The following is a 72089-nucleotide window of genomic DNA, read 5'->3' as shown; positions in this document are numbered from 1 at the left end:
TACCAGCACCTGCCATGGAACAGACTGTCCACGCCAGCTGGGTCAGCACAGGCCCTCGACAGTGTCGGAGCTGGGACTGTCACGGGACCGCCATTAGATGGTGGGTTGTATTCACTTTTGAAGCTTCATTTGTTTATCTGTCTACCTACCTATCTATTGGAAAGACAGAATGAGAGAGAGAGAGAACTTCCATTGACTGAGTCAGTCCCCAAATGGCTGCCACAGACAAGTGTCAGCTCCAGCCACATCTCCCATGTGCGTAGCAAAGGCCAGTTCCCCAGACACATTTGCAGGAAGCCGGCTCAGAAGTGGAGCAGCCAGGGCTCCACCTGGGATGCTGGAATCACAAAACAGCAGCTTGGTCCACTGTACCACAACACCAACGTAAAGTGTTGGGAGGCGACGTGGCAGCTGACAGATGGAGACCCCCGGGTCACACGCTGTTGTAGCACCGTCCCCTTACTGGTGACATCTGCTCTTCACCTGCCAGACTCTACTGCGGTTTGAACAATCCCTCCGGAACGCCATCACGGCCACTGCCGGGAAGCTCTTGTAGAGCAAATTGGTATTTCCTGCACAGGCACCTGATAATGATGATGCCAAAACAATCTCTGCTGAAAACCAGAAATCAGTGCTCAGCGTGATGGCTCAACAGCTTCACCTTCCAATCGCCAGGATCCCGTGTGGGCGCCGGTTCATGTCCCAGCTGCTCCACTTCCCATCCAGCTCCCTGCCTGTGCCCTGGAAAGGCAGTGGGTGACAATGCAAGTCCTTGGGGGCTCCTGTACCCACATGGGACACCCAGAAGAAGCTCCTGACTCCTGGCTGCAAATCAGCTCAGCTCTGGCTGTTGCAGCCACTTGCAGAAGGAACCAGCAGACAGAAGATCTTTCTGTCTCCTCTTCTCTCTAAAATTCTGCCTTTCTAGTTAAAAACAAAAAGAAAAGAAAAGCAGAAATCAGACAGGTAAGGGAAGTGCATCTTTCTTCTTAGAGACAATGCAGAGTGGATTATGGATGGGCCTAAGGAATTTCACAGTCAAGAAGTGTCTGCTCAGAACAGAGGCCGCCATGTGCCGAGTGTATTCACTGTTGCACGATAAATAACCTTATTCTATAGAAGATAAAACCCAGGAGTCCAACCCCGGCACCAAGGCCGCAGGTGGCACGTTCACAGCCCGTGCTAACGGCAGCACTGCGAGCCCCAGTGGCGCCTGAAGCTCATGGGACAGCCACGAGGTCCCGGGCCACAGGAAGCAGCTAATCAAGTTAGCTGCCCCACACAGGAAGAGCAGGGAGATACTCTGGGCCAGATAGAGCAAAGCCAGCACCCTCTGCAGTCTCCCCTGCGGCTCGCAGAAGCAGGGTCCCGAGCCCCGCCCTCCACCCACCTCCCTTGGCACACACACCGGTGGCGCAAGCAACACCCCAAACAACTGGATGAGTCCATCCAGCCTGCAGGAGTCCCCTCCTACACAGGGGCCGCACGCTCAACCCCAACGCTTTACATCCAAACACACGCTTGTCTTAAAAACTGTGTCCAGGACGCGGTGCCATAGCCTACCGGCTAAAGCCCTCACTTTGAATGCACCAGGATCCCATAGGGGTACTGGTTCTAATCCATGCAGCCCGGCTTCCCATCCAGCTCCCTCCTTGTAGTCAGGGAAAGCAATTGAAGACTACCCAAAGCCTTTGACTCTGCACCCATGTGCGAGACCTGGAAGAGGCTCCTCACTCCTGGCTTCGGATCGGCGCAGTTCCGGCTGTTGTGGCAGCTTGGGGAGTGAATCATTGGATGGAAGATCTTCCTCTCTCTCTCCTCCTCTCTGTATATCTGACTTTCCAATGAAACTAATAAGCCTTTTTTTAAAAAAAAAAAAAAAGCTGTGTCTGTTGAATCTCAGATTCTCAAAATAGTTTTGAATATGAGATACAATTATCCCGTGGTCTCCAGCCCAGCTTCGTGTCCATGCAGCCTCCAGCGTGGCTCTCCTTTGTGTGCTCTCATGTCTCAGCTTGAGCCTCACATGTGAAGAAGGAAGCATTTCAAGTCCCTGCCATTCTCCCAAACCATCCAGGCCAGCCCCGACTTTGCCACAGCAGTCACGGTAGCCAGCCAGTTTCTCAAACAGAAAGCCACGCTTCCTGGTCCTCAGAGCTGATTCCTCTGCAAGAGCCGGATGCCCCACAAGCAGCATTGTGCTTCCGCAGACCTGGACCTGCTCTCATGCCCTGTCACGCCGTCCTCCTCCAAGTCACTGTCCACTCTCTGGACTCTCCCAGGCTTGGTCCCCACTCCCTCTGGACTTAGAATCATTGTAATTGCTCTCTGCAAGCTGCATCCTGCAGGGAGTGAATACAAGGATTCTACATCTAGGTTGGAGTAAGCTGTCACCTCCTTGCATGGAACCCTTCCACAGCAGTACTGGAACATGAAATGTAACTCCAGCGCACGCAGGCAGTCCTGGGAACTGGGCGGGGTCCTTCGCCTGCTTCTTCATCTCCAGCCCCCTGGAGTCACCACCCTTCTTCCTCCCGTGTCCCAACCTGCCTCCTGTCCATGTGAGCCTCATCTCTCAGGAACCTCCTGGGGCCGTGGCAGCTCCTATTGCCACGCCCCAGCTTCCCCTTGCAGTGGCTGCCCACCCGCGGGCTTGGGGTCCATCCCCGTGCACACAGCGCTGACTTTCCTAGGATGCGGCGTTCTGTCACAGACATGCATGGACTCAGTGCTCTCCATGTGGGGAGCGGAGGGGCAGTCCACCTGTCGCATCCACCGTTCTTTCCCCAGGGCTGTCAGAACACGCACCATGCACCGGCTGACTGGGAGCGATGTAAACGCATTGTCACACAGCCCTAGGGGCCGTGGCACCCAGGTATGGGCAAGGCAAGGCTCTCTCTGCGGGCGCTCCGGGATGACCGTGCTGCCTTGTACAGCTGCGTGGGGACCTTGGGTTGCAGCAGCAGCATTGCAGCCCCATGGCCGTCTTGCTGAGTCTTCCCGCTCTCTTTCCCCCACTCGTGGGCCTGAAGGCACAGCCTCCTGTCGGATTAGGGGCTCCCTGGATGAGCTCACTTTGTTCCCTAACCAAACCCTACTGCCAAAGGAGCTCAGTTCCGAGGTCCTGAGGGGTAGACTTGAGAACATCTGTCTCCTCTTGCCAGCCCTCTGCGTCACCATGCCCAGGGCACTGCATCCACCTGGCGCGGTTCCCTGCTGCTGTTCTTGGTGGCGTCGTCGCTGGGGCAGCAGCGCACCCGGTCTCTCCATCACCGCTCCTACCACATCGCACGTCCTCCCAAGCAGCTCATGCGCCCTTCTGTTTCTCCCAAGCCCCACGGAAGTTTTGCTCTTCCGTCTGACCTAAGGGACCAAGGAGGAGATGCCACACGTGCCCGTGCGGTCGCTGTGGGCTTCAGGCTTCAGTAATGCACAAGCAGCAGATTCATCGGGCCCGACGTCGCATGGGATTGGCAACAGCTAAAATTCAATTACTAAACCTCGGCAAAAATTCCAGAAAAGGAGACATCTCACTCATTAAGTGAAAAATAACCAAAAACCTTTCCTCTGTGTGACTCATTTCTACCTATAATAGCCTCAATTATCGCAAACTGTCCTAGCAATGCCTGTTTTTAAAGGCCTTTTTATTCATTTTCACTAAACATGCCAAGTGCTGCTATTATTATGTGAAGTGTGATTTTTTTTAAAATCATTGAACTGTATTATATTAAAGCAATAAAAGTGATTATCTAGTCCAGGCCCCTCCAATTTACCAATGAGGAAAAATGGGATTTGGGGAGTTAAAGCTGAGCTGACACAGACTATTAGAGGCACAAAGCCAGGTCTCAGGTGCCACCTGCAGAGCCCTCGGCCCGGCCCTCTGCCCGCTCTGACATGCCCATGTCTACACTCCCTCGGTGCCACGGAGCGGCCTGGACCCGCTCTGACACTCACACGCAGTGGGGGGCTCGGCAGTCACCACCGTGGCTGCCATTGTGCCGGAGCCGGCGATGACTGGCCCCAGGCTGCCATCACAGCGTTGAGGTCAGGCCCGGAACTGGCCAGGGCTCTGGGAGGACGGAGCGCTTCCCAGCGCAGCACCGGCTTTCCCGTGTCCCCCGACCCTCGCACTTGGCCTTTTCTGGCATCGGGAAGATCCTTGGAAAGAAAAGCCACTGAAGCAGATTGGAAACCAACATGTGTGGGTGAGACAGCTTCACTCTGAAGCACGGCCCGACACTGCCTCCCCTCTGGAAAAGGAACATTTCGTTTCCACATACACTATGAAAGTGGGGCTTCTGTTTCAAGCAGCTGGCCAGCGACATCTTCCCATCGAAGGCGCCTCAGCTTCTCACAAAGTCCAGATGCAGCTGAGGCTGTCTTAGCGGGCGCCCACAGGTTTTCATCTTCCTTTTCAACGTTGTGGCCTTATTGATTCAGCTCAAAGTTTTACTGTTGATAATTAAGTCATGAGCCTGATTGTCTTAATCTCATTTTATCCTCGCTACTCAGCCTAATCATTCTTTACATTAAAGGATTAGCGCCCGGGCTGCAAGTGGACAAGCAAGAGCTCACCTTGGAGAGGACGTGTCTCTGGAAAGGAAGAGTGGCCTTCCCCGAGGAAGGCTTAGAGCAGCCTGGCACCGAGACGCCTCCTTGCTGGCTGCAGCACGGGCCTGCTGCAGGAGCCGCAGCACCCACCGCACGGAGCTCGCTCGCTGCTGGGACTGTGCGCCAGGCCTGAGTACCCTGCCGCATGGCTCACCCGCCCCGAGTTCTGGCGGAAGAAGACCCCAAGGACACGGCCTGCAGCCAGCACCAAACACCTGTACTCCCACTGCGGTGGCGTGGAAGCCGAGGGTCTGGCCCAGCGGCCTCTTTTGTTGGGGTTCTCACGGGGGTGTCCCAGGGCATCCTTCTCACCGCAGAGCCAAGCTGGCTGCCTTGCCTGGAAAGAGCTTTGCTTTTGTTTCTTAAAGCCTTCTTTGTTGGAGAGAAATCATTTTCTCATTCCACCAGGTAAGCCTTGGAGCCGTGGCACTGACATACCCCAAGCAACCAGAGAACCAGCGCAATGAACACTGCGGTTAGCCACCTGGGAGGCCGTGCATCAGGACGACTCGGGGTGACCGGACCCCTTCCGTGTTCAAGGCCTACAAATGCACACCGCCCTTGCGGCCGTGGACCTGACGGAGGGGGGCCTGTGCTGTGTCCGTCCATGCCTGCAGGGTGACACAGCAGTGCGGGAGCAGCGGACCCCCGCAAGCCCGTGGTTTGGGGGTGGGGGCGGATCTGCAGGCCTCGCTGTGCAGACCCCCACTGCAGCAGCCCGAGGCACCTCAGCTGACCCCAGCAGCAGCCTGAACCTCATTAGCAACATGATAGGAGCAACTGTCCCTCAAGGCTCACAGCCTCCCGAGGAACACTCAGGATGCAGATTCAAGGTCTAGAACGGTGGCAGACAGTAAACCAAAGCGAGAGAAACTTGCTGTGTCCAACCGCTGCTATGGTGTTCAATTATTCACTTCAGGTCTCTAGACTTCCTCATGGAATCGCTGAGACAAATGAGATTGTCGGAGTAAGCTGAAATCACTTATGATTTCTTTTACATCTGGTATTTCCTGGTCTCGGGCCGAGGTTAGACCATTCTAGTGCCTTTGCCCAGGGTGGGGAGACCACCGGCCACAGATAGCTCAAACATCCAGCTCAGAACACAGGAGCCGCTCTGCACGTGGAAGTACAGCCGCCTCCGTGGGGGGAGGGCGCGCCGCAAGTACTTGCTGAAATAATGAAAGTTGAAACACAGAAATGCCATGTTCCGGTGTCTTAGCAAAATCGCAAAGGACAGAAGGAAGGAACCAAGGGAAGGATGAAGGAAGGGGAGCCAGAGGGAGGGGTCCGGTCATTTGCCAAAGCCGAGGTCTCGGTGGCCGAGGGGACGGCGTGTGCCGAGGCCCGGGGTGCTCCCGCGGACAGCTGTGTGAGACACAGACCGGCAGGAAGACCGACCAGGGAGTCAGAGGTCGGCAAGGGCAGAGCCGGATCCACAGCAACACCTAAGATGACTCGGAGAAAAGTCCCAGGATCAAAGGGAAGCGAGTCGAGGAAGGCTCGGCAGAAATGGACTTTTGCAGAGTGAGAACCAGTCAACACAGGCCGGAGCTGCAGCAGGCAGGTGGGGTCCGGTCCGTGGGGCTGTCCCGGCGCTCGCAGGGAGAAGGGGCGGTACGAAGCAGCCGGTCCAAGACAGGTGCGGCTCTGGGGAAGGACTTTTTCCCCAATTGTACCAATGAAGAACGTCTTAAGAAGATAGATAGAAGTACACATTAAAGTGACTTGTGCGTCTCCTGGTATACACACAGTTCTATAAAATAGAAGCAGGTAAACTTTCCTAATTCAGAGAAGTAGCTCATCAGACTGGATGAAAGCCGGAAGTCAGACTTGTGCATATCCCGAGTAAGACCACGCAGAGCTGTCACGCCGGCGCTTTGGAAACAATATGCTACACAGACTAGAGGAAAGCTGGGCGTAAATATTCGCCTAATACTAGAATTCAGCACAGAATGCTGCGAGAAATAAATAATGATGTACCATTTGTTGAAAGAGTCAAGACGAGCTGATCCTCTTGAATTATGAGAAAAGAAGTAGCAATAACTAATGCGCATACATCTAATTAGCGTGTGGAGATCCGTGGGACAGAACTGAAGGGGAACTGTGCAAGCCTGCAACCGAGGAAAGGATTTCAACATTCCTCTTAAAAGTAAAATGTAAAGAAAAAGAAGTAGTGACATGGAATACGTGCACCTAACACACTGCACCTGATTGGAGCATACAGGGCACTGTCGGCAATTAAATCAAAATCAATCTCCCTTTCTTTTCCAGAGCAGGGAGCCCTTGTCAAAACAGACGCTCTGCCAGAGCGCTGGGCAACGGCAACAGGTTCCAGGTCTCCACCATTCAGAGGGGCCCAAGAGTACTTGACTCAGGAAGCAGTGACACAGACGGCTGAGATACAGCTGCCACCTGGGAGGACGGAAATATGCTTCAAAACATAACAATATTATGAACTTACAATTCTTTTAAAGTGAAGATAGCCATAAGTGAAAACACAGGAGATGCAGCTGGGGCAGTGTCCCGATGAATGTCTGTCACGTAAAATTGAATATTTAAAGGAGGGCTGTGGCTGGTGAGGTCGGAAGTGGACGCGTCACGCCTGCGGATGCGAAGCAGGGAGTCAGCGACAGTTATTTGGAATTTTGAAAGAAGCACATGAAAACAATAAAGGAAAAGAACAAAAAGAAAAAGAGAGCAAGTTGTTCAGGTGTCAGGGATGTGGTGACAGGTCCTACCGACCCCACCGAGGGTCCAGGGCGGAGTCAGGTGCCCGAGCCCACAGCTCCGCCTGGGCTGCCCCAGATACAGCCTCGCAGGCTGACCACACAGGGCCGGAAGACCCAACAGCGCAGCGCGGCAGCCAACGTGGAATTCTCCATCGAAAACTTCACCCCAAAATATGTCATGTCGCAGATGAATTTAAAGTCGAATTGTTCCACTTGGAGAAAAAAAAAAAAAACATCAGTTTCACACTATTTTCCTCAGAGAACAGAAAAACTTTACAATTTGTTTATGAAGCTATCCAAATTGCAACATAAAACACAAAATATACACGTTAGGCATGAGAGAGAGAACATTTACCACAACCCAATATGTAGAAAGGGTAAGCTCAAGGTAAGTGTGGGTGTACAAGGCTACTTCAAAAGTTGATGGAAATGGAAATAAAAAGGGTTTTTGGCACATTTCTGAAATTCATGAATAACTTTTTATAGCATGCATTTCATATAAATGTCTTAAGAACCCTCATATTTGTGTGTGTGTGTGTGTGTGACACTCTGCACATGGCGGATATGTCTCCATATACATGAAGAAATAGTGAAAGGAAAGCTGCTATTTCATGTTGCTATAATAATTGCACTTTTCAACTGTCTCAGAATTGACCATCTTGTGAAATAAACATACAGTTTTTATGATGAAAACATTAAACCCATTTGATTTTGACAAAATCAAATAGATGTCAAAGTGAGTCCAGCCCGTGTTCTGAGCAGCCTCCTGGAGCTGAATCACACTGTGGCACTCGCGTGGCATGCCAAGGATGCAAACGTAGCATCGGGTCCCACCCTCTGAGGGAGGAGTCTGCAGAACCTGCCCAGTCTCCAAGAAAGAGAGAAAATAAAAAACCAGGAGCCAAGAAGTTTGGGTTGTGTCCTCATGCGGCACTCCGGACAGTGGGCAGGGGGTGAGGAAGGCCCGTGCCCATCTTTCCTTGCCTCCCAGGCTCCTTGGGTTCCCCAGAACCTGGGCTACATGCATAGGCCTGTCTGGAATTCCTTGTCTTCTCCCCAGCCCCTTGACCCAGGTGCACTGTCCTGGGCCTCTTGCCCGAGTCCCTCCCACGTGCTACTACCACCATTCAGAGGCAAGAGCAAGTGGTCAGCCACTGCTCTGCTCTGGGTCTCTACCTTGAGCTGTGCTCAGGGTCCTCTGCCTGGAAAGAGTGCACAGACCCGGGGCAGCCCTCCCAGCAGCCCACACTCCCCTGGGCTTCAGCAGGCTCATTGACAGAAACTGGAACCCACACTGCACACCTTTGATGTGCCCCTGCCACTCTGAATTTGTTTACATGTATGAAAATTCACCAAGAGCAGGGAGGGGAGTGGTGGCCCAAAGGCCGTGCAAAGATCCTTGCAAAGCAACTTGACTCAGTAAACCTGAGGCCGCCGTTGTGGAACAGTGACTTAAGCCACCGCATGCAATGCCAACATCCCATATGGGCGCTGGTTCAAGTCCTAGCTGATCCACTTGAATCCATCTCGCTGTTACTGCACCTGGGACAACAGCGGAAGATGCTCCAGGCCCTTGAGCCACTTGGGAGACCTGGATGGGACTCCTGGTTCCTGCCATCAGCTTGGCCCAGCCCTGGCTATTGTGGCCACAAAGGGAGTGAACCAGTGGATAGAAGATTCTCTCTCACTTTCATTGTTTCTTTCTAATTGCCTCCCAAATAAATATTTTTTAAATGCACTCAATGCCCAGCATTGGCCACTCAAAAATAATAAATCTATAGCAGGTTCATTGTTGAGTTATTATTTTGATGTTATAAATACTCAAGTGGCCCTTGGTAAAAAACCAGTTCCCCACCCCTAAGAGGTAATTGACTCAAAGGAGTGCGCTACCCGAGAAAAGGGGAGAACAAAATAACATATGAATCCTGTTGCACGCGGGAGAGAAGCCATTCTTCCCTATGAAAGCAACTCCTGGCAGGTGCATTTGCTTATACGCACACACGTGCTCGCGCGCACACACACGCTCTTACTAAACAAAAGTGACTCCCACCAACCCCGGCTTGCCCTGCTGGTAGCCATGGAGACAAGAGCTCACCTTGGGAGTGAGGAGAGCAACTCACAGGACTCTGGTTCATTTTTGACAAGACAGTTGGCCGTCCAGAAAGTGCTCCTGTGGTCCTGAGGGACGAGGGCAGCCTTGTCGGTCAGGTGGGAGCCCACCAGGTGGTCTGCACACCAGTGCAAGTCCTTGTGCCGTATCCCACTGCTGCCCTCCCCCGACACACAAGGACATGCTCATCCCCTCCCCTGAGCTCTGCTTCAAGGTTAGACCACTGGACAGTAGGTAGGGAAATTATTGGCAATGGAAGGAGGAAAAATTTTTAATTTGAGCAACAGATGGACAATTGCATATTTCATTGTGGTTGGCAGCCTGCCTCTTCTTAAACAGGCCTTCGTGAGCCCTGCCAAGGGGCCTCAGGTGCCCCGCTGGCTCCCTCTAACCAGGGCGGGCACAGAGCCAGCCTCCTCAGTGCCGTGCCCTGCTGCCATCTGCAAGTTCGCTGCAGCCTGAGGACCCTGACTGGCCCCCAGCCAGGACGGCTGGTTTGTGCATTGAACCAAAGTCACTGACCAGTGCACGGCTGGAGGTGCTGCGTGTAGCCGCCCCCGACCCACCGCAGGCTGGGGCCTGCTCCCAAGGATGTGTGCTGTGCCGGATTTCTCATGGCCCCATTACCCCAACTGCTTGCTGGACAAACTCAAGTTTCCACACTCTGTGTGTGTCGGGACACATGTACCTGGCTCATTGTTTCAGAGAATCAGGAGTCCATTCATGGGGGCAATGACCTAGGGGCTTCAGACACACGCATTGCCGATCTTCACACAACCTTGACGTCCTGTGGCAGAGCTGGACAGTCCTGGCCCCAGGAAGCAAAGCTGCCACTGGACAATGCCTTCCTGACTCCCAGCCCATGTCCTCCTGGGACTCTGATGACCTTTCCTGGCAGACAGACGTGCCCACTGCACCCAGCGTAATGCCTGGCTTGTACAGCAACCTGTGTTCATGGCCATCGGGGAGCAGCCAGGGGCCAGATTGGGCACAAGAGACGGGGACATGCCAACAGTGACATAGAGCGCCAGCACAGAGGTTTTTCTCCTTCTGCGCATGTCAGCAAAGAATCCCTCCCAAGGTTGACCAGAGAATGCTCTTGGTAGACACATGCTAGTCTCCAGATGGAGATCAGGCAGCCACAATGCACCCAATGCACAATCCAGACGCCAGAAGGGACAGAGTAAGAGCCGGAGAAGGATGTGACAGCCCCAGCAGGGGGGACCACGGGCTCCTGAGGAGCACTCAAAGCCCCAGCTGAGGACAAGCTGCTCCTGGCCTGCGGGAGTCCTCCTTCCAAATGATCTCCCATCCTTCGGCATCCAACGACCCTTCCTGAGCCTCCAGCTGCCCCCCGGGGTGCCCACCACCTGAGGCGTGGGGCAGCTCTCCTCCAGTCCAGGGTGGACAGTGAGAAGGGACGGTGCTCACCCGTGGAATGAGCCTACATACACACTGCCCCTGCTCTCACGGCAGACTCAGCACAGGGTGTCAGTTGGGCCCCCATGTGGATTGTGACCCGCAGAGTCTGCCTCCCAGCAGCAAACCTGTTGAGAGGAGAGCACAGACATTTCCCAACACTGCCTCTGCTTCAGCACCTTGGGAAAGTCCAGGATGCAGTGACCAATGCATTCTAGAAAACACTTATTTTTAAAAAGCAAGGGAAGAACAACTCAAGACCAGGAAAAGAGAAGGTTCCAGAAGGAAGGAAGCAGAGGCAAAGGAAGCTGGCACCTTGCAGGATGCGCGGTCCAAGTGGGGCCCCCCAGGGAGTCCAGGAGGCACTGACAGCAAGGTGCCCGGACAGCAGAGCAATCAAGTGACCGCTGGCAGGCCAGGAGAGGTGCCTGGAGGCTGCCAGCACCACTGGCCAAGGCCTAGGATTGTTCATTAAAGGATCATTGCACACATCCTTAAATAGGGTTGCAAACAGTCCAACAACAAGATGGTGTAGAAAACCAAGAGCCATTGCTAAAACAATTCTGTGTGCTAGAGTTACTATTTTTAATAATTAACTCACACATGATAGAACGTGGGGCTTGTGATCTGGTATTTCTGCAGCCACCATCTTTTTGCTCTTTATTATTTGGTATTGGCTCTCTCTCATCCTCTCAGTGTAAACATGGCATTTTTAGATTTACTTTTTATCTTTTATTGGCAAGTCAGATATACAGAGAGAAGGAGAGACAGAGAGGAAGATCTTCCATCTGATGATTCACTCCCCAAGCTGCTGCAACAGCCGGAGCTGAGCCGATCCGAAACCAGAAGCCCTGGACCTCTTCTGGGTCTCCCACGCAGGTGCAGGGTCCCAAGGCTTTGGGCCATCTTCGACTGCTTTCCCAGGCCACTTGCAGGAAGCTAGATGGGAAGCGGAGCAGCCGGGATTAGAACCGGTGTCCATATGGGTTTCCGGTGTGTGCGAGGCGAGGACTTTAGCCACTAGGCTAATGTGCCATGGCCCCACTCATTTTCTTTTCAATTCATTTACTTCCTCTATTTTCTGTCCATTTGCTTCTGAAGCAAAGCAAGCCATGGCTTGGCAGTGGGCATCTTTGCTAAGTGCAGTACAGGTGTGTGCTGTCTTCGTTCCTCTTCTCTGAGAACACGGTCCTCCTTTACCTTTGCACCACTCTATTTATGCACAATCTACCATCCAACCATAGATTACTGCATGTCACTCACAGGGCACAATATCAGTCCCTGGGATCCACACAGCAGGAGTCCAGACCATGTGCTCTGCGCCTGGAAGGTGGCTTCTGATCGCCCAGTTGAGACTGCAGGCTGTGAACTTGGTGGGCAGTGGGCAAGCCAGTCTTCCAGCAGGGACTCAAGGCAATCGTGGCTGCATGGACCAGTTGCCCATGCAGATGCTCATCTTTCATGATAAGGTGCTCAGGTGACCACAAAACCAAGTCCTCAATGTGGACAGCAGGTATAGGCCTGAGCTGATCCCTGTCAGACTCAGAATGGCACAGTGTCACCTCCAAGTCTGAGATTCAGGCCTGTGACCAGCAGCCTGGCAGAAATCTCCACATGCTGGTCCTGAAAGCTCTGGAAACCCAAGCCAGACCCACTGGCATTCTCTTCTCTGGGGAGTGGTGAGGTTGCCCTTCCAGCCATCAGCCGTTGGGTGCCATATTCTCCCCCATGGCTCCCCTCTTCCTCCACGTGTCCCGTCACCGGGAGAGGATTCCACTCTGCTTCCTTCTTATATTTGTGCCACAATCACCCTTTGTCCCTCTGGAGTCAACGGCAGAGTCTCAGACTGTCACCTGCCCACTAGAGACAGTGCTATCACTCCTCCCTTTACCATGCCAGCCAAGTTCTGGCCAACGTCCACATGCCCCCAGCCAGACCCCCATGCCCTCATGACTTCATTCCCACTGGGTCCCCTAGCTCAGCCCCGAGTGCCCCTTCTAAGCACCCTTTGTCTTGCTACTATTTGTCACTCTGTGCCAGGCATCTGCCAGGCTCACTTGCTTCCCTCCTGGGACTCTCACACCTGTTTCATTCCATATCACCAGTGGATCCCAGTGCCAATTACACAGCAAGCACTCTGGACTGGTTTATGGATGGATGGATGGATGGATGGATGGATAGATGGGTGGATGGATGGGCGGATGGATGGGTGGATGGATGAATGAACGAACACTTTAGTCCTAAGTCCCCTGTTAAAACTGCAGAGGCTACCATGTGTTAGGACCACACTGACACTGCTGGAGATTCTGATGTAAACTCTGACCTTTAGGAACAAAGGACTCAGCTATCCTGAAGGTCAGCCCCTGAGCAACCTCCCCAGTAGGATAAGCTGACCAAGGACGTTAACTGCAAATCACGTGGGTGGCTGAGTTTGCTGAAAGCCAGCATCATCACGCCCACATTCTCAAGTTGTTTGGGGTCACACTCTGCTATCAGAAATAAACAAATACAAAGAGGAGACTCTCCCTGGGTCCATGATAGGACCTCCTAACCAAAGCCAAAGTTACACATCAGCGAAGATGTCTATCACACAGAACCCTGGACCTGCAAATCCTTTGTCCTTCCCACCAGGGGGCTGTGTTCCGCCCTTCTCCAGGGCAGGGTCCCCTGACTCCAGATGCCATCACAGCACCCACGCCTCCATGGCAAGTTCCCTGCCCCACCCCCAGTGAGCTCCCAGGCCACAGCAGGACCGCCGCTAACACTCCTGCCAGCCCCTTTGTGATCTGAGGACTCTGTCATTTAGAGTTCAATGCTGTCCTAACACACGGTGCACAGAGGGCACGCGGAGGCAGCGTGTTGCAGCCTGCTAATCTGGAGACGTGTGAACCCAGATCTGTCATGCTCACCTTCTTGGACCAATGGCAGGCTGAAAATAAAAATGCTTTCAGACAGGCAGAGCACAGTCCCTGGGGAAGGCAGACGAGGTGGCTTTGGAGCCAAAGCCACACATCTGCGGCCGCTCCTGGGCCTATCGGGGTCAGGATGGGGCCTCCCAGCATCCTCGCCCCAGGCCGTTTCTCTGTGCTGTTGGCTCATCTCTCCAACAGACCCAGCTCCTCACTGTGGGTTCCTTTGACCCCGTCCCTGCAGCCCCAGCCCTTGTACAAGCCGAGGGTTGACTCCAGTCTGGCAGGGGAACACTGGGTTCCCTGTCCAGGTTGTATGAGTCTTGGACAGCTCAGCATAGCTTATTTCTGCAATGACAAGCTGACCCCAGGACTCCATCCAGCTAACCCAGTATGTGGCCTTTCTCTCTGCTGCAGGTCCTGGCCCAGGGTAGCCACTAAGAGGAGAAATGGTTGCACGAAGCCCACGTTAGGGCTCCCATAAGAGCCCATTTAATCCCTGAATCTTGCTCTGTTTGTCAACAGGACCCCTTGGAGTGTCCAGTCCTCTTAGATGTCACTTTCCCCGCCAACAGTAACAAAGCAGAAGGTGGCCCTGCATCCCTTGGAGTGACTGTCCCTGTGCAAGGTCCTCACCTGGGTCCCGACCTCCTGGTGCGGGGCCTGGCAAGATAACAGAGCGACTTGGCAAGTTATCAACACTCGCACACTGCTCTGGCCAACGCTGCTTGGAAGACAGTCTCGTGGGCAAACTTTGCCAGACAACCACCGAGCCCTCTACAGCAACGAAAGGTGAGTCGCGCCTCCGTGGGGCAGAGCACCTCCCCACCAGCAAACAGTTTGTAGCAAAGCAGCCACAATATGAAAATGTATTTAATGCAATTAATAATTTAAGAAGTGAGCGCATGTGCTCTTGGAGAGTTAAATGCTTGTCACAGTGATGGATGCACGCTTCAGCACCGATACATTCTGTATGAAGAGCAGAGGGATTTTGCAAACTTGGGTTGACCTTGGGTTGCGGTATATAGGAGGCAGATTGCAAAGGCAGGCCTGCTTAAGGAGGAACGGTGCTGCAGCTCCCAATTTACAGCCCTCGCCCCAATTAAAGGACTGTAAAAACATTAAAATTAATGCAGTCTTAACTCCTAGAGCAGGCCCTACTTTCTTAATTAGTGCATAATTATTCAGTTTTTGATATCCTGGAAAATTATCACATGGAAATTATTTTAGGCAGAGTAACAATAGCAAAAATTCCCTCCCCCAACTCTATTAACATGTGGAAGTAATTAACACTTTATTACAGTGAAAATACTATTACTGCTAATGTTTAATGACTTTTGCCACTGCATCCTAAGCAGGAAATTCAAAATGCTGTGGAGTGACGGTTCCTATAAATATATTACAAATGACTTGCACAGACTGTGATGGCTCCGACTAGCTGCATTTAAAACCAGGAGGCCACCGACATCCAGCTGCTCAAAGCTGCAAGGGCAGAGCAGCGTTCATTTGGTGCGGGAGAAAATCATCCTCTTGGCAGCACCTGGTCCAGTGGCCTGGGCACAGCCGCACTGCCAGCCTGCTGCCAACCGTGCAGCAGCCCTCTGATGGGCTAGTGGCCATCTCTAAGTGACCAGCCCGATGACCAGCAGACCAAGAACTGGAGAACAATTACAACGGAATGTCGCCAGCTGTGATGTGATGGCGGAGTGCATTATTCCTCTAACTGGGGGTTGGGGATGTGTGGAGGGGACAAACATCGCAGCAGCTCTGCCATGAACCTGCCTTGGCAGCCCCGTGACAAGAACGATGTCACCTACAATGGCTTCCTAAGAAGACCGAAGGGAACAAAAGGAGAGGGGATTCCTGGTGCCACCCGGGTAGGCAAGCTAGGCACCCGGGTTGGTTGGGAAGGGCACCTGGACAGCCCCCGGGCCTCAGCAGGGACCATAAAGCTAACAGTCCTCTGGTGCCTTTTGCTTTGTGCCATTTCTTTCATATCTGTTTGCTTTTGCAAGATCATGTGGAACCTTCTGCGCAGAGATAACAAAAACACTGCAAACAAACTAGGGGTGCTGGGGCGCACAATGGCCTCCACAAACACAGGGCCCATCGCACCCAGGTTTGCCCCCAGCACTGCCCTCCCGAAGGAGCAGTAATGCGTCAAGAACATTCTCTCCAACGGGGAGAATGGGCAGCTCTTAAAACTTGGCACTCGCCATCTTGATGACTTCTTTTCCTGACTATTTCTTTCCTCTCTTCCCGCACACCGTGAGGGTTTAACTGTTCTGCAGGTACGTGTCAGGCCGGGGGGGAGAGCACCATGGCCCTCGGCGAGCTGGGTGAACAGGGACAAGTGTCAGGAAAATCCATGCAAGTGACTCGTGCTACTGGACCCCTTGACTGCGGAATCAGCGTGCACAGAGCTACTCTGCACGGGGCGCCACAGAACAGGGCAGCAGCAGTGGCAGCCACGTGGGGTCCCACTCTCTCCTTCGGCACTGCGGACAGCTCGGGGTGATGGTGGGCTGACCCCACTCCTGGGAGTGGATGAGTCCTGATTCTGCGGGCCCCACCTGTCCCCCGCAGGCAGAGCGTGGGCTGCTCGGGAAGGCTCCCCAAGTGTGTTTGCTCTGAAGCCCCTTGTAGCCAGGACTGCAGCCTCAGCTCTGCCTCCTTGCTGCTTACCAGAGTGAGGGCTGCACGGGGTGATGGCGTGGAGCTCCCAACGGGGGCCAAATCCTGCCCATCCCGGGTACGGCTCAGAGCTCGCATTCTCGGGCATGGGCCGGAAGCTTTGCCTCACCGAGTCGCATCTGGGCTGGAGACACGTGGCACAGGCTCTGGATGTACTTCCCAACATGTGCTGCTAAGTCCCCCAAGCCACACAAGGAAGCCATGCCAACAGGGCTGCTACACCCTCAGAGGTCTCCACAGCAATTCCCCTGGGCCAGGATGCTCGCCCCGGCTGTGTGCCTCTCCGCCGTGCCAGCCCTCTTCCTGTGCAGGAGGCCCAGGGCTGCTCAGCACCTCATCAGCTGCAGCCTAGGAAGGACCCGGATCAGCCCAGAAAGACACAACAGACACGCTTGGCCACACAGGGTGCCAGAGCAGACGGGCGAGGCCTCCTTTCCGTCGAGCCTGGACCTGGGGGCCCGGGAACAGAAGGAAGGAGAAGTTGGGGCCTGTGGGAGGACGGTGGACAGAGGATCCCACTGGCCAGCGCAGGGGCCGCTGTACACATCCCAAGAGGACCTACAAGGCCCACGTCCCTGAGGCCTGCGGACGAATGTCACAGCAGCACAGCTCATAACAGGCAAACCTCTCCGACCTCCAGCGGGGAGCAGGGCTGTGTAAGTGAGTGCATATTCACAGAACGGACTATTACGCAGAAATTAAATGGCCAGACTGCAGTGCCTTCCGACAGCAAGGACAAATCTTGAAATGCAATTGGAAGTAGAAAACAAAGCTGATCCCCAAAGGCCACGTGGGAAATGATACCAATTTTATAGACTCGAGAATAAACAAAACTAAATAATGTGCTGCCAAACTTGTACACATTTTCAATAGACCCATACTTTAAAATTCCATTTCCTTTTCTTTCAGGAGAGCAGATCTCCTAGAGCGAGGGCGAAGACATGGGATTGTGAGCTCTGAGGGCAGGAGCTCATCCAGGAGTCACCGTGGCTCCTACAGCACAAGCCCGGCTTGCCAGAGGGCTGGAGGCTCCAGCCACATGACTTGCAGAAGAGGACAGCGCTGGGTGCTTGGCACAGCAGTTAGTGGCTTGGGATGCCAGCGTGACCTGTCAGCACACTGGGTTGGAGTCCCAGCTCCACGCTCCGTGCTAGATTCCTGCTCATTCATACTTGGGAGGCAGGCAGGTAGCGACCCCAGCATTTGGGTCCATGTGGGAGACCCAGACCACACTGCTAGCTCCCAACTGTAGCCCAATCCAACCCTGATTGTTGCACGTGTTTTAGGACTAAGCCAATAGGCAGGACCTCTCCCTCCATCCCTCCTCTGCCTCATCTCTCCCAACCCCTGTCAGTTTAAATAAAATGCACTTTTTAACAACAAAATATGAGGAAGACAATGGAGAGGTGTTGCTAAGTAAGTTGAAATTGTCCCCTAAGAAACAGGTACAGCGTAGCAAGGCGCTGAAGATGACAGCGGCAAAGCCTTCCTCTTCACACTGTTGGCTTCTCCAAGTTGCAAGGATCATGAAACTCAGGAGACAACCGGCTCTTCCCTGGGCCCAGTGCCACCTGCTGACCGGGAGGCTGAGCGCCCGGCTCCTTTAGGGTGTGCAGTGCCAGGCCCGCCTCCACCTTCCCTGTCGTCATCTTTGTTGATGTTGCACACGTGTGGGCTCTAATTTCAAACAGCCCCTTAACACATGCCCAGCAGGTGCTCAGCCACTCCTTGTGCCTGGAGTACCCGCAGTGCCCAAGGAGGATATGCCCTCCAGGGACACAGAGATGTGTGCTGGGTTCACCTGCCAGCAATACCAGACCCGCTGCTAATTCAGACCCTGGACCAGGCTTGCAGCAGACTCAGAGCACAAGTGGAGATCAACATCTTTTAAAAAATCAATTGTATTTCTATGTATTAACTTTGAATAATCCAAAAATAAAATTAAAAAGCAATTTCATTTATCAGAGCATTAAAAACTGAAGATATAAGAATAAATTTTCAAAAGAAATACAAGACATATGCTAGAACCTATAAAACAATGTTTAAAGATCTAAAGAAATAAAAAGATTTTCATATTCACAAACTGGAAAATGTAATACTTTTAAGCTGAAAAAACTATCCAGTAAATGTAATCTTAATCAAAATCCCAGTTAGATTGGGGGGGCAGAAATTAACTAATTGATCCTAAAATCCATATGGAAAGGCGAGGGACACGAATAGCTAAAATGATCATGAACATGTGGGGCAGTGTGGGAGGAATCACATTTTCCTCAAAGACTCCCCCAAGCGACCACAGGCAGGACAGAGCAGTAACGGCAGAAAGACGCATGCGCGTGGGCCAGTGCAGGAGGGCCTCCCAGCAGAACGGTTCATTTAAGCGACGTTCAACAAACGTGCAGAGAACATGCAAAGGATGAGGAACACAGATAGTAACGGCAAAATTGGACGTCCACCTGCAAGAGAATGAATTAAATCCCCTCTTGTCTCTATACGAACATGAACTCAGAACGGACCATTCTATGTATTCTATAACTACCGCAGCTAAAATCATATAATCAAAGTAACTCTAAGTGACTATGAATGGATTAGGCAGTGACTTCCTACTTACCACACAAAAACGCATGAAACGGAAATAGTTATGTAGTTAGAATTAAAATAAATGCTAACAAGAAGGTGGACAATCCATGAGATGGGGAATGTCAAATAATGCATTTGTGTCCAAAATATAGAAAGAACAGTAATAATTCAACAAGATAAGCCCAATTTTAAAATAGGCCAAGGATTCGAACAGACACTTCTCCAAAGCGGGCGTACAGACGGCCGGAGAGCACATCCAAATATTCTTAACGCTGTTAGTTTCTGAGAAAATGAAAACAAAAATAGTAGTAAGATATTCATTCCCAACCATTATGATGACAAAGATTAAACACGGAAATAATAACCAAATCTGACAAAGGACTGGGATCCTCCCCCGAGAGCAGCTGATACTGCGAAGATACTGTGAATCGGTGCGGCTGGTTTGGGAAGCCATTTCAAAGTGTCTTAAAATGCTGAACATGGAGCAATGCCATTCCTCAGCCACCCATTGCTAGGAAGATAACCAAGGGGCAAAATAAATATGGTTCACACACACACACACACATCTGAATGAGTGGTTTGTAAGCACAGAAGTGGAAACCCAGTGTTCTCCACCTGAAGAATGGGTGAGTGAAATGCAGAGAATCTAACAGGGGCTCATCACCTACCACAGAAAGGGATGCTTTCTGTGCTGTGACACACACAAAGCCTGCTGTGTGAAACCCGCCAGTTACACGTGAAGAAACCCGCCAGTTACCCGGCTCAAGAAATCCGCCAGTTACCCGGCTCAAGAAATCCGCCAGTTACCCGGCTCAAGAAATCCGCCAGTTACCCGGCTCAAGAATGGCTTGAAGATGTGTGAATTTCATCTCAATGGGGCTGTCATTAAAACTGAACATGTCAATGAAGCAGGTCACGGAGAGCCAGGCTCTGGAAGCGGCCCTCCAACAAGAGGCCCTCCGAGGGAGGAGCAGCGAAGCCACGTGCCCGACGGTAACAGCACTGGGACCCTTGGCAGTCAGAAAGCGCACGAGTCTCCAATTAGATGTGAAATTTGTGAAAGTTGACACTTCATAAATATGGGAGAATCAATATAGCAAACGTAGGTGTGTGCTTTTTGGTTTAAAAATGATTTCCATACATGTTTATTTCTTTTGAAAATCACAGGGGTCCCTATTTAGGGAAACACGTGCAAAGCACAACCCCTTGTCAGTCGGCCTCACCCTGTGAACTGACCCCACAGCCATCACCCACGGCCACAGGGAATCCGTAGCAGAAACCGAGCAGCACTTCCCCCGCCCGAGGGCAGAGCGCACCGCCCGACAGGCTTCTCCAAGTGCGTGTGCACGTCTCTCGGCGAGGGGCTATTTCCTCTGTTTCTGTGAGGTGCTTGCGCTGTTGGCGTGCTGATTGGGACTCGGTCCTTAGACTTGGACGTGTCGGTGTTGGTTGAGGTTTGGGGCTATGACACTAGAAGAGCTCAGGATCCGTGTGCTTGCCTGTGATGGAGCGTACGTGCACACTGGGGTCTTCCAAGCAACTTGGAGCCCCCATAAAGCTGCACCCGCGTGAGGCCTGACCCACATCCCGTCAACACTGTTAGCTCTGTCAGTCCCTGCCAGGCAGTGTGGACCAGCGCCTCTCATGGCTGTCAGCATCATTTCTCCCATATGGCGCCTACAGAGCTCTCTGTGCACTTTCTGATCAATATGAGACCTTTGTCACCCACATAAGCAAAATGTGTTATTTCCACATGACTCGGTTTATCAATTGCTTTCTGTTGATACCTTCCTATGTTTTAAGAAAAATCTATCTGCGAATCATGCAAGTGGTCTACTTTCTAGATGTTTTCTTTTATCTGGACGTATCTTTACTGCTCGTCTGGAATTGCAGTGAGGAAATCACAAATTTTCTTCCAACTCTCAGTTTTTTTCCGTTTTATAAGGATAATCAATGCATTTTTAGTATTGTTCACACATGGTAATATTCTATTTTTCTTGACATTTATAAAGCAAATGAACTTTTCTCCTTGGCATTACGTATTCAATGCCAAGTTTTAGAATTAATTTCTTGACTTCAAAACTAAGCAAGACCAAGCGCTGTGCGTGGGCCTGTTAGCTCCGCGGGGTCAGACGAGGCAGAGAGGTGTCTGTGATACGAGCCTTCCCTTCTTCAAACGCGATGGATCCCACGCTGCCTACCCCATCTACATTTTCCATCAATGTTTGTCATTTCTGGTTACATGTCTCACATCTATTTCGCTGCATTTACCCCCCAAGCAGGTGCTATTTCTAACACGGTAAAAATGCTGGACAAACTAGCTCTGTGGTGGCTGCTGTAAGCACCCCAGCTGGGGTCTGGCCTTTGTATAAGCTTGTCATCTTACACCCAGCTTGTGAACAGGACCCTTGACTGGCTTCTAACCAGTTCTTCTGAGCTGACCGGACAGACTGACTCGTGCACTGGCTTTTATGAAGCTTGGTTGCTGGGACTTCTACACTGGAAGAGATTCTGCCACAAATCTGAATGAGCTTGAAAGTGACTACGCCTCAAGTCCCTCATAGAGGCCAACCTCAGTGGAGGCCTTGGACCCAACTGAACCACCTCCAGACCCACAATTCATAGAAAATGTGAGATAATGAAAGCCTGTTGCATTAAACTAATAGATTTGTGATCATGTTTGGTCCAGCAAATGGAACACAAAACTTTGGCTCATGTTTACTTATAAACTTTGTTTTCTGAGGTATGTTGCTGGTGGGTGAAAACAAAGCATTTGCTTATTGATAACACCTTGGTGGCATTTTTCCAAACCCACTTAAGAATTCCAAGGACTAGCAAATTCCTTTACATTTTCTAGCACACAGTCACATGTCAGTTTCAGTTCTTTCTTTCCACCTTTTGATTCATGTCCCCGAATGTCCCTTCTTGACTGCACTGCTAGATGGAAGTGGTGACAGTAGACATCTCAGCAGGTGCCAATCCAAGTCACATTTAGCAATGAACCATGAAGCAGGTTTCACAGGTGCTCTGTATAAGACGGAGGAAGATTTGAGAGTATATTCTGGTCATTTTTCATCTGTGTCTTTGCCTGTCCTATGTGACCAAGACAGGATAAGTAATAGCAAAGTGTTTGATCCATACCCTGTAATTTAATAAAATCCTAAATAATCTCAGTTGGCAATAGCGTCAGAAACTGTAACTACCACTAGCCATGTACCTGTGTAAATTTCTGAGCATCTTCTGAAAATAGAATAATCAGGAACTAACTGTGGTCAATAAATATGAGCAGAAATGAGGCTCATCACCTCCAGGCTGAAGCAGTAAAGAACCCAGGTACTTTCCCCATCCAGTTGTCTTCACATCCCAACAGTCTTCACCCCATCCCCATCCACAGCCATCTCCCCATCCACAGCCATCACCCCATCCACAGCCATCACCCCATCTCATACAGCCATCTCCCCATATAGCTGTCTCCCCATCCCACAGTCATCACCCCATAACCACACTGTCATTTCTTCTTCTCTAGCTCCTACCTCCAACTGCAGGTGGTGGTCCCAAGGCAGCTGTGAGAGGGAAGACCCTCAAAGTCAGAGCCTCATGGGTCATTAATTGGGGCAGCTGCCCGGGAGGTGCACCAAGCCACAACAAATCATGACCTGAGAGAGGAGGCTTGTGTGAGATTTGACCGTTGCCTGGTGGGTGGCTTGTTACAACAGACAGCAAGGCACATCATGACCCAGGATCAGCTCTCTTGTAGAGCAGTGCGTGGAGAAAGGGGCATGACAGCAAAGGCTTCAGTGCCACACACTAAGTTAGCATTTCGTGTTAAGGGGTGGAGGCAGACAGCTGCAGCCTTCCGCATTTGTTAACATCGTTCAGCTTCCCAGGACAGCCTGCCTTCACCACCTTTCCCCTGTGGTTACCAACTAGTTCTTGGACTCTCGTCTCATCCCTTCTTGGTTTTCTATCACCTCTTTTTTTCATCTTGGGTTCTCAGAACAGCCAGCACTTCCAGCCTGACACTCTTGCCCACTTTGAAGCAGGAAGTCCTGCCAGCAGAGCCCACCCTGCGTGACTCGCCTACAGCATCGTTCTGCCTATTGCACTGATGAATCACCGTGCATCTCTACACGAAGTTGTTCCCCCAAAGAAATAACACCAGGAGTACCAAAGGCAATGGTTTCCTGGTAAAATAGATTTCAGATCATTCCAGAGGCCAAGCGCACAGCTGGTAGCAACAGCTCTGGAGGCAATGTAAAACCAGAGAGCTCAGGGAATTTGTACACCTCGGCCAACCATTTTGACTGCTTTTAATTAAATACAGATGAAATAATTGACTTAGAATGCCATTAGGCAATTATTTTGTGTCTCTTTGACTCACAACTGTTTACTGCATTGATCTTCTAGAAAATGCCCACCCTCAACACCAGCTGGATGGCAGCACAGCAAAAAGTAGTACTAGTTGCATGAGCTCGGCGTCTTGGACTGCTGTGCGAATATGCCATGCCATGGGAGGAGCGGGCCGCCAGGCACCCCAGCGCACCGCTCTGCCCAGCCCTCCTGGCCGGGACCGGCACCGCAGACATGAGGGGAGCGAGTCATTTTTCTTTCTGATTAGATACTTAAAATAAATGAATAAATTAACAACAAAAACGATGTTTATCCAAGAGTTTACCAACTTAATTGTCACTTTTCATTTTCAGAATCATCTCAGTTTTTATTCTCTTTCCCAAAATGTACATAAATCCAACAAAAGTACATCTGGTTCATTGGCAAAACCTTAAGATATCCTTCCAGCACAAAGTAATCAGAGAATGTTATCATGGGTCCACACGACTTTCTTCATTATTGTACACACGAAAGAGTCAATATTGGCTTTTCATCTTCCAACAAACATTTAAAATACGAGGTTAACTTAGACCCATTGTTAAATTTATTACAGTCACTGTCGTATTTGCTGGCATTCAGATCGTTTCCTGATGTCTGAGCACGTGTTCAGATGAGATGGAAAGTGGATGTGTGTCTGGAGATTATCCGCGTTTGTCCTCGGAGCAGTCCAAGCTAAGCGGTCCCCGGTGCAGGGAGCGTCACGGAGGGCTGCGGCCTTGAGACGAACGCAGGGGCTTGCCCTCATCGCCCGCAGACGGAACACAGCAGCTCAACTCCGAGAAAGCTCTGTGGTCTCGGGGCAACTGCCTGGCCCACGTGGCCCAATTCTTAGCAGCACAAGGGTGTGATTTTAGGGGGCCAGTGTGAGGATGGGCTTGGTCCTCAGTAGGGCGCTCAGAAGCCTGGCCTTCTTCCTGGTTGGCCCAATGGATCCAAAGAGTTGGTCTACTCGCTCCATATTTATATGCAGTGTGGCTCTCACTTGATTGAGTACCTTGATGAACTGGCTCATTGGTACAAGTTCAAATAGCTTTAAAAAAAAAAAAAAAAAGAAATGACTTAGGCACCTGGCCAATGTAGTCAGAACAGAACCAAACTGTTTGCCAGCCTCTCAAACTAGTGTGATCAGAACCAGACAAAAGAAGCAGGAGACGTCTCTCCGAAGCTGCCAACGCTTTTCAAGCAGGATGATGGTTCCGCGGAGTGCGAGCCTTCGCCAGCAGGCACGCTGGGCCAAGTGCACACATTCGGGCTCCACCATGGGGCTGACTCTTCAAATGATTGCCGCTTCCTGCTCGCCCGCTGCCAGCTGCTCCCGGAGCTCGCCAGCCTGTGTTCTGCAGCCAAGAGTTCACGGTGAACCTTGCAGGCTCTCATGCAATCGTAATGCAATTAGTGAAGCGCCCGCTCCTGCTGGGTCTCTCCCCTCCACGCTCTGAGCCCCCAAAGAAGTCAATCAGAGTACCAAGTTCAAGGGGCCCCGTGCCAGGCAGGGGCGGCCCTCGCCGCCCTGCACTCGCTCTGCTAGTCTGTACTGGGGACACATCCGGCCTTTTGCTGGAGCACACGTGGAATTATGCTTTCTCACACCAAGCCCCCAGACCGGGGCGCTGAAGTCCCCCCCTCACCAGGAGGAATCAAGCGCTCTGTGGATGCCGACGCTGATCCCGGGGCTGGAGTGAGCAAAGACCCACGTGGGACAGCTGTGGTGCCACAGTCAGGAGGGCTTAGAAGGTTCTGGAGCTGGGACAACATGACCATTGGGCGGTTCGGGACCATCCGAAGCACAGCACAAGTATTGAGAGCGACAGATTAAACTCATTGACTGAAACAAGAACCCAGGGGTGTGTGTGACCAAAAAAGCAATGGCTGAAAGAGCAAAGGAGAGCTCGCCCTTCCAGCTGCCCAGTCGAGGGCGGTGGGGGAGGGGAGCGGAAGGCAGACCTGCGCGTCCAGAAACTGTCAGACCAAATACTGAGTCCAGGTCTGTGCTCTTCGGAACACCAAGGTCAAGAACACCAAGAAAGGGGGCATTCTTCAGGGCACGCTTGAGACGTTGGACCCAATCCGAGGACAGTTGACACATCTCTGAAGGCCCTGCAGGGACAGGGACAGCAGCGGCACGTGGCCTGTGTGACCGCGTCCGGGGCTGCGCCGTCGCCACCGAAAGGTCATTTTATTTGTGTGCAGAAACACCTTGAGATGCTGCCCCGCTTCCTATGGCACACATTCCCAAGGACTGTCTGAGGGCGTGAACACGCACGCGCAGAGGACAGCTCATCCACACAGTGCCAGCACAAAGAAGGAAGCTATAGGGACTGCTCACTGCTCAAGCCACTCACTTAAACCATTGTCTGTGTGCAGAAGTTTCTTTTTATTTTAAAGATTTATTTTTTTTTATTGCAAAGTCAGATATACAGAGAGGAGGAGAGACAGAGAGGAAGATCTTCCATCCGTTGATTCACTCCCCAAGTGACTGCAATGGCTGCAGCTGAGCCAATTGGAAGCCAGGAGCCTCTTCCAGGTCTCCCACACAGGTGCAGGGTCCCAAGGCTTTGGGCCGTCCTCGACTGCTTTCCCAGGCCACAAGCAGCGAGCTGGACAGGAAGCGGGGCAGCTAGCATTAGGACAGTGCCCATATGGAATCCCAGCACATTCAAGGCAAGGACTTTAGCCGCTAGGCTATCGCACTAGGCCCCAGAATTTTCTTGTTATTTAGGAATCTACTATGAAATATCCTAGAAGTAAAAGAAGCATGGTAACTACTTACTGCCCATTCTCCCAGGAAAATGCACTGTGCATGTGTGTGAATTTGTATGTGCAAAAATACCTGCATATGTGGGGCCGGTGCCATGGCTCAACTGGTTAACCCTCCACCTTCAAGCACCATCATCCCATATGGACACCAGTTCTTGTCCCGGCTGCTCCACTTCCCATCCCGCTCCCTGCTTGTGGCCTGGGAAAGCAGTGGAGGAGAGTCCGAGTTCTTGGGATCCTGCACCCACGTAGGAGAGCCAGAGGAAGATCCCGCCCGTGACTGGGGGTGAACCAGCAGAGGGGGTAGCTCTCCCTCACTGTCTCTCTTCCTCTGTAAATCTGACTTTCAAATAAAGACAAATACGTCTTTCAGTGTACATATATCCATATTTGTGTCTCCAGTACTATCAAAAGTCACAGAAAATGTAAGTACACAAAACTTTATTTTGATGTCAAAATGTCTGGTATATTGTCTTTTAATAATGCACATTCTTTGAGAACTCTGAAGATCCCATGTATGTGTGCATATATTATATTTCTACATAGGAAGGGGCTTCACAAATTTGGCAAGAGGAAATGAAAAGCTACTTATTTTTGTGCAACGTCTTGATAGTTTCTCATAATACGTATTTCCAAGAATCGTTTGAAGTCCTCCAGTGTGATGTGAGCACGGAGGCGCGCATACACGGACCTCTGCCTATGCACCCGGTCACTGTGTGGCCGCATTTACGCAGAGCAGGGAGAACAAAATCCAACGGGGTGAAATGTCGGCGATGAGCAACTCTGGCTCGTCCTGCGACAGCGGATTCCTGGGTGACGTCTGCTATTCCTCTGTGAGTTAGAAATCCCATTGATTAAAAGTTACCGACAGTTCCTAAACTTAGTGAAAACTAGCCATGCAGTTAGACATTTAGGGAAGTGCCCTCGGAAGGGAGGAGGAGAGCTGGGGACCCCTCTTCCCACTCCTCCAGGGAGAAAGAGGGTGTCTGTTCCCCAGCCCAGGAGCCAGCAGTCACAAACCAGAAGGCTTTGCAGGTGCCTCGGGCAGCATCCAGGAGCGATCTGTTGCTGCCTCGGGGAGCCACTGCTGGTGCCAGCCTCCAGGCACAGGGGCCAGTGCTGCCCACCACCCATGGGCGCCGGGACAGCCCCGCCACAGGAAGTCCCTGCTCCCTGACGCGGTCTGCCCAGGCGTTGGAACCCCTGGACTCAACGATTGATTCAGCAACTACATGGTTAGACGATTGGATTTCAAAGCAATTTAATTTCATGAATTAGAACCGCTTAATAAAGCCTCAGAATATATTTCAGATTTACAATTCCTGTCATTTTCAAGGCTGATGATGAGAAATAGTAACCAAAAAGCAGGGCAAGGTTTCTAACTTAGGAACAAAGGACTCCGTGGAGCTGTCAGGGCAAAAGCCGCAGACACAAAGGCCTTTCCCTCCTTTGCAAATCTGACACCCTCCATCTCCCTTTGGAAAGGAGGTAGGGTTCAACTTTCTTTCTTTCTTTCTTTTTAAACTTTGAGTCTTAAAACCTACGTTAATACATTTGTAAGGTTTCAAAGTCTTCCTGTCAGACTCTGGCTGTTCAGTGGCATAAACGCATGTATCCATCCTACAGACCATTACAAACTCTCTGAAAATAACTGCAAGGATATTGGATTTATGAAAACTGGTGATCACCATTCTTTCTAAATTGCAGATCTAATTCTAAGCAGCAGCGGTGAGCTGGAGGAGGTGCGTCTGAAGGACGCTAACCCGTTTTGGGGCGCGCGGGCCGCTGTTGGTCTTGCACCAAGATGCCCTCCCCGGGATGCGTGATGACAGCCCGGGTGCAGCCGGTGCCCGGAAGTCACCTGCAGCGAGCTCAGGCCTGCTGCAGCTCTGACATCCTCGATGCTCGGGGTCCTTCTAAATCATCTTGAAAAATACGTTGGTCTTTCAGGTTCGGTTATTTGGTTGCTTAAATCTTATTATAATCATCAACAGCAGTTTGTTAATATAATTTCTGTCCACTCCCCCTCTCCCATTGTCATCTGGACTCATCTGTTAGGTTGTCATGGGGAATCCCACAGGGACTCCGGCTTCCATCCCTTCTTTATCTAACCGCTGCCTCGGAGAACTACAACACCGTATCTTTAAAAACATGGATTCTCTTATCGTATTTCCTCTGACAATTGGCCAGCCCATTTTTCTATTCCCAGCCCTTACCCACTCAAGTGGCACACTCATCCATGGTTTAGAGAAAACTCTGGATTTTTTGTCTTGAAACTTTTTTGCTGCTAAAACCCCTCCTTTTGACCTCCTCTGCTATTCTTAAGAGGACAGCCATTTCTCACACAGAGCTCAGATGGCGTGTAGTGTAGTGCCAGCCCATCGGGGGCTCCTCTTGGCAAGCAGGGCTCCCTCGGGTTCCGGGGGTGGAGAGTGTGCCTGCTGCCCACCCCATGCACAGATCCCACGGCTCCCCGTGCCTCCCTCGTGGTGGACATGCAGAAGCAGCACCCCAGCTTCCTCCACCACAAGCAGGGTGAACACGAGGCGCTGATACAGGGGCCCCCAAAAGGTCGTGAGAATACACGCCAAGGAAGTTAGGCATGGTTCATTTCTTTTTGCATCAAAAGAAAATCATTTCTCAATGAGCCCTTGGAAGTAGTTCCTCACATGATCTTGGTGTCTTTAATATGCCATCCTTAGATTCCTCTGGTATACTGGTCCAGTCGGCCTCCCTCCGTACCCTGTCTTGAAAGGATTATTTTCCCATACAGGACTTCCTAAAAAGTAGTCATTACGAAAATAATTGATGCCAATGAAGATGTTTACAAAGGGACTTAGAAATACTGAAATCCCAGCACTAATACGGAATGTTAGGATGAAGCCCTTCATGGCAGCGCTTGGGGGGGTCTGCACAGACCACGAAGCAAACGGCAGCTGTGCTTCCACCGCAAACCCACGTGCACACCGCCTTCTCCCCACTGTGGCTCGTGACACGCTCGGGCGCTGGTTCACAAGAATGAGGCCAGCTGCTGGAAGGGGTGAAGTAAAAGCCCATTCATTGTGTGCTCTAGCCTGGACAGAGGCAGCCATGTCTCCTGTGTCCTTGAGGTCAAGGACACAGGAGACATGGGACAGGCATGGAGTCCTGTGGACAAGGGTCTCGGACCAAGGGGATCCAGGAAGCATGCTGGCGGGCAGCAGTCAAGTGGGTGCTACAAAGTGCAATGTGCTTTATCAGCTCAGCTTGGTCAATAAGAAGTAGCAGACCAAGGCACGCTGAGCTGAGGAGCTCCTGGAAGACAAGGACCTGGCTGGCCTGGGACAGTCAACTCCCCCTCCGGGGGGACAGCACCAGCTCTGTCCCTGAAAGCCGGAGAGCTCTCTCTCTCTCCACAAACTGAGGCCATTTCAAAAGCACAGCATGAATCTGGTTCCATTGTTCCCGGCTTAGGAAGCGAGTGTTCTGGGGTTCACTAACCAAGTCAGGGTCCACGCGAGGTGGCGATGAAGGGCGAACAAAAGCGATAAGAAGTTTTCACTTCCTGGAAGTTAAGCAAGCAAGAGGGGCACCTACAGACACAGAGAGCTGAAGTGAGAGAGGGATGCGGAAAGATGAGAAACAACAGCCAGGACTCAGATCTGCATTGCCGTCAGTTGAGTAACAAAAATGCAGCATGAACACGGCCCGCAAGTTTGAGATGTGCTTGTAAAGAAACAGAAACACAACAAAAGAACAGCAAGCATGTGAGGAAGGAGGAGAGAGAACAGCCAAGCACACGACATGAGCGCACTCATGGGAGCGCGCGTGGTGCCAAGGGCAGAACAGTCACAATGGAGTACCCGCTCAGAGTCCAGGGCCTTCGAGCTGGACCTGGGCAGCCTGGTCGGCCAAGCGGCATTGCAAGGGGGAGAGGAAAGTGTGCCGTGCTACCCGCTAGGCAGCCCTGTGTGTCTACACAGCAAAATAAGGAACGTGCACACTCACTCCTGGACCCCGCAATGCCAGACCGGGAGCCACGTGTGAGGATGTCCCAGAGAGAAAATGGGTGAGCTGCAGTGGCGCCCCAGCCAAGCTCTCTCTCATTCTGGACTAATCCCAAGGGCACCTCATTAGCCTAGAAAGTGATTCCTCCAGCAAAAGTCCATAAAAACCGGTGAACTAAACCTCCCTTTCAGAGATGAGAGTACTACGATGAACCCCAAATGTAGGTTATTTTTAGAGAATTTTGAATGTTTTAATTGTAGTTCATCTAAAACTTAAAGAACATATATTATGTGGGCTACATCGGTCAGTTTGAGAATTTCCATTTGGCAATGAACGTTAAACCCGTGGGCCAAACATTACACTGAATGTTAAGACAATATTGCTTGACATCGAAGCTGAAAAATCTTTTGTAAATAAAAGATTCAAAAGAACTAAAGGACAGGAAACATGTGGCTTGTCCTGTAGATGGTTTTTGTAACTGTATATCCCAGACTAAGACAACCGCCTCTTTAACTGTGTGTGTGGAAAATATCAATATCCCTGATACACCAACAACATCTACAAATTGATAGGCATCCGGCCTGACGACTTGCAGAAGAGAAAATCCAGTTCAAATAGCCATTAACTAGACATGAAGCAAGAGCGCCCTCCCTCCAGGACTGCAGGGCGGTGGGTGCCTGCCTTCACCCACCAGCCTGCGTCCCTTCGGGTCACTCTGCCAACCAGACAGCTGGCTTCCGGAAACCCACCCTCTTCGGTCAAGCGGCATGGGCAGTGACCTACATGCGCTGCACCACTGGAGACCGCTCACAACGACCCTCACAGAGCAGCACTCAAGCTTCCTATAACGAAACACTGTGGAATATTAAACAGCATCTCATTTGTAGCAGACCAAGCCAGGCCCAAACGGGTAGATGTGTAGACAGACAGCTCAACAGTTAAGAGGGCAAATCAGTCTAGCCATCAACGATGATTATCTAACCATCTGAAAGAAGAAATGCGAGAATAGAGAGGGAGTAGCAAAAGCCTTTGAGGCTTTCTTCAGACGACCACAATTATCTTACTTGTTCAGGAGATCTCTGGTTTAGGCTAGGTCCTTCCTTTGAGAAAGTAGACCCATCTCACTGTGACTGGCTGAGCTCCGCCAAGGCCCGGTAAAGGAAGGTGTTGGTCAGAGGGAACTTCCAAATACACAAGAATGAAGACGGAACCTCGATGCCATTAGAATACCGAGACAATAAAGCTGTGACACTGGCAGCACAGGGCACAGGTTCCCGGACACTGGCTGCGCGGGGCACGGGCTCCCGGACACTGGCAGCACAGGGCATGGGCTCCCAGACACTGGCAGCACAGGGCACAGGCTCCCAGACACTGGCAGCACGGGGCACGGGCTCCCGGACACTGGCAGCACAGGGCAGGGGTTCCCGGACACTGGCAGCACAGGGCACAAGCTCCCGGACACTGGCAGCACAGGGCACAAGCTCCCAGACACTGGCAGCACGGGGCACGGGCTCCCGGACACTGGCAGCACAGGGCACAAGCTCCCGGACACTGGCAGCACGGGGCACGGGCTCCCGGACACTGGCAGCACAGGGTACAGGCTCCCAGACACTGGCTGCACAAGGACTTTCTGCATCAGAACTCAAAAGCAAAGGAAACCAAACTATATATATATATATATATATATATCTGCATAAAGTTTTTAAGATCCCTTAATTAAAGAGCACAATCTAATTTAGAAATGAGCACCCAGGTTTCAAAGGAGGATGTGAAACTTGCCAATGGGCACATGAGAAGTTACGAACATCATTATAAACAGGGAAATTCAAATTAAGACCACAATGAGCTATCAATGACCTCACTCATGTGACACTGACTGCTATCAAAAGACAGCAATGCTGGCCAGGAAGTGGACGCAAGGGGAGCCTTCCGCACACGTGGTGGGCATCCACTCAACAGAAGCCTAGCCCTAACTCAGCGACCCAGCTCCACTACTGGCTGCACGCCTGTAAGAGACATCTGCCCTTCCATGTTATGGGAGCACTGTTCACAACCACAAAAAATGGGACCGGCCCAAGTCTCTGCCACACGCTGAGCGTGTCTTGCAAATACGGTCTAAATATCTAGCAGGTACTGTTCTGCACCCAAAGGACACCGCCTGTCGTTTGCAGCAACGCAGATGGGACTGGAGGCCTTCCTCACGTAGGGAGAGATCTGCTGGGCGCAATAAGACAAACCAGCGCGACCTCATTCCCACGGAATTTTACAAAGTTGATCTCATCCACGGAAAGGGAACAAGGAAGCTGGGACAGGAGGAGGAGGGGAAAGTGGAGAGGCCGAGGGGTGTGCAAGCTACAGTCGGTGTGCGTGGGACGTGCGGGTTGCCTGTCGCACATCACAGTGGGGACGCACACCATGCGGTGTAGCCTTACAGACAGAAGCTGGGAGGAAGCCCGCTGGGTGCTTCCCCGTCTCCCCGAGAGGAGCTAGCTAGTTCTGCTCGGATCTGTGCTTCACACATTGTGCACATGCATCAAGCACCGTGCCATAACTATCAGCACCCATTATGTGTCAGTTAAAAGTCAATGGTGCTAATTGTTCCAGTTACATAATTCAGAGTAAAGCTACAGAGCGAAGACAGCATCAGCTCGTGACTTGTAAGAGGAGGAAGGAAACGCCACGAAGAGTTGCATGTAAAGACTCTCAGAGCGACAGGGAGTCCAGCGGAGACATGCAGGGGGGCCTTCCTAGGAGAACCAACCCTTCCGGGAGGGACCAGACACTCAGAGCGACAGGGAGTCCAGGGGAGACGTGCAGGAGGCCTTCCTAGGAGAACCAACGCTTCCAGGAGGGACCAGACGCTCAGAGCGACAGGGAGTCCAGCGGAGAGGTGCAGGGGGACCTTCCCAGGGAACCGACCCTTCCAGGAGGGGCCAGACACTGGCGCCCCCAAGAAGGCAGGGCTGTTTGAATTTAGGAAAATACAGTTTATATCATAATCTGTTGAAGCAGAACAATAGTTTCAGTCAATAATGCCTTCAAGTGCAAAATATAATTATTTTTTTGACATACTATAATACACATAAGTGTGCTTAATGAAAAAAATCTCATAGAATCTTCAAAAAACAAAAAACAGAAACCCTAACATCTTGGCTAAATTCACTAGGCTCAGAAAAACAGTAGTAATATATGTGGGAAAAGATGAAGAAAAAGAATCATTCCTCCCGAGCTTTCTTAGGATAAAAAGGGATGAACTGTTGAGTTATTGCCACTACGTCAGTCAGAGACTGTGGGACGGACATGAACACAGAAAATACCAGAAATACAGAATAAAGAGGATTGCATTCACAGTAAAAAAAGTGTGGGATGACGAAGAGTGATTTTAACTCCTATCACAGAGTTGAAAAGAAGGAAAAGTTAATGACACACATATGACAGGTGTCAAATATCCCCAACCTAATTTCTTTAAAGATGTATTAATGTTTATTGGAAAGGCAGATTTACAGAAAGGAGGAGCAGAGCGGTCTTCTGTCTGCTGGTTCACTCCCCAAGTGGCCACAGCAGCTGGAGCTGAGCAGATCCGAAGCCAGGAGCCTCCCACACGGCTACAGACTCTGGGCCATCTTCTGTTGCTTTCCTAGGCCACAAACAGAGAACTGGACGGCAAGTGGAGAAGGCGGGACACGAACCAGCATCCATATGGGACGCTGGCATACACAAGGTAAGGATTTAGCCACTAGCCCATCACATCAGGCCCCCAAACTAATTTTTAAATTTAATTCTTTTTGTACCCCAAACAGAATATGCTTTTGCTATTAAAAACTGATATGAAAATTGAACTAAGGTTTAACTGAGGATGAACAATCAAAAAAATTTAACAAAATGAGAGGGCCTTGTTTTCGTGGGTGTTTAACCAAACAAGGTTATAACAGCTGAAACCGCAGATCCTGGCAACAGAAGCAGCTGCTCAGCAGGCAAACAGAAAATTTAGCAGAACGCAGACAAGAATTCAGCGTTTCAAATCGAAGGGTAAAGTCTAATTCCATAAGTGGCGCACGTTTAAAAGGCTAATTAGGAAAATAATAAGAGCCCAATCTTCCTCTCAGAAGATATTTCAGAATCACAATAGACTTTGTAAGTCAATTATTTAAAAAAAAAAACACAATAGAAAAATACAACAAATATCAGCTAGTTGGGGAATACATAGTAAAAGAACAATAGGAAAAGACGAATACTTGGTCGGGCGTGGCACAGCACACTAAGCCAGCACCTGCACTTTAACATCCCCTCTGCTCAGCTTCAAGTCGTCTCCCCGTCATGCAAAGGCAGTGGAAGATGGCCGGGTGCTGAGCCGCAGACACAGGCGTGGGAGACCTGGGAGAAAGCCCACCTTCGCCTGGCCCAGCCCGGACAGGGCAGCCGGCCCGGGACCGAACCAGCAAATGGAAGCTCTTGCTCTTTCTCTCAGTCTGTCCCTCCTCCCCTCACTCATTGTAACTCTGACAATCAAACAAATATTTTTTTACAGAGTGATACTTTTAAGCACAAATTTCACAAATGAGAGATAAACAGTGAGAAAACACAGTATGACACAAATAATATCATTCATTTATGAAAGACTCTCGAAATTGCATAGAAAATAAATGCCCCAATTAATACATGGGTCAAAACCAGGAATGAACAATTTACATGTAGAAAGACAAGCAGCCGATAATATGTAATGATAATGAAAATTTTTATCTCTTGGTAATCGAAGACATGCAAATCAGAATCAAAACAACATGTCAAATCTACAAAAATGAGAGATCACGGGATGCCCCGCGTGGGTGGGAAGCGCGGGAGTGGGCGCCTTCACGCGCTGCTGAGAGGAGCATTATCTGACGTGCAATCTTTCTGAAATGCAATTTTCTGAAATGCTTTAAATTGGGCACAACCTTTGAACGGGGAATTTCACTTCTAAGAATCCTTCCTCCGGGAACAGGCAAAAGCTATTGCAAATAATTATGTACCCTGCCGTCGTCACAACCGAATCTACAACGATGAAAACTTTCAAATGAGCTAAATGTCCAAGTGGGGCTAGTTACGTGAATTTTGCCACTCGCTCTGATGCACGACTGTCTCTGCCACAGGTGGGGAAACGGCCCAAGGCTGTCCCCAGGTGCGAGAGGCAGGTGAGGGACACTGCATCTGGCATGGCTTCTACTGGCTGAAGCAGTGTCCACTCCTCCCGCAACGCAGAGGCCGGAAGGGGATGACCACTCGGGGCGCGTCAGCTGCGGCGATGGCCTGCCACTGATGGTCGGAACAGCGCTGTCAGAGCGCGTCGCTACACAGAGAAACCTCACGACGATTTATTTCGGGGACCAGTTCTTGCTATCATGTTTCCAGTTATTCTTCACCAGAACAAGGTTAAGGCTAGAGGTGTCCCATGACACAACACTGTGTGTGTCCTGCCTGGCTCAAAAGTCACACTCAGTGTCCCATGGTCACTGACAGCCCTATGATAGAGAGCCCACAGCCACACCCAGAGGGCGCTCCCTGTGGCCTGGCGCCATGTCCACTTTCAGAGCGAGGACACTGAAGTGCAGGCGGGTGAGGGATTTGGCCCACACCATAGAGCTTGCAGGTGGAGGAGCTGGAACTCGGGAGTCCAGCCCTGTGCACACCCACTTCCCTGTGCACACCCACTCCCCTGGCCACACCCACTCCCCTGTGCACACCCACTCCCTGGCCACACCCACTCCCCTGGCCACACCCATTCCATTGGCCACACCCACTCCCTGGCCACACCCACCCTTGGCCACACCCACTCCCCTGGCCACACCCACTCCCCTGGCCACACCCACTCCCCTGGCCACACCTTTCTGTTATTGGTCACATGGTCACCTTGCATGTGTGACCTCCTTCAGCGCCCCAGGACCCGGCACAGGCTGTTTTACTCCTAGGCCCCTCTCACCTCTGCGTGCCACATAAGGGAGAGAACACAGCTGCATGAGTTGGCCAAGAGCAGCTTTTCCTCGGGAACTCTTCCGTAGGGCAGCGCAGAGCCCTCTGCTCACCACTCAGATGGTGGACACACTGTCTGTGGACACTGCCCCCCGCAGCAGCAGTGTCCCCTGGCCCACGGTCCCTGCACAGTGCTGGCTGCCCTGCTTCCCCCTTGTCCTCCGCCCTGGAAAGCTTGTGCTGGACAGTGCTGACCAGACAAGCCTAAGAGGCTGTCACCAGCCCCCTGGCCCCCCTGGGCCCTCGCCAGCCCTTCCCACACTGCTGCCATGCAGACACTGTCGTTCTGCGAAGCTCAGTGTGCAGCACACGTTCAAGTTACACGGACGCTCATAAGGAACAGATCATTGCTGGGGAAGTTTCTCGGCGTGAGACGGGGAGACCCTCCTGCCAGCGAGGGCTGCAGGATCTCCCGCTCCCAGCGATGGCCTCCTGCTCTCCGTAGAACCACACCCCTCTTTCCCCGGAAGTCTGGCGCATCACATGCCTTGCTTTGGCCAGGGAGATACTGGAGGAAATGGTGTGCCACTCACAACAGCCTGGGAGTGCCACCTCCCACCCCAGGCCCTGTTTTCCAGCGGGGGCAGCCCTGGCAGCCCAGTACCAGCCGACAGTGGGCAGTTGCTTAGCATAGCAAGAACAGCCCCTCCCCCCGGGCCTGCTTGTCACTCCCTACAACCCTGCCCTGCCCGACACTGTCATCAAGCAACAGGTTTGAGCAGAGCACCTGGCAGCCGGCAGGCACCGACACAAGCGCTCTTGGGGTTCTCTCTCCTGAGAAACGTGAATGGCTGTTAGGAGTCAATGCTCAATCTCGGAGTGATTTCACGCCTGGATCTTGACACCAGAAACAATAAGGACTACTAAGCACAGAAACACCCTGGGAGGTCTTTGATATTAGAATCAAGAGTTAGAAATAAGCCCATCATCTCCTGGCCAACATACAGTGAACACCAGAGCTGACCAGCTAAATTTCCCACGCCACCTCCCTCGGGGCACAACAAGCCGCTGCATCAACACAGTACGGCAGGACACGATGCCTAAATGCGCGGACATTCACACTAGCTTCGGACGCCGCTTTTGCAGATGACCAATTGGGAAGGGATTGTCTGCTCTCATTCCCCACCTCCTGCCTCGGAGCGGTGGTGAGGAGGCCCAGACAGCGCCACGGAGCACGGCGCCAGAGACTGGCAGCTCCACAGTCAGGTGGGGACAGCAGTGGCTCAATCAGCTATGACGCTCCCACACTCCCTGACCCAGAACTGGGGTTCACCTCCTGGCCTGGAAGAATCTGGCTTGCTCATTTCCCGGAGTGATGGGACTAGGACCTCATGCATCCTGGCAGATGGCAGGGAAGTCAGGAGTGTCTTTATGTGATGGCAATTTCAGGAGAAAAAAAATCAAATTAAAACATCCATCCAATTAGCAAAATATATGGGTGGAAATGATGAATCCTTTTTCGATTTTTCTAACTTTTGTGATCCCTTTGGAATTCAAGTCAGCCTCTTTGCCAATGTCAAATCCCCAACCCAGACCCGGGTGTTGGAGTTAATAATATTCAACTCGAGAATTTGGGAGGACTGTGAGATTCTTAATGGAGGTATTTGAAACTCTTCCTAATTACTGCAGCTGCGTCCAGACCTGCCTGCACCCTCGCATTCGGAGATAGCAAAGCTCCATCTTTAAGAGATAAGTTAATTAGTTCCATAGCCGGGGCACTGGATTGGCCAGGAAGTCAGTGTCTCTCCCACAAGCCTTCTTCCTGTTCCCAGCCCGCACAGGGCTCCGACCCTGGAGGAGACACGGGCTGGCAGCAGCCGCGGTTACTCCCACTGGACAGGAGCGTGCCCACCTGCCCAGCACCCCCTTGTCAAAATCAGGGCCCAGCCCAGATGGCTCGATAGAGTCAGATTCCTGCTTTGGGTGGCTGGACACAGGTCCAGCAAGGTCACTTGGTGTGCAAAGCCCCTGCCGCACAGCCAGAGCAGCAGGGCTGGCCTCCACAGCCCATGCCTCACCGGTATGGTGGGTGAATTGCTGCAGGCAGACAGGCAGGCAGGCAGGGGAACAGTGGGGCTACCTCCGCACAAGGCACTGTTTATAAATGTCTTTGTTCTGCGTTTACTTGATGTTGTATTTCCCTGTCTTCAAAATTTTATCAGATCCACTTTAAGAAGTAAAAGCAGTCAGTTTCACATTGGTGACGCTGGAATCTTATGTGTCTTAATTTCAGGTTTGGGGGGCGGTTTGCTTTGTTTGCGCAGGAGGGGGCGTGGGGGGCTCTGCAGAGACAGGACCAGGGGGTCACAGTGCACTGGGCTGCCGGGCAAGGTGGTGCGTCCTTGAGCCCTTTGTCACGCTGGTAAACGCAAGGCAGAACCCACAAGCTCATCTGCTTGCTTTCTCCAAACTCTGGTGTTGAGACAGGGAGAACCACATGTACTTGCTTTTCTGGCACTTTCTTGCGTCCTTTTCAAATTCCTAGGCAGAAAATCACCTTCCACCAGCATCTCTCAAGTATGGCTCTTGGACTAATTCATTTTCACTTTCGTTTAGGTACGCTAATGCAAAGTAAAGAAATTAACTAATCAGGCATGAGAATCACTTATGAGGGAAAAAAGAGGCCCGTCTTGGGTCACACGAAGTGCGGGGAGGGCTGTAGAAGCGACCCAGGCGAGCCCTGCTGCCTTACTGAACAAGGGTGCTCTCAGATTCCATCTGGCACATTTGGTCAGTCCTTTTACGGAGGAAAGACATTTCTGCACGTTCGTATTAATTTCTGTGCCCATCTGTGTGCTCACCTATTCCCCACCCGCACACCACTTCAATTAAAACGCACGGAAGTCAAATCCTTGAGTGGTTTTAATTGTGATATGTAGATTATAAACGGTGCCCGTCTTTATCCACACAAAACCATTTTTTTTCTTGGCCTCTCAGGTCTCATGTTTAAGGATACGGCTACCTCCCGTGCTTGTGCCCTCACGGGTCGTGCTGGTTGCTCACAGTGTCACCGGGAGCTTGCACCCACGGGTGCAAGGCCAACGCAAATCCACACGAGGTCCAGATCAGGAGAACTGGGAAGAAACGGCTGCTCACTCCACACAAGGGCACGCAGTGAAACGCGGCCCCAGCAAGCGGGGCACGTCGCTGTGCTTTAATGAGGCAAGCAGAATTGCTTGTCAGCCCCAGACACGACGCAGCCAAGGGTCTCTTCTCCCAAGTAGGTTCAATATTGTTTCCATTTGATCTACAACATTGACAAAATACTCCTTTCCCAGATTCCCCCAAGATTCACTTTCAGCCAGCCAGAGTCCAAATTTTCTGTCCTTTAAACCGGAGGAACAGTTGATCTAATGCTTTGTTTCATTTGCATGCTTGCCCCCTGCACACATTTCAGTTTGCTAAACACTTGCAGCCTATTCTGCTCCCCAGTCTGCGGAGTCCGTTCCTCGCGAGAGCAACGGGCGGAGCAGCGTGCAGAGTTAAGCTGTGCTGGTCGCTTGCTTTAGCCACAGCACACATTTCTTCCACACCACCTGCTCTTCAAAGCAACAAGTAATTCACTCTTTGTCCATGAAGGGCAGGGTGGCAACCACCTACAGCAGATCTTCTATCTTCCAGGAGCAATGCAGTGCCTCCAGTAACAAGCGAAGATAAACAAAATTTGCCCGCAAAACAGAAAATACCACGAAGACAGAAAAAGTCAGAGATGACACACAAAAATGTCAACAAGGTTAATCACGATTAACAGCGAAAGACCCTCCCCTCACTTGACGGGAAAAGACCCTGCTATAACTTTAAGAAAACGGCGTCTGGAGTTGGAGCGTAGTTTTATTCTACTGCTTTATTGCCTGCTTCCCAACTACTTGGACAAATACAAAACAAGAATTACAGTGCACCATAAGTTATTTTAATATCCTGTAGTGTGCACACTTCCAGTGAAATCCCAAGACTGTTATTATGGTTCTGTGTTTGTGTGAAAATGTCAAGTTGTTTCGAGTGACTACATAGTCTAAATTATATATAACTGTTACTTTATAGCTAATAGGCACTAAAATTACTTTAAAACAGAAATGTAAAGTTATATTTTCGTCCTTTTTGACAGATAATAAAGCTTATTTATGAGACACGGTTTTTCAAGCATTAAAATATCTCATGTTTACAAAAACATTAAAAATATTATGACTTGATATCTGAAGAGATGAAAAAAGCCAAACCCTTAGGAAAATATTTGTCCAGCACAGAGATCTCTCCATCCTGTCCGCTGCAGCCTCACTCGCGAAGGTGACTGCCTCAAATACTTTTGAAATCAACGCTGTGCCGAAGTTCAGGTGGAGGGCAGCAATCCCTAGCCGCCTGGCACGCGCGGAGGCCACCGTGTGCGTGGCAGACAGGGCGATGGCCAGTGGCACGGGGTGCCCCGTTAGATTCATCTGTGTGACTCCGTTGTCCTGTGACTGAATCACTGGGCAGAGGGAATGATGGCTGCCTTTGCTCAGAGTCAGTTTCATGTTTCTTCCCACGAGGCACTGAAGACCCATGCTCCTCCCAGCCACCCCGGTGTCCCTGGGAGCGCAGGGGAGACCCCGGGGAGACCCTACTCCAGCCTTGGAACGCCCTCACGTAAGAAGGAAGGCACCAGCAGAAAGTGAAAACCAGCGTAGCTCCTAGTATGCTCTTTAAACCACGACGAAACTACCCAGTGGTAGAAGTTGGCCTTCTAGAAAATTCTAGCCTGTGGGAGTCATGCAGGAAAGCGCCTGTGCTTGGAACAACGCAGCCCGGCTCTGGCCGGTGTGCTGGGCCCAGGCTGCCTTCCTGCAGCATAGTCAGCGAGCTTCTGGCCAAGCACAGGGGGTCGCCCAGTTGACTGAGAGATCAGGTTCTTCCAGCAAGCCCAGGCTGACTGGCTGCCCCACCGGGAGCTTCCCTTGACCATGAAAGGGATACAGCTGGATTCCCCTGTTTGCAACCAGTAAGCCTGAGCCTGCGGTGAGCTGCCGCACTGGGTGCGGGCTGACATAGGACCGTCTCCCCAGCCTGACAGGACTACACCCTAACAGGCAAATTCCTCCTCCTGGATTCTCGGAAAACTAGAGGACAAGGAGCACAAATCCCACACAGCCCAGGTCCAGCAGCCCCCTTGAGCACCGCCACCTCTACGGCTAGCTCTCACACCTGTGTCACTCTGATCTGCACCTCTTCAAAAATCTGTTTTATTAATTTGAAAGGCAGAATCAGAGAGAGATCTTTCGCCCAGAGCTTGTCTCCCCAAATGGCTGCAGTGGTGGTGGCTCTGCCAGGCTGAAGTCACGAGCCTAGAATTTCATCCAGCTTCCCCACGTGGGTGCAAGGAGCCCAAGCCCTTGGGCCATCTGGAGTTTCCTCAAGTGCATCAGCAGGGAGCTGGACTGGAGGTGGAGCAGCCAGGACTCGAACCAGTGTCCATGGGGATACTGGCATGGTAGGCAAATGCTTGAACAGCAGCAGTTTATTCCACATGGCGAATTGCAAGCACTTTCAGGCTGCTTTTGTCCCCCCACCATTGCTAGGAAGACAGGGGTCTTGAGTCCCTGGGAGAGAGTGTTTCTCTTTGTCGTGGCCCAGCAACTGCTCGGGGCTGCCCCCCAGCCCCAGCCCAGCCCTGTGGGGCTGTCACCAGCAGGATGTTCCCCTGGCTCCTCTCTCTGTTGCCTTCTGGAGCTGGCCCAGGAGGAAGCATGACCCCTGGGACGCAGAGGTCTCTTCTCCCGCTGGTCCACAGGAGGCCCGGCATGAGGAGGTTGTCCATCCAGGACACCTGCCTTGTCCACCAGCACCAGGAGCCTGGGCTCTGCCGCCCAGGGCCGGAGCTGGAGCGGCTCCAGCAGGGGGGCTCTGTGGAGACCCTGCGGGAGGCCAGCGAGCAGCTCAGCTGAGGACAAAAGGCTTAGCTGTGTTTTAAAAGACTAATCTCTGATCACACCCCACAGACTTTGTTCCTCCTCCCAAGCCATCATTAACTATTAATCCAGCTACAGGCAGGGAAGGGAAACCCATCTCTTCTGTGTAGAAGAACCACGGCACTGTGGAATTCTAAGCAACAGATCCAGGGGAAAATACAAATGCTGCCAAGCCTATTCCCAGCTTCACCTCAGTCAGAGCGTGTCTCAAAGTCCTTGGGAAATGGATTTAGAAAGTAAATTGGCTTGGTGCAAAATAATTTTGAAACTCATGTTCAATTTTTTCATAATAAGCCTGTGTGTGAACTTCAGGAAGTAGCCTGTGTGTGCACACACATGAACATGGTCAGGTTGGCATCCCTGCTGGAGCAGGGAAGAGGTTTTGAGAATGCCACGAAACAGGAAAGGTGTTCTCCACGGGGATTGCCTTGGGATCAGACAGAGCTGAGGAAGCAGGGACATGGACACGTTGGGTGAACACGGGATGACGGTGGAACTACAGTCAGGGGTAGCAGGTGCAGGGCCTGCACCTGTGTGCGGGAAAGCACAGCTCTCTTAGGATTCACTGCAGCTCAGCCTGCACTTCCTGAACGGGCCCTGAGAGGACAGCAAGCACGTGCCCTCCGCCAAGGAGAAACATGGGATGATGGACCCTCGGATCTTAAGAACGTCAGTGCTACATCAGAAGACTCGGAGAGGGTACCCACAAGGTCCCCAAAGACGTGCACGACAGTCAGGAAGGAAACAGCGAGTTCTCTGTTTTGCCCCCGTCTCAGCTTCTCCCCAACCAGTGGCATGGGACAACAGGATGCAGCCTCCCACCTAGTGCCTCCCGGGACCCAGCAACGCCCAGTCTTTCTCCTCCGCTCCCAGGGACGGGTCATGACTAGCGCATCTCCTGCTGTGCAAGCAGTCCTGCGTAGCTCGTGCTGCTCCAGCCGGGCCAGGCAGAGCGGCCTCTGAGACGTGTGACCCCTTCAGGACCACCACCCACCGACCATGGCACAGGTGGCCGTGTCTTCCGTCAGGGGAGCTCACACGGAAGGAAACAGCATGTAGACACGATCGATTTGCCATGACAAATTAAATCTCTAGCCAAATCCCTCGACCGAGCTGTTGTGTTCCTGCTTTGTTCCAAGGAGTCCTGACCAGGAACGCCAGTGCTGCAGCCAAGGGCACGCAGGCTGAACGCCACCCCATGGAAAGGCTACTCGCCCGCGCTCACTCACTCTTGTACACCGTGCTTAGTGACCCAAGAGTTAGCTCACCTGCTTCCTTTAAATCACTGGGCCAATTTGCAGCAGCAACCACCAAGAGAAACAAATAGGTTTCTTTCTTCGGCAGAGCGGAGGAGGGCGCGGAGTGCTGAACCATAAATAAGCAAAGGCGTTGCTTTTCATGACAGGCTACCAAATTTATGTTCATAAAAAATTGAAATTAAAAGTAAATCAAATCTCAACAGAACAATCTCTATGAGTCAAGATTGATTGAAGCCAAGATTTCACGTGAAGCAGAAACCCAACAGGGTGTGTCTGGGGGAGAAAGGCACAAACTGAACCAGGAAAGGCAACTAACGGGGGAGGGGCATGAGGAGGTGCCTGAATCCGCTCTCACTGTCCCAGAGCAGGGCCAACCAGCGGTGACACGGATTGCGTTCCGTTCCTGGCCGACCTGCCAAGAAGAGCAGGAAGCAGCAGCGGTGTGGCCAGAGGCAGCCGGGAAGGGTGGTGTCAGAAGAAGGAGGCAGAGGGTTGGCCTGGAGGAAGAACCTTCCCGAGGTTCACAGGTATAGGCTTGTCCGGAACTCTTCCTCAACACAGGCTGCCAGTCCCCAGAGCTGCCAGGGCCCAAAGGAGCATAAGTCCAGAGCAGACAGCAACGGAAGGCTGCCAGCTACAAGTCTGCTTCCAGAAAGAGTTCAAACCCGGGAAACCTCTCACTGAGCTGCAGCAGGAAATAATACGTTATTGATTGAAGTGCCGAGCACGAGTCCTACAAGTACACTTTCGTAAGCGACCGCATCACCACCCCTGCGCGGGATGAAAGTGACGCCCCAGGAGGGGCGCGCACAGCCGCTTCTACCTGCTAAGGCCAGTGCTTTCCTTCGGAGAAAATGGAACTTGGGGACCCGAGAGGGAATTGTTCCAGACGGTGAAGTGGACCAGGAAGTGTATCGGTGCAGCTGATATAATGAATTCAGTCATGGGCGGAGCCACCACGCTCGGGAAGGACGAAGAACAGTGTGAAGCTGACAGAGTAAGAAACAGAAGCAATTCTAACGGACACCTCTTGACTGCACACTGATTACAGAAGAAATAGATGTCCTTCAGGGGCTGGGGCAACTGTGGGAGCAGCACCTCACTCAATACATCATTGCTATTTCTCTGAAAAGAATATTTCTGTAACATGCGCGCGCACACACACACACACACACAGGCACACTCACCCAACCCTCTACCGGCTGCAGCAGCTCCTTACCCAGCTCTGCCTCTGGGGGCGCCCTTTCTCCATTGTGCCTGCTCTTGCACATGTCCTGTTGGTCTAACCTAAACACGGTGCCAACTTAGGGTAGGCTCAACACCAGCAACATGGGGAGACGTGCTCCCAGCACCTGGTGGCCAGGCAGAGGCATGCACAGCACTCATGTGACCAGGTGGTCTGCTCTGCTAGCTCAGGGTTGGCCATCCCCGACCTGACCTTCCACACTGAAGATCCAGGAAGGGCCGGAGCTCCTGGGCTTCAAACCACCAAGGGTTTGAATTCCCCGCATCTGCTCCAGCCTTCTGTCCATCTTGCCTGAAGGCTCGCCAACCGAGGCCCTTCTTCCCTACATGTTCCTGAGTCCAGGTGGCCATCCAGCAGTCAGCAGACGTTTCTAACCGTGTGCAATGGCCTGTATGCCCCACGGCCACTACTGGTCCAGTGCCGTAGGCCCAGGTGTTCAAAACCAACCCCATGTGGACTCAGTGCCCCATTCTTCCGAACACGTGTACATTGGTGAAGGCGCAGCCTCCCTCGGAGCTTGCTTCTTACGGCCAGAGCACAGATCAGTGTAAATTGACAGACAGGACCTCGTCGGCCAATTGAAAAGATAAAGCCTGTTGAAAGGTGGTCACCTAACTTGCTCCTTCACGAGAAGGAGACAGGGTCTCTGAGCAGCTACCCCTCCGCCGAGCTGCCCAGGAACAAGTGAAGAGCCCAGGTCAGGTATTCAGTCAGGCAGCAGAGCTGTCACCTGCCAGGGGCTGCACCCTCAGCTGACCGCACACCAGACAACCTGAGTCCCACTCAGCCGAGTTCGCGCTGAACCCACAGGGCCCCAGCCTGACCCTGTTCCCACAGATTACCGGATCCTGTGCGACAGCTCCGAAAGCCAGCCAAACACATACGTGTCCTGGCGAGAGCAGGAGCAGGCCTTCACTCACCTGAAGCAAACTCAGACCTTTCAGGAAACTTTACAGTGGCCTGACGAGGCATATTCCCAGCCAGTCACAAAGAAGTCCATAGCCAAATGGAAATGTTATCAAGTAAAATTACAAATGTCTTTTCCAAAGATGTAGCTATGTATTCACTTACTTATTTGAAAGATGCCTTGAGCAGCTGGGGTTAGGTCGTGTCAAAGCCAGCAGCAAAGGAATCCACAGGGGTTACAGGGACCCAGTGTCGGCCGCCTTCCTTCCCAGGAGTGTTACAGTGAAGTGGATTGGCAGCGGAGTTGGCTGGACTCAAACCCGCACTCCAACATGAGATGCAAACATCCAGGCATGGCTTAACCTACTATGCCACAATGTACATTCCAAATTACAAATGCCTTAAGATGAGTAAGACCTGTAAGACACAGCTCTTGGAACTTGGAGAGCTGGTCACGTTATCAAACACCCATGCCGTCATCGGGAGGCCCAGGGAAGAAGTGCTACAAGTACTTACTTTTCTGTCTTTCGCAATTTTTCTGTGTAAAGAATGACTTTTCTTCACCCCAAACAGCTAAAGCTAAAACAAGCCTCGAGGATGCCCAGAGCTTATGTTATTCCATTTGGGTAATCATATACACTCAGACTCAGATTTCTAGGACAACTGCTATTTTATTTGTTCACAAAATTTGTAGCATTTACCTCTAAGCAGTGCACTTGTCCAAGAAAGCAATGGCTATTATCTCCAGAAAATTTTAGCATGTGGTCGCTTCGTATTTAAAACCATTGACATGGTCGCAAAGTGCATGGCTTACAGTGCCTTCAGCTCACACCTTGTCCTGCGCAGGGACACTGTGTGCGCCCCGAGGAAGCACATGGGGTGCAGAGAAAGGCAGAAGCAGTAATGAAGGACGATGTGCAAGTCCTTCCAAAATGAATGCAACTCTAACCCATCAACTGAACAGACTGGCTGCTAAGCACCTTGTCTGATACGTAAACAAAGAGGAATACGGAACCCCCACACACTGTCCTCTGCACGCCTGTGCCGTGCGTGGAGCTGCGTGCTTCCCTAGGAAGAACTGAACACGCACTGTCACAGCTGAAAGCAAGTCCTCACATCCGCTTACCGGTAACCATAGAGATGGTCCAGGACACCCCGTAACTGCCAACATGCAAAGTAGATCAAGGTCCTTCTAGAATATGGCATTCCCAGCAATTGCATCCCAGCCCTGCTTGCCCTCCTGTATTCTTTGAGTCAGGTAGAGAAGATCTAACACTATGTGCTTGCTCTGTAAAGAGTTGTCAGGCAGCCAGTGTCGGTGCGCGTCTGACACAACTATTTAAAGAGTAATTTTGATGCTCAGAGACCAAAGGCATGGATATAGAAGACGAAGACGCAGGGGTGGTGGCTGGCAGGACCATGGAGTAAGAGTGCCAACCTTGTGGGGGCACTGGGAGCTCTCGGGGAGCTGGGCAAGGACTGGTTCACAAACAGGAAGTAGGATTTAGAGCGCCAATACAATTCTGACAATGTGCCCAGCGACATCTTACGGAGTAAAACCACACTCTTCTTCAGGGCGATAGTCTGGAAATTTACTGACTTACTCTGCTCCTGTAGGGTGAGCTGTTCTCTCCATCCAACAGGACATGAGTGAAGTGAAACGCGCTCTCGTCACCGTGACTTTCTGGCTTCAGGAACATACTGAAGGTGCTCGTGACGCTTCGGCCGCAGGAGACGAAGCAGCCGTGGGATCTGGCCACGTCCCTCCAGCCCTCATCACGATGGGCTGGGGCCACCTGGCCCTCTCACACTCCAGCTCCTGCACCTGCTTCGAATACACTCCTGAGAGGGCTGGGAACAAGAGCCCAGCAATCGCCAATGCAGCTGCAGGCTACAGGGGGTCGTGAACTTGAACATTTGGCCTACACCAAAGTGCAAATGACAGCAACAGGAAAGACAAGATCCAAATGGCCCAGACCACTGGGGTCTTTAGGAGACGGATCCAAGTGCTTCCCAGCATCCCAGCTCCCATCTCTGCATCAGCCTCCCATGGCCTCCCAGGCTCAGCTGAGCTCCCGAGGAGTTCACAGCTTCCAGCTGGGGCTCACCCCTCTCCTCCCGCCCCAAGGGCACCTTGCAAATCTCCAGCATCAACTGTGAGCAGGAGCACATGCTGGCCGCACCGGCTGGGTTCCAAGAGGGCCACCTGCTACAGCGGCCCTCAAAGTGCAGGTGCAGACGAGAGCAAGCTTCTGCAGCTCCAAAAGCCCCGGGGTGCTCATCTTGTTGGCCACATTTGGAAGACCAAGAGCCTAGAAAGTTCCAGATCTTTTGAGAAAGCCCAGTATTTACAGGAGAATACTCCTCTTGGGGGCAAGAGGAGACGGTTCTTGCTTGTTCTTTGTCGGATTTTACTTCAAATGTCTCCATCAGTAAGGTTCTAAAGCAGAGCTCTGCCACACGCTCCTTTCTGTAGCTTGTTGAAACTTGCCTCCGAGACCAGGTTCCAGCTGCTCAATCCTCAGCCCGCCTCCTCTTCCAGGGTTAGTGAGATGCTCGTGCCTGGAGCCGTCAGGACCTGGCAGCCATTAGCTGCAGTGACAAGTGAGAACGTGCAGTCACCACCTCGCTTGACTCTCCCGAATGTCTGTAATGTACGCAGGGTGCTGCGCCTCACAGGGCAGACTCCCAGGCCAGGCAGGGACACCTGTCGCTGCGGTTGGAGGCCACTTGTCCTCCCGGAAGCCAATCGCCAGGAGCATTCAGGCAAGTACTGCTCTGAAGGCCACTTCGTGCATCGAAGGCCACCTGGGCCAGGTGAGGGCTCTCCTGGGAGAAGCTGCCAGAATCTCGGGGAAGGCCTTGAGGAATAGCTCTTCATTTTCAAGTGGAGCTGTGGTGGGTTGGGAGGCTGGCTGAGCTGCACAGGCCAGCACTTGGAGTTGTGTGGGGCCCCCAGTCCTCTGTAATGGAAAAGGTGGCCTGAGTCCATGGCTAACGCCTACAGCTCCGCAAACAGCAAATTTCTGTCAGCTTTGAGATTCACATGGCACAAGAAGACAAAATTCTAAGCCGCACTCCGCAGGAAGAACAACAGACCAAGGCAACTTGGGGCTTGGGGGAGGCCTGATGGGAGCAGAGCGGACTTCCCTCGAGGAGCAACCCAGAGCAAGTCCTACAGGACTTACGGGGCTTCCTGACAGATCTCAGGACTCCGTCAGTGCCCCTCCCAGAGGCCAAAGTTTGTAACATGTACCAGACTGCAGAATGGACTTCCGAAAGAAGAGGGAGTGCCCTCCCCAGGGGCCTTTCCAAGTGCCGAGCCAGCTGAGGCAGTGCACTGCGTGCGGGCTCTCTCTGCTTGGCTTCCTGGACTTCAGTGGACTGCTCCGCCAGCACGGAACCTGGCTGCAGCGAGGCCCTTGGCCTCAGGAAAACAGCACCAACGGGAGCGACAGGACCCCCATCCCTGCCTTTGCACCTGCCTGCAGGCCGGCAGGCTTCCCTCAGAGGCAGGACCAGAGCAGCCCGCACAGGGAAGGGCAGTGCTGTCCTCCGCAGATCCCTGCGTGGGCAGCACGAGGAGAAGGCTCCTAGGCAGGCATCCTTTGGAGCCCCGGCATCCTGTTCCACGGGCGCCCACACAGTGGAGCGCGCCCACCATGTCTTCAGCAGTAGCTGAAGGAGAACTCCCAGCCCAGGTTGGCCATTCTCACCCCAGACACACCAGGAGGACGGGACTTGTCGGCCCAGTCAGATAAAACACAAGATGGAGTGCCAGCGACTGCCAGCCCTTTGCTGTAATGCACCATGCAAATATTTATAAGCTGGAAACTTCCAGAGCCATGTTTGTTGAGTCTATAAGCACTAATTGCTTCCCTTGTTGCACTGCACCATTTTTGAGAGGAAAAGGGGATTTTTTTTAAACCTTGCTACAAAATATATGCAGAATTTGTTTTCCAATGAACGCCTAATAAGGCTACCTCTTAAGTCGAGATATGTAAAAAAATTGCCCTTTTCACAGCTGATAAAATACAAATTAATCCTTAGAGGATGTAATATGTGCCTATTTATGAGTTTTAAATCTGAACGCACCATGGCAATTAATAGGGCTCCCCTCAGCCTCAGAGAAAGTCAGTAACTTTGCCTTTGAAACTAGAAGGGAAGGCAGCGTTGGCCCTGTTTGACATGCCCCCTGCCCCGTGTGCGTGCACACGCGTGGCGGGACCTTCACATGTGCTACTCGAGATGGGATTGCATGCCCTGCAGAAGGTCACGATTGCCGTGGCGGCTCCGAGGTGGGAGCACAGCTCCGAGAATCAATATGAGTTCCAAAGGGCTTCACGTGGCAGTGTCTTCGGGGGACGAGACGACGCTGTTTGTATGCAACCGCAAGTACAGTTTACTAGGAGAAATGAAAACATTTTAAAAATTAAAGAAACGTTTTTTGCTTGTGCTCACAGCTCACTGTGTTGGTTTAACCCCCACGCGTCACCTCCGTGCTTCTTCTCATAAACCCGCCCTCCATTTGGCTTCGCTTGCATGCAGTTAACCGTTGGTTTCCAAGCGGCTTCTCAGAGTGCACGGTAAATGAAGCCTTTGGAGAGGCTGGCCGACTCCTCCCGTCTCCCGGGAGTGTGTGCTGGGGTGAGCTGCAGCCCTGTGGGACTACCGCGGCAGAAATCGGAGTGGTCCCCACTTCTTAGCCCTCTCTTCCCAGAAAGCCCCTCGTGTCTTCCGTCACCTTCATTTATTCCGCATACGTATTTCAGTTTTCCCAGTTGGATTCAAAGCGTTCGAGGCCACACGGCCTATAGCATAAGCCACATGGAACTTTAAATCTGCATGATATTTTTATCCAATCACATTCCTTGTGGTCGACACCAAGCACTTTTTCAAGTTGCTGCAATTCTAGCTGCAATTTTTAATTCTAGGCTGCAATTTCACAGCCTGAAACAAACAAACAAACAAAGGTCATTTTATTTTCTACTTCAAAAATGAACCCTGCTAATTGCCAAGGCATCACCCCCCGGTGCGTGCCAGCCTGGCAGCTTTTTCATCTCTCTCTCACTCTCTCTCTTTTTTTTCTTATGGCAAAGATATCTATTTGTTATCCTGCCTATGTGTGTTCATCAGCAAAAGTCTGTATCATTTCCTGCAACGGTGTCGGTTTATTTACGATTTCCACAGTCGTGTTTATTTAGGCTAAAAGCGCCTCTGCGGAGTTGAGCAGAGCGGTCCTCTGTGCTCTGAGCAGTACGTCACCTCCTCCGTCCCACTTCAGCCCTGGCGGCTGCCGTGACAGACAGCACGAACAAATCTGCATAAGGAAAAGTAAGTGACAGCTGGGGTCCGGCTGTCTGTTTAATGACACTGCCAGTTACACATTTTGAATTGTTTAAATATGAGTCTGCAGCTTCCACAATCATCATTTCACTGGATCCACTTTTCATACCCAACAGCCAGGAAACTGACACGTAATTACACACTTGCTGATGGTATCGCGGTGCCGATAATTAAAACTGCCACCCGAGGATTGCGACTGCTGGCCTACAGCTGGGCTGTTGTCAGGAGGCAGCCACTCCGGCAGCTCCTCACGCTGCCTCCTTACAGGTGGACCTCAGGCCCCCACGCCGGAGGAGCCGGCCAGCCCTGGCACATCATTCGCAACACCTCGCACAAATGAAGAAAATCTATGAACAATCCAATAAGTGAAATACACACACAATGACCCGAGGGTTAAACGGTCTGCCAGGACACAGAGCGGTACAGTATTGTTCTTTTCTCCCCGCCTGGTCTGTGTTTACCGCAAAGACGCACCGCCCGTCCCCCACCTCTGCACGCCGCCCCGCAGTGCCGAGTCCGTGCAGCTCAGCTCTCTGCTTCCTTCCAAGTCTCTCAGGGAGAATGCACAGGCAATTCTGGGGGAAAAAAACTGAAACTTTAAGCCCTTACAAGTTAACTAAAAATAGATGTTCTTTTTTGGAAGGATATGAGATTGTGGTGGGGCATCCAGCCCGGCCCAGAGGTTAGAAGCGTCCACACTGCCGCCCAGCACAGCGCTCTGCTGCCGCCATAGGCCGTGGGCTTGTCCAGTGGCCCGCGTGGGTTCACAGAGGCAGGGGAGGGGCAGAAAGAGCTGCTGAAGTAACCTTGCCGGGGCAGGCAGGGTGAAGACAGCAACCGCGGGGAGAAGGCACAAATATCAGAAAAGGAAGCTGGGAAAGTTAAAGCTGCTGAAGACAAGTGATAATCCCAATTTTAATAGGCCCCGACAGCACGGCAGCACAGCTTTGCCAAGAATAAACTATATTTACGCAGTTGAGAAATGAGCGAGAAACTCGTGGTGCCAACAGCACTCGGGATTGTCAGTGTGGTGGCTCTGTGTGTCCTCGGCTCTGTGTGTGTCCTCGGCTCTGTGTTGGCTCTGTGTGTGTCCTCGGCTCTGTGTGTGTCCTCGGCTCTGTGTGTGTCCTCTCTGCTTGCTGCGCTGAGCTCCTAAGTGGCTCTAACACTGCAGGGTGGTCCAGGCTTTCCAGAGGCCCTTTCATGTTGCCCTGAAGCCACACAGGACATTTTTGTACAATAGCCAGCAAGAACAAGCTGCACAGTGAATTTTTAAGAGGAAGCACTGGTTCTGAGAGGGCATCGCTTTCTTCTAGGGCAGACGGCCTGGCATCAGCCACAAATGAGCTCACTGATGGATGAAACAGAGTGGAGCCAACCCAGTGTGTGTCGTGCCCGTCTCTGCCATGGAGGAGGAAGGACTGACCCACAACACCTCCTAAAGACCCATGACGCCCTCTTGTCTTCTCCAGACCCCCGAAAGAGTCTAGGACATGTGCTGCCTCCTCCGTAAATGGTGATCACACAGCGTCTGCAAAGGCCACCGTGAGGAGCAAGCATGATCAGCTCCGTGGAGTCCACCAGCCCGGCTGTGCTAGGCTGCTGTGACCTGGTTTGCTACTGGTTTGGCATTTCACGAGGAAGACAGGCACTCACACATCACAAATCCGACATGTTTGGCTGACTATGACGCTCGTGTGAATCTGTTACCTTCCCGCTGACCAGCACTTACTCCAGTTACACACACAGGAGGCTCGTGGCCTGGAAAGCAGGCACGCCTCGTCCAGAATACGTTCATGATATTTATGTGCCATTTACATTTATTATTATAATTGTGCTGTGGATCACTGGCTCAAACGTCGAACACTTTTAACGATAGGAGTTCTTATAATATGTGTTAAGCGTTAAATTTATATTATTTTAAAATATTTTACCAATCAATACTTTTAATTTTTTCAAGAAAATGACAAATCTTTCAACACAATGACATTTAAGACTGAACGGGACTGCAATAAAAATCTGTAACAGGAAATGTGAATCTTTGTCAGGTGACAATTTCCAGGGAGACCAGGAAGAAGCTTTTAGCTCCTGGCTGCGGGCTTTGGCCTGGCCCAGCTCCAGATGGAAGATTTCTCTCTATTTCTTCCTCTTTGTAACTCTTCCTTTGAAATAAAAACAAAACAAAAGCTCTCTGTCAGCTATCTGGAGGGGAGTGAGCGTAGCAGAACCAACCCCCACCAACACATTGAGGATCCCAGCGGGGCTGCAGAAGAGCAAGCCAGGCACCTGCTAGTGAGGGACAAGCCGCACAGCTGTGGTGAGAAGAGCCAGCACTGGCACTTCCCTTCACCATGTCCCTCATGGGTGTTAGTGTCATGCCACTGGACCACATTCCGGTCAGCAAGCTCTGTGACGTAGTCTAGTAAGGTTGCGAAAAATCTCATAGGCAGCCAGAATTTTTATTCATTTACCCACAGACGGCATTAGCCCAAATGCCCCCGACACTCCATAGGAGAACTGATGGGACAAGGGTTGCCACAACGGCGATTATGGAAATAGGAAGAGAAAGAGGCACTGGACAGCGTCGGAGCCCAGGGGAGGCCCAGCGGCCTAAGCAGAGGCCCCTCCTGCAGGCCCCACTTCCACCCGTGCAGACCTGGGCTGTCGCCCTGAGTCCCCGCCGCAGAGGCACCATTTCCAATGCAGGAGGCAGTCACAGCTGTGACACTGATCACCGGCTGCCAGAGCTCACTTCCCTCGGCCAAGCACGGAGCGACTCGAGTCACAGGCAGTCACAGCCCAGTGGACCAAGGTGACAGGTCAGCCGACTGATGATGCAGGAAGTTGGTCCAGACAGCAGCAGCACCAGCACACAAGGCGCCAGGCAGCCGGTATTGTCCTCCTCACACTGAGCTGGTTCTGCCGCGAGCGTGCCTCAGGCTCCACCCCCAGCCCTCGTAGAGCCAGTGCCCACGCAGGGAGGACTCAGAGGAGTTGTAGCAGGTGCATAAGGAGCAAAGACAGATGACAGGAGCTGTCCATCACAATCTGGGGCTCCTCTGAGGGTATGCCAGCCGGGATGCCATCACTCCAGGGTCTCTCAGGAGGGCTCCCCCAGGGCCAGCACCGAAGCTCCCACGGAAGCACTGACGGGGGCAGAGTTGCCCCGGCCTCACCTCCAGATCAGTCCCAGCACTCCCTACAGACACCCGTCCTTCCTGTCTGTCTGTCCAGCCTCCTGGTTCTTAACTGCTCTGTGCTTATCCAAGGGCGGGCAGCCAACTATCCCTTCTTGAAGATGAGAAAACGAGAACGCAAACCTACCTTCGATGACAACGGAATTGTGAGCCACAGCCTCGGGAGCCAGCAGCCCAGAGCAGTCAGAACTTGCTCGGCAACTGCCAGCTTCCTGCATTTTTGCTTCCACCTGCCAGTACCAGCTTTCAGCCCAGAACAAACAAGGCAGGCAAACACACAGGCCAGAGGACATCGCACTGGACCGGTCAGCTCCTCGCAGCTCTCCGAGGGCACTCCACGGCCTTCTGTCTCCCAGCTCCTGCAAGTGACAATGGCCGGCTCCGCCCTTCTGCTAAAGCAGCTTCCCAAAGACCCAGCTCTCCTCTTGGTAGGTAGTCCTCTGCTCTGCTCACTTCCTCGAAGTGGAGGCCTGATCTAATTCACAGAGAAGACAAACTACAAACTTGGGAAAGGACTTGTGAATATCCTATCTGATAAAGTACCACTACTCCTATTTAGAAATATTAGGACCATTGAAACTCAGTAGCAATAAAACCAAAAATAAAAATGAGCATGGACACTTTGAGCAAAGGGGATGTACAAATGACAAGTAACACATTTGGGGTGTTTGAGAGCCACGGGGGAAACACAGATTGACAAGGCAATCAACCAATGGCAGACTGAGAACACTGACAGGGCCAGCAAGTGGCAAGGACGGGAGGGGCTTGAATTCTCACGCATCGCTGGTGGGAATGCCAAGTGACACAGTCCCTTCTGAAAACGTGTTGGGCTGAGATACATGGAGACACTCCGAATACTGGGTTTAGCTGAAGAAAATGGAAAGCTGGGTCACGCACAACAATCTCTACCCGACTGTGAACAGAAGCTTCCTAGGCTGTAGCCCCAAGGTAGATTTAACCCGACTGGAAAAAAACTGATGGCCCGCCGATAGCGTGAACACCACTCAGCAATAACAAGAAGCACACACTTAAACTGGATACGCACACACTCGCGCGCACTCACACACACCCCCTCATGCCAGACTCAAACACATCATCCCACTTCTATCCCATTCTGGAAAAGGCAAAGCTATGCGATAAGGAGCTTACTCCCAAGGGTCAAAATGTTTCCCCTGAGTGTCTCTGACGTGTTCACAGCACAGCTGGACCCAGCTCCCCACTCAGCCCTGCCTGCTCTGTGGGCTCCGGCTCTCCTCCGAGAAGGAGCGCAGCTTGTCTGACAAGCTGATGCGTCTATAAGACGTGTTCACCTGCAAAGCAAGCCGTAGTCTCGCACACAGTCTCCAGGTCTGGAGATGCCACCTGACACCTCCTGAAAACCAAATCAGCAGACTGAAAAGTGGGGTGGCGTGCAGGAGTGCTCTGTAGTCAGCAGTCTCCCCTCACCGTGACTGACAGCTGTCAGCTCTGCCGTTCCCTCCCCCGCAACCCTGCACCAGCCGGGGGTTCCCCTTGCGGGCAACGGGCTGCAGTATAGACTGCCTCTGCACACACGGGCCACGTCTGAGACCTAAGTGCCCCTCAGAGGCGGCCGGGGTGCCTGCCTGTGGCTCCCGGTCGGACTCCAGGAGGAGGTCCTTCCAGAAGTTGCTTCCTCATTGTTGGTGCGTGGGGAGGCTGCAGAATGAGTCAAGCTGCCTTCCCGAGGGGTGTGTGGTGGGAGACAGGGGAAGAGGCAAGTTGTAGGGATCGGGAGACACGGAAGCTCCTGGCAGGGCTAACCTAGATTGGGAGAGCTTGCACTCAAGCCAGTGTGCTAAGACAGACCTTTAATTCTGGGTTTCTGTGTTTAGGGCATGTCCCCCTGGAGGGCCCCCCTGCTCTGCCACTCAGCCCTGCCTTCAAAGGGAGGCCCTGCACCACGGGCCTTCGTGAGTGAGCAGGCCCTTCTAGGCCATGTGCTCTGGAACATTCTGCTCTGGGTTCCCTCTGAGTACAGCGGGGCCCTCAAAAGCAGGGGCTTAAAGAACATGATCGGGCCAGGTACCAAAGCACAAACTGATGACACGTTTTTAAAAGAAAAAATTTTCTTTATTTTAAAGGCAGAGTTACAGAGGGAAAAAGAGAGAGCCCTTCTGCCTATTGGCTCACTAACCAATTAGCTGCAATACCCAGGGCTGTGTCAGGGTGAAACCAGGAGCCTGGAACGCCATGCACGTCTCCCATGTGGGTGCAGGGCCCAAGCACTTAGGCCATTTCCCTTTGCTTTCCCCTGTGCACGAGAAGGGAGCTGGATCAGAAGTGCAACAACCAAGACTAGAACCAGCACTTGCAAGTCATGGTGGTGGCCTAGCCACGTGCAGCACGACACTGTCGCAAGCCAAGGAGATTCCTGGTGCAGGATGAAGAGGCAGATGGAGGCCCTTTCCCGGCAGCTTCAAGAGAAAGAACAGGTCAACACCCACAGGCCAGCCCTCGTCCTGTCAGCACTGATCCCAGCGGCCACTGCCCAAATAGAATCAGTTCAACACGCTTATCACAATAAATGATGTTAATAAGGGACATTTTATTACACGCTAAAGCCGGTTTTCACACTGTCAACAGTAAGTGTGAAGGCCTCATAACATTACAGTAAAAGGGACATGGTCCCTGAATATGTTCAAGAAAAGCCTTCAGAAGTGACCGAGGCCACAGACATAAAGATGACCTCAAAGGAAGAAGAAACAGTCATTATGCTTGTAGAACGGAGAACCCACTGAGCCAAGACCCAAAAAACATGTTATTTCCACCTTTTCTCTTGAAGTACTTGGTCACTGGATTCCTCTGCAGGTTCTGAGTGATAAGTGTTGGGTGGAAACATGGACAGAGAGATGGAGGATAGATGGAGAACGGATGGAACGAGAGGTGAGGGGAAGGGCAGCTGCCTGCGTGGACGGATGGACAGAGTAGGAACAGACTAACTGTTGAGTATGAGGAACAGACTAACTGTTGAGTATGAGGAACAGGGTCAGCACTGGATGTGGAGGTGCAACGCGCTCTCCTGCTCAGAACTGTGCACACTGGACCGAGGCCTTCCGCTCTCTGAGCCTCGCTTCCTGAGTTTAACAACATACAGTCATCGGTGCCTCACGGACTTGACAAGGTCTTCGTGGGTCTTTAACAAGGTCATTATGGTACACACTTACCAAAGAATGATCCACTGGATTGGTTTTATTTTTTAAATCATTTTACAGATTTGAAACGCAAAGGGGCAGAAGGAGATGGACAAAGACAAGGGGACAGAGAGAGTTCCTGTTTGTTAATTCATGTCCCAGATGCTTGCAACACTGGACTGGGCCGGGCTGAGGCTGGGAGCTGGGCACTGGGTGCTCACTCCAGGTCCAACTGCCTGCCATGGGTAGCAGGACCCCATCAATTATTGCCCACCTCCCACCAGGGCACTCATTAGCAAAACAAGCCAGGATCAGGAGCAAAGCTAGGACCAGCACTCTGATATGGCATGCTGGTATCTCAATTGCTTGACCCACTGACTCAATTTTCCTTCTCATTTGGAACTTAGACTGATAGGAATTGACTTTGCCCAACTTTGAAAAATGGCTGGTTACACCTGCATGGGGAATTGAAAGAAACCATGCCCTGTGCTCAGAGCACGCTTGAAGACGCCCCTGGAATCTCCAATGCAAGACCAAAGGAGGCCTTTTCTGAGTCCTTGTCCAACAGCTGCTCTGTCAGACACGCCCAAACCATTCTCTGATGAGTTTGCTGGAAACCAATCTCTCTCAGACAAGCATAGCTGTCTTCCCTCCCCAGGCTCCCAACAAGGCCAGTGGTCCTCTGCCCTGGCTGGGCACCTCACACCCTTCCCCCTGCCCCCATGATGGGCATACCACCTGGCAAGCAGCCTGCCCTGGTGCTCAGTGGCCAGCAGGAGGGCCTCGGCCACTCCGGGCTCCAGAGCCGAGGAGGGCAAGGCTGTGCCATTCCTTCCAGGTCTCCGTGCGGGGAGCTTCCCGTGGCTGCCATGGTCAACATGCACAGACATGGGATGCTCCAATGGCTGCTTCCTCCAGCAGCTGTGGGAGAGAAGCCACGCCCTTGCCTGTCTGCCTGCCTTCCTCAGCTCCTGATCTGGTCTCTGAGTCCAAGCCGGTGGTGGTGGGCTGAGCCCCCTGCCTCACCTTGTGAGTGACCCCTGTGATGACTTGGGGCCACCTTCACTCCCTCTAGTGAAGTCAGCTGATCAGTAACCCCAAGTCTGCTGCAGCCATAATTTCCTCTCCCTGTGATGTGCCAAGTCCCCACCCTGGGCTGAAGGGGTCCTCTCACACTTTCTCCTAGAGTCTCTCAGGACAGACACTGAAGGAGCAGAAAGGAAGTGGGTTTGGCTGTTACCTCTCTGTTTTCCACCATGAAACACGGGGTCACGCCTGTAATTTTCAGCCAGAGGACCGTGAGGGGGCAGCTAAGCCCCAGGCTGGTACTAACACAGGTACTCAGCAGTCAGCACCCTGTCTGCCTCCTGGAGTTGCAGCTCAGGGGGGACAACACCGTCCCAGGGACCCGGGAGTGAGCGAAGGACCCTCGGGAGTGATGGAGAGGCTGCTTGGTGCTGTAACATGCAGAGCACGCCCCCTCCTCCCCACCGTGTTCTCCAGGGCTGCCCGGGTGCCTCCCACCCCACGGGCCAAACCTGCAGGGCAGGTGGCACCACAGCTCCCAGCTGACACACACACAGATGATCCCACTTGGGCCCCAATCCGGCCTCACGATGCCCACAAAGCCAGAAGGGCTCATGGAGAGCTCGGCGCAGAGGTCTGTGGTTCCACAAAGTCAGCGCTTGCTTCGCACCGGCAGCGTGGCCTTCAGCTGTCTCCCTGGTGCCAGACGGAGATAATGATGCCCGCCAGCAGGTGGTGTGAAGGTGGAATGGGATGGTCGCAGAAGCGAGGCGCACAGCTCCTCGTAGGTGTCTGTTCGAGGCTGGGTTTCTCCGCCCGCAGCAGTTAACTCACAGATGATCCGTACTTGCTGTGTCCTGAATCGTTACACTGTGCTCATGCCAGCTGCACTGCTCTTCCAGGCTTGGCAAAATCTCATGAGAAGAAGTCAGAGATGGGTAAGTGTACAAACAGGTGCATCCGAGCCAGGCCAGGCCGAGCTCCGCTGTGGCGTCTGAACCACCCTGTGTGCTGGGCTTGGCTCTGCTTTCCTCTGAGCTCCACCACAAAGACCCAAAATGGAATGAACCCTGGATGCAGGCAAGATGGGAAATGGCCACACTGGCAATATTTATCAGAGCATCAGTAACAGGAAACCCCCCAGTCCAGAGCAGAAAAACATCTCCCAAGAAGAGGACCTTGACACCTGGAGCAGCAGGGTGGGAAGGGAGGCAGAGCTGAAGGGGAGCACTCCGGGGAGATGCCGAGGCCCGGGTGGTAGGAGGGGCTGGAAGGACAGGGAAGTGGGGGGTCGTGGCAGAAGCGCTATGTTCTGTGCCCAGACCAGAGCCATGCAAGACCAGAGACACGCTCAGCTTCAGTCTTGTCTGAATCAAGGTCCTGGGGAAATGGGGGCGGGGGAGGGAAGCCAGTTCCTGCGCTGGACTGGCACAGAATCTCAGCTAATCCCCAGTGAAGCTGCCCATACTCTGGCCCCAGCTCAGCTCGCGCCACCTTGCCCCACCCGGAGCCCCCAGCCCAGCTCGCGCCACCCTGCCCCACCCAGAGCCCCCAGCCCAGCTCGCGCCACCTTGCCCCACCCGGAGCCCCCAGCCCAGCTCGCACCACCTTGCCCCACCCGGAGCCCCCAGCCCAGCTCGCACCACCTTGCCCCGCCCGGAGCCCCCAGCCCAGCTCGCGCCACCCTGCCCCGCCCGGAGCCCCCAGCCCAGCTCGCGCCACCCTGCCCCGCCCGGAGCCCCCAGCCCAGCTCACGCCACCCTGCCCCACCCGGAGCCCCCAGCCCAGCTCGCACCACCTTGCCCCACCCGGAGCCCCCAGCCCAGCTCGCACCACCTTGCCCCACCTGGAGCCCCCAGCCCAGCTCGCGCCACCCTGCCCCACCCGGAGTCGCCGCACGCTCTTCCTACAGCAGCCTAACAGGTGCGTGGGGAAGGCTAACAACGGATGTGTGTTCAGAGAATCACTGCCCATCCCTTCAGCTGCATCTTGACACCCTCGGCCAATTCAAACCAGAGTGGATTATGGCAGAAACAGCGTTATAAAGAACTGTAAGAGACGGCATGACAAAACGAAGGCAGACACCAGCGGTGTGCGAGGACAACAACCTCCCGAGGGAACTGTCTAGGGGCAGCAAGCAGCTGGTGCTGAGAACGTGGGAGGATGGAGGCCAAGCCACCGTAGGGCTCCCCAAAGCCAAGAGGGGACAGGAGAGGCCCTCGGGAGGAGATGGCAGTTGAAGGATGTGGGGGTCCCATTTCAGTTCACTTGGTGCCAACACAGATGCCACCATGGCATTCAGTCACTCAGCTGGTCACCTGTTCTGGCATTCCCCGAGTATCAAGGTCGGACCATGCAGACATGGCTCCCTCCCCCGTCCGTCCCCTGAGAGCAGAATGGTAAGGAAGCCTCCAGCTCCCATGAAGAGCAAGACAGACACAGAGCAAGGAAGTGACCCTGGCACAGGCGCTGTCAGCAGCCGGGAGGCCACAGCGTCAGAGAGGGGCAAAAGCGTAGCTGGGCATGTGGGGTGACCAAGAGAAAAACCACACCATCCCAGGACCAAGTGGTCGGAACACTCCCTCAGACAAGGAGAGCTGAACCCCGAACCCAGGAGACATGGTGGCACAGGACAAAGAGCATTGGGAAGGAGCCAGAGGAAGTGACAGAATTTCAAGAATTTTTGAAAAATTCCTTAAGGATATTAAGCCAGAAGGAGGAAATCAGCTAACAAAGGGAGAATCCTGGCTGCCTGGAGAGTCCACATCTCACACGTGGCCGAGAGCCAGGAGCCAGACCTTGGTGCTGACTCCAGAGCGCCAGGGTGGAGTCCTCCAGCTCGCACTGCACTGCAAACTCAGAAGCGCGGGCTCCCGCTGCAGCCAGGGGTGCCTGGGAAACAGCTCAGGGCCCCGAGAGCCACACTTAGAAAAACATCATGACTCAGGGAGGCAACCCAAGGCCTCCACAGCAGCCCATTGTTCTGTCTCCAGGGACAGAAAACATACCCAACCTAAGTAAGAGCAAGCCAAGCACTGCAGCAGGGTCGGGGGACCGGGCGCCCTGCTGACGGGGGCTACTTGCCAGAATTACAGGAGGAAATACAAAGTCACTTCTGAGCATGTGTGCTGTTTTGTTTTTTTAAAGATTTATTTATTTTTATTGGAAAGTCAGATTTACAGACAGGAGAGAAAGATCTTCCATCTGCTGGTTCACTCCCCAAGTGACTGCAACCGCCAGAGCTGAGCTGAACAGAAGCCAGGAGTTTCTTCCAGGTCTCCCACGTTGGGCCAGGGTCCCAAGGCTCTGGGCCGTCTTGGACTGCTTTTCCAGGCCACAAGCAGGGAGCTGGAAGAGAAGTGGAGCAGCTAGGACTGGAACCAGCACTCATGCGGGATCCCAGTGCATGCAAGGCCAGGATTGTGGCCGCTAGGCTACTGTACAGGGCCCCCTGTGTGTGTATTCTTAACAAACATCGTGAGAACATAACATTAGCAGCGTTCCAGAGGCAGGGAGGACAGGAACGGTAGAAGCCTGCAGACCGGCTTGCAACCGAACGAAACTCCGAAATGAAAAGTTAAAAGTTGTGCAAATGTCCTGCAGAAGAGCTGACCTGAACTCACTCCCTGCAAAGTACAGGCTCTCAGGCTCTTCCCCTCTCTCAAACTCTGACTTTCAAATAAACAAAGATAAATCTTAAAAAAAAAAAAAAAAGAAAGAGAAAAGCTGGCAAGAGGCAGACAGGAGGTGCAGTAGCTGAGAAGTTTGTACGCCCACCTACAGCACCCCTGGGCTACGCGTGAGGCACGGCTCACTTCCTACTGCCATGCCGTCTGGGAGTGCCCCATGCAGGGCACCAGGTGGCAAGCCCAATGTGGGCGACCCAGACTGCTGCGGTCCAACCCAGTCCTGGCAGTCACAGGCATTTAGGGAAAAATCCAGTACCTGGGAGATAGATTTCCTCTGCCTTTCAAATAGAAATTTTTTAAAAAATTCAAATAGTTCAAATGGCAAATTGAAAATAAAAAGTCTTTAAAATGTTCGCTTAAAACTGTATAGATCTCAGGTTTGTTTTTGTACTAAAGTAAATGTTTTGAAGCATGCTCGAGCCAGCCCGGCCACTGCTCGGCGCCCGGACGAGCCAGCCTGGCCACTGCTCGGGGCCCGGACAAGCCAGAGCTGGCCACTGCTCGGGGCCCGGACGAGCCAGCCTGGCCACTGCTCGGCGCCTGGACAAGCCAGAGCTGGCCACTGCTCGGCGCCCGGACGAGCCAGAGCTGGCCACTGCTCGGCGCCCGGACGAGCCAGCATGTGCCCAACATCTTGTGTCCTAGAGGGTGGCAGAAACACGCAGGTTAAACATTTGAAGCAATTACATTAAAGTTACAGGAATAAGAATGCTTTTTTAATCCAAAAAGAAAAAAGCCAAGAGAAAATGACACCTGGGAAAAACAGATAGCAAGAAACAAGAAATAAAAGACAAATGAAAATGTAATCACTACCCTTCCTACTTATTTATTTATAGTTTAGTAAATTGTAAAATCATTTAGGATCACACAATTAAAGCAACATAGGAGGGGCATGCGCTTGAAACACAAGGAGCAAAATCCCCAGCTCCGGCAGCTGGCCACCGAGCACTGGGCAGAGGTGCTGGCAGCCTCCTGGCATGCCCCCCCCCAGGGTCAGAGCCCCCCGGTTGCAGGTGCAGGCCCTGGCAGCCCACAGGTGGCGGTTCAGGCGCATGGCTCCCGCAGCCACCAGGGCCACCTGTGTGGGCTGCCAGCTCCCAGGCTTGGTCCAGCATAGCTTTGCCACTGCAGGCATGGACAGCACACAGGAGCTCTGTCTGTCCCATAAATAAACATGTTTTTGTCTTTAAAAAGCAGACCAAGTAGAAAAACGATGCAAAAAAAAAAGCAGTAGAAATTAACAAAATACAAAAGATGGTGCATCTCTGAGAGAACCTGGAAAATGCCAAAAACTGAGAGAGAATAAAATGCTTGTAAGGGTTATTAGTTATTAAGTTGCTGTTCAGGAATCAATACTACATATAGATAAACAGATAAACACACGCCAGAACAGGACTTCCCACGCCACTAGCAAGACGCCAGTGACTGTGCAGAGTCGGAGTAGAAACATGCTTAACTCACAGCAGAGGGGACTTGGACAAGCAGGCAGGACACACCCTGATGGGGAAGACGTTTGGAATCCGAAACTCAACAGCTTGAAGAGAGGAGCGCCAGGAAGGGTCACTTCATTTTGAAATAAAGATAACTGAGAAACATTGTAAAAAGACCAATCTCTACAACTAAATTTCTGTAAAGCTACGTACAAACTTGATATTTAAACTCAAAGAGCTAAAATACGCACAACTAGACACCGAAAGGCAGACAGCACAACTTCGGAAAGCATTTTTTAAAAACTGTGGAATACAAGGGCAGGCATCGGCACACAGCTTGGGCTCTGCCCGGTTGCCCTCGACCACACCGAAGCACTGGGCCGAGAGTGGCCTGCCTGTGCCCACCTGAGAGGCGGCAGGGCCGGCTCAGTGCCACCGGCAGGGCTGTGCCCTTGCACCCAGCCCTGACCCAGCCATGCCGCCAGTGCCTGCCTTGCCTTGGCGTGCAGTGACAGCAAGCTGGAGCCCACAGCGCAGCTCCTGGGCGGGCGAGTGGGACCAGCATGGCAGTCGGCCTTCCGGTGGTGTGCACAGCACAGTCCCGGGACAGCCGCTGGGGCATGGGCGGGGAGCTCCTAATTTAACCTGTTTTGTACTCGGCTTTCTTCAAGAATGAGTATGTCTTTCTTTTTATCATTTTTTTTAAAGCTAATTTTGAAATACAGAATAAACATTTCCTGGCTACTTCCCCAGGATGTGCGCCTGTTCCCAGAGGCCCACACCCAAGAGCTCCGGGCTGGCCACACCGGGACAATACCGCTTCTAGAAAGAGAGGAAAAAATGACTTCAAGATGGGATATTTCCTCCGAAGTCAGGGGTAGCTGGAGCCCAGGGGCTGGGCTGCCTCCATGTCCTGTGGGCATTTTGTTCCGGCCACTCTACACAGGCCTTAGGAAATCCTGCCCCGCCGAGGGCTGCCCCGCAGCCAGGCCTGTTTGTGTAGCACCTCTCCCGCCATCACTCATGTTCGCTGCCGTCCTGGGGTTCCAGGAGCAAGAGGCGGGGCCCCTTTGCGAAAGATGCCGCTGGTAATTTCGTGTTTTCCTGCTCAGTCATGCCCCACCACCTGGGAGAAAGCTGACACCCCTTCCAGTGACACTCAAAATGCCCAGGAGTGATTGTGCAAGCTTGGTCACAGCTCTCTCCTTGGAAGGTTCTGGAAAGAGTTGCCCTAGAAACTTGTTGGAAAACAAAAGGTGACACTTTGGATCAACCAGCCCAGACCAATGCACCGTGGCCATTTTTATGAAAGAAATTAGGATGTCACCACCCGAGGCTTCCAGGAAAATGAGCTGCATCCCGCGCCCCGTCCCTTACGTAAACGTCAGGACGTCAGGAGGTCACCACATGCCTGTTTGTGAAGTTTCACGATAGATCGTGAGAACACAAAACTCTGTCAGCTTATCAGAGAACTGGAGCCATCCTCCTTAACAGAGCACAGACGCGGAGATTAGATTCCAGAGAGATTTATTCGGTGCTATTATCCTGTTACTCACCAGAGAATTGTGCAAGGGAAGGCATCTGATCAGAACCATGCACGGGGCATATTGCAGAAAACTAAGAATTGTGGTAACTTCGAGCACTGCACAGCACCAAGATCAAGTCCAACATCACTCCCCCTCTCCCCCAGTTCCTAAATCGGGCCTTCCTAAGGCACGGCGACTCAGGCGGGACCCCGTCTCCCACTGAAGGCGTTGAGCACCAAAGCGCTCGCCTGGTCTCAGAGGCAAAGTGAGATTTTATAAAGCAGTCCCGGCAAGGGGTCCCAGCTTTCCTGTCTTAAGGATTCTTCATCCCTGGCCAGGTCCTGCTTTATTACTATTCTTACTATTATTGTGTTAGGAAGGAGTTGAGTTAAGCAATAGAAAAATTACAAAAACTGGCTGTATTTAAATTCTGTTTACTTCTTTAACCTTTCGACTTACCTACATAAGAGGAAATCTTTCAAGAACAAATCCCAAACAGAATCATTGCCTATTTGCTTTCCTCAAATCCTCATGGAATAAACAGAATCTGTAACAAGATCCCTTTAACCATTTTTTATTCTGCTCGTATTTGCAATGATTTTATAACGGATGGCTGGTTTGCCTCTCCCGTTATCACAACCAGTTCGTCCTGGGATTAAAAACCATTTAGGGCCCAAGTCTTAAACAAACTCCCCACACAGCAGTATAACGAGCATTATGCATTGTTTCCTTTTATTGTCGCTAGCTTTATTGGTTTGACCAAGAAGCTGGGGAGTTCGGGGCTCATTTCTAAGCTGAGGAGCGACCTGCTTGCCAACATGGAAAGTGGCATCAAATGCAATTTCAAAGGTGGCAGGCAAGGAAACGCATGAGGCCTTGATGGTCACTGGCCGTTCTATCATGAAACAGCCACACACTAGATACCTCTCCAGAGGCCCTGCTGGGGAATATTTTCTTTACAAACATGGACTGGTATCCAAATTGCTCAAGAACAAATCTGTTGAGTTGCTGAAAAATTGCATTAGAAAGAGCAAGGCAATCTAACAAGGGCCTTAGAACTGTGAGCATCGGGGGAGGGCCCGGCCGTTCTGGGCAAGTCGGTCAGCCGCCTGTGGATGGATGAGCCAGCGCTGGTGCCCCCGCAGCCATGGCCCGCACGGCGCTCAACCGGCAGAGCAGGGGTGTGTGTGGTGCCCCCAACAAGGAACCTGCAGGGTGCCGGCGATCTCAAACAGCATCTCACACTTCCGCACCTGGGCATGCCAGGGAGCCAGCCTCCGGCCTGCAGCACCCAGCACTGGATTTAAGAAGATTCTATGACTGAAAAATGAGGGAGGCGGAGCGAAGATGGCCGACGTAGGAGGAAGGCTGTGAGGGAGAGTCTAGTGAGAGAGGGATAGAAAGCTACAGAAGCAGCAAAGAGGAACAGCAGGGAACCGCAGGGAGAGGTCCGTGAAGCTCCCTGGGACAGTGTGGAGCCAAAAAGATCCACACAACTCGGAAGAACAACGAGAACGGAGCAGGGCAAAGGCAGAGAAACCGACATCCCACTCCAGACCTGCTGAGTCACTTTTGAAAACGGCCTGACGGGAGACGCGGCCAGCTCGGAGGCGGGGAGATCAGGGGGATCGTCACCGGCGGGAGGCCTTCGGCAGCGGTGGAGGCAGACTGCAGCGGCCGGACCTTTGGTGAGCTGGGGGTTGACGTGGCAGCCTCCGCATTTCTTGCCCCCCGCTGAGGCTCCAGCCTCAGAACGCGGAGCAGAGGGCCGAAACTGTTGGGTTTGTGTGGAACTACGCACAGTGGTGTTGTGTTGGTGGCTGAGGGGGCCCCGGGAAGGCGCATCGGATGTCCCTGCGCTGAGGGGACCAGTGCGGCTCGGTGCGCAGAGGTAGCTGGCGAGGGTCTGGAGTCCCCCACATCCTGCCTGGTGAGTGCTTGAAACCACCAGGACTCTGATCGCCGCACCGAGCGGGCTGGGCGCCCCGCCTGCAGCAGCAGCACCTCCGTAGCGCAGGTTCAGGTGTCAGGAGAACTCCTGCAACAAACTGACACGGTGCGAACCTGCCGCCGTGAAGTCATTATAACAGGGCGCCCGGGCCACTCCTCCGCTAAGGGCCTGTGTGGGGGAGCCACACGGGAGCAGGGGCTCTGAACACCCACACACCACGAGTGGTGGATTCACTGCACAAGAGCCACGCCTGCAAAGTGCCTCACCCACAGTCCCGTGTGTGGGAGACGCACCAGGTGGGCTCTGAAAAACCCTGCAGTCCCTGACACGGAGAACGCAGGGAGAAAGCACATAAAACCTTCTACGCACTGCGGATTCCCGTGAAGGGAGCACACCCAGAGAGCGCCTCCATCCCGCCACGCCCTGGGGTGTCACACCTGTAGAAGAGGTGCCCAGAGTGTGCCTGGAATCCACTGGGCCCCCAAGGTGGTGCTCTACAGCCCCGGGCCCTGAGAACGCACCAACGGTGCCTTGAAAATTACCACGCCCGGCAACACCACGCCTACAGGCTCCAATCTCTACAGGAAAGCACCTGACAGCCCCTCAACACACGGGTCCATTTGCCTCACCAGAATACACCAACGCAATGGGAAAAACCACCAGAAAGAGTTGTGCTCCAGATGAAAGAGCCAGCACCCCACCAAACAAGGGCCAAAAGCCATTATCAATATCGACGATACGAGATGAAGACATGGAAGTGTTACCAACAAAGGAATTGATGAAAATAATGCTAAAATCTCTCAGAGACGTGGACACAAAGCTGGAAGACTTCCAGAACCGTATAATCACCGAAATACAACAAATCAAAACCAAACTGGATGCCCAAGATAATAAGATTGAAAGCCTCATCAACAGAATAAATGCGGCAGAGGAAAGGATCTCTGAAACAGAAGACACACAAAATGAAAGTGCCCAGCGAATTAAACAGCTGGAGACAAACCTCAGCAAAACTAATAAAATGATGCAAGAGATGAAGGATTACCTTAGAAAATTGAATATTCGGATCATCGGCCTCCCCGAGGGAGTAGAAAGAGAATCTGGGATGCAAGCAGTGCTCGATGAAATTATACAGGAAAACTTCCAAAACACTTGGAACACGAATCCACCCCGCATACAGGATGGACAGAGAACTCCCAACAGACATGATCCAAAGAGATCTTCACCCAGACACACGGTGCTCAAGTTCTACTCCAATGAAGACAAAGAAGGAATCCTGAGACAAGTACGAAGTAGAGAAAAGATCACATACAGGGGAAAACCCATCAGAATCACTGCTGACTTCTCCGAAGAGACCCTACAAGCAAGGAGAGAATGGACAAAGATCTTCCAAGTCCTGAAACAAAACAACTGTCAACCAAAAATAATCTACCCAGCAAAGATCTCATTTGTATATGAGAACGAAATCAGATACTTCAATAGCAAAGAAAAACTAGAAGAATATGTCTACACAAAACCAGCTCTGCAAAGTCTCCTTAGAAATGCGCTAGTCCCGGACAAAAAGGAGGCAAATCACAAACAAAGTTGGCAAATAAGAAGGTCTCCAAACTAAAGGCCGCACCAACAAGACAATTACATAGGCAACAACACACACACAACACAATCACATGGCAGGGCAAAATTGCAACCTCTCAATTTTAACTCTCAACACAAATGGTCTAAATTCACCAATCAAAAGACAGAGATTAATAGAATGGATCATCAAACAAGACCCAACCATCTGTTGCCTACAAGAAACGCATCTAACCAGAAAGGATGCAAAGAAACTGAAAGTGAAGGGATGGAAAAAGATATTTCACGCCAATAGACGAGAAAAAAAAGCTGGGGTAGCTATCCTAATTTCAGACGAGATAGATTTCATTCTAACCAACATCAAAAGAGACAGGGAAGGCCATTTTATACTGGTGAAAGGAATGATCCATCAAGAAGCAATCACCATCATTAATGTTTATGCACCGAATCTTAATGCACCTACTTATGTAAAGCAATTACTTACAGACTTAAGGGAAGACATAGACACCCGCACAATTCTTGTAGGCGATCTCAACACACCTCTAACAACAATGGACCGGTCTACGAAACAAAAACTCAACAAAGAAACAACAGAGCTCACACAAACAATAGAACAACTGGACTTAGTAGACATATATAGAACTTTTTATCCTAAGGCCACAGACTATACCTTCTTCTCAGCGGTGCATGGCACCTTCTCCAGAATCGACCACATGATAGGACATAAAGCGAATCTAAACAACTTCCAAAACATTAGTATCATACCATGTACCCTCTCAGACCACCATGGGATGAAACTGGAAATCAACAACTCAAAACTCCCCAGGAAGTATAGGCACTCTTGGAAATTGAACAATATGCTATTAAACGAACAATGGGTCAGAGAAGAAATTAAAGATGAGATCAAAAAATTTATGGAAACCAATGAAAACTCTGATACAACATTCCAAAACTTGTGGGACACCGCCAAAGCAGTGCTACGAGGTAGATTCATCGCAATCGGAGCCCATGTCAAGGCCCAAGAAAGACGCCAAATACAGGAACTAACCTCACACCTCCAGGATCTGGAAAAACAGCAGCAGAAGAGTCCCACACACAATAGGAAACAAGAAATCATCAAAACAAGGGAGGAGATAAACCAAATAGAAATCAAAAAAACTATACATAAAATCAACAAATCAAAAAGTTGGTTTTTTGAGAAAATAAACAAAATAGACACTCCACTGGCCCGATTGACCAAAAAAAAACAAGAGAAAGTGAGAATCAATAGCATTAAAGATGAAAAAGGCAACATAACAACAGACACTGCAATCATTAAGAAAATAATTAGAAATTACTACAAAGAACTGTACTCCCACAAATTTGAGGACCACCAAGAAATAGAAAAGTTCTTGGACTCCCACCACTTACCAAAACTCAGTCCGGAGGCAACTGCAGAATTAAATAAACCCATAACCGAGGCAGAGATTGAAACAGTCATCAAAGATCTCCCAACGAAAAAAAGCCCAGGCCCAGACGGCTTCACTACAGAATTCTACAAAACATTCCGAACAGAACTAACCCCAATCCTCTACAAGCTCTTCAAAACAATAGAGGAGGAAGCAACCCTCCCAAACTCATTCTATGAAGCTAACATCACCTTAATCCCAAAACCGGACAGAGAACCATCAGAGAAGGAAAACTACAGACCTATTTCTCTGATGAACATTGATGCTAAAATTCTCAACAAAATCCTAGCCAATAGAATTCAAAAAATCATCAGACAGATCATTCATCCGGATCAAGTAGGATTCATCCCTGGAATGCAGGGATGGTTCAACATTCGGAAATCCATAAATGTTATAAACCACATCCAAAAACTGCAAAACAAGAACCACATAATAGTTTCAATAGATGCAGAAAAAGCTTTCGACAAAATCCAACACCTCTTCATGCTAAAAACTCTAGCCAAAGTAGGCATAGATGGGAAAATCCACAACATAATCAAAGCAATTTATGAAAAACCCAATGCCAGTATCATACTGAATGGAGAAAAGCTAGAACCCTTCCCACTGCGATCTGGAACAAGACAAGGGTGCCCGCTATCACCACTGCTATTCAACATAGTCCTAGAGGTACTTGCAGAGGCCATAAGACAAGAAAAAGAAATCAAAGGCATACGTATAGGAAACGAAGAAGTCAAGCTTTCACTATATGCAGATGACATAATCCTGTACATAGAAAAACCAGGAGACTCAATACAGAAACTGCTAGAACTTATACGAGAGTTTGGCAGAGTGGCGGGGTACAAAATTAACGAACGAAAATCAACAGCCATAGTGTACGCAAATAACACCAAGATGGAAGAAGATCTAACCAACAGGATACCATTCAAAATAGCAGAGAGAAGTATGAAGTATTTGGGAATAAATTTAACCAAAAGCGTAGGAGACCTATTCGAAGAAAACTACAAACTATTTAAAAAGGAAATTGAACAAAACCTCAAAAGATGGAATAACATCCCGTGCTCCTGGATAGGCAAAATCAATATCATTAAAATGTCTATACTACCACAAGCAATATACATTTTCAACGCAATTCCAATCAAATTGCCCAAAACATTCTTCACGGAACTGGATACAATGATTCAAGAGTTCATCTGGAAACACAAAAAACCACGAATAGCTAGAACCATCCTGAAAAATAAGAAGTTAGCAGGGGGAATCACAATCCCGGACCTCTGGACATACTATAGAGCAGTGGTTATCAAAACAGCCTGGTACTGGCACAAAGACAGAAAGGAAGATCAATGGAATAGAATAGAAGCACCAAAAGGGAACCCACACAAATACAGCCAATTAATCTTTGACAAAAAGACCAATGACAACTCAAGCAAGTGGGAAGGCCTCTTTAGTAAATGTTGTTGGGACAACTGGCTGATAGCCTGTAGAAACAAAAAGATAGACCCACATCTATCACCATACACTAAGATCCAATCTACATGGATAAAAGACCTAAACCTACATCCAGAAACCTTCAAACTCTTGCAGGAAAATGTAGGAAATACCCTGCAAGACCTAGGAGTAGGTTCCGACTTTCTAAGAAGGACACCAAAAGCAATAGCAGTTGAGAACAGAATAAACAAATGGGACCTCATCAAACTAAGAAGCTTCTGTACAGCAAGGGAAACAATCAACAAAGTAAAAAAGCAACCCACAGATTGGGAGAAGATCTTTGCACACGATATAGGCGATAGGGGGCTAATTTCCAGGATATACAAAGAACTTCAAAACAACCAAAAAACCAAAACAAACAAACCACTCAAGAAATGGGCACGGGAAATGGGCAAACATTTCACAAAGGAACAAGTCCAAATGGCAAACAAACATATGAAAAAATGTTCCAGCTCCCTAGCAATAAGGGAAATCCAAATTAAAACATCGATGAGGTACCACCTAACACCAGTAAGATTGGCCCACATAAACAAGAACACCAACGACGCTTGCTGGCGAGGATGCGGGGAAAAGGGAACCCTACTCCACTGCTGGTGGAGCTGCAAATTGGTACAGCCTTTATGGAAATCAGTCTGGAGAACACTCAAACAACTCAAAATCTGCATACCATATGACCCAGCAATAGCACTCCTAGGAATATATCCAAAACACCTGTTTTACGACAAACCA

Source organism: Ochotona curzoniae, unplaced genomic scaffold, assembly GCF_017591425.1.
Source record: "Ochotona curzoniae isolate NIBS_2020 unplaced genomic scaffold, NIBS_Ocur_1.0 contig_66, whole genome shotgun sequence".
Lineage (NCBI taxonomy): Eukaryota > Metazoa > Chordata > Mammalia > Lagomorpha > Ochotonidae > Ochotona > Ochotona curzoniae.
This window is presented reverse-complemented; position numbering follows the sequence as displayed.